Source organism: Lepidochelys kempii, chromosome 14, assembly GCF_965140285.1.
Source record: "Lepidochelys kempii isolate rLepKem1 chromosome 14, rLepKem1.hap1, whole genome shotgun sequence".
Lineage (NCBI taxonomy): Eukaryota > Metazoa > Chordata > Testudines > Cheloniidae > Lepidochelys > Lepidochelys kempii.
Genome location: NC_136393.1, coordinates 31,973,907 through 32,045,066, shown reverse-complemented (window position 1 = coordinate 32,045,066; position 71,160 = coordinate 31,973,907). Strand labels below are relative to the sequence as shown.

Below are 71,160 nucleotides of genomic sequence, written 5' to 3'. Positions count from 1 at the left end.
TCCTGCTCCCTGTCTCCTGACTGTCCCTTGGGACCCCATGCCCCTTCTCCAGCCCCCCCGGCCCCCGTACCCTGCTGCTCAGAGCAGTGTGTCTGGGGTGCGGAGCCAGACATAGTGCCGTGCTCCCCCACAGAGCGCGCAGCTCCCCCTCCGCCCCCAGAGTGCTGCATTGGGAGGGAAATCCCAGCCCTTTGGAGAGTTTTACCAATTCCTCCCTGAGGGCGATTTAAAACCCAAAAAGCCGGACATGTCCGGGAAACTCCGGACGCATGGTAACCCGACCACAGGGACTCCAGGATCTGCAGCTGCTACCACCTGTATGGTGAATCCTCCGACTCATCACCAACCAGCTCTTCCCCATTCTGCAACCTGGCCCCATGGTCTGACCGTGCAGGAGAACAGAAACCCTTTGGGACAGCAGGTGAGTCTCCTCAATGCCGCACTCTTCACATGGCTTCCCGCGGTCATCGTGAAACACGACTACCCTGCCCCCAGGAGTCTCTCAAGGAGCTGCCGGCACAGTCACTGGGCACCCACTTGTAATGCTCTCGGGCAGTGGCATTGCAGAGAGAGCTGAGCAGACCGTCCTTCTGTGACTTCCTGAATTGCTGCCAGGACGGATTCTCCTCTGCGCTAGGGAGAGTCCCCGAGGACAAGCAGCTGTGGTGGGGGAGGGGGCAAGACAAACACTCCCCCTGAGCCCTTGACGAGCAGGTAAGCAGGACTCTGGGAGCCAAGGCATCGGTGTGTCTTGCTGGGAGAGCAGAGCTGGAGAGCAGAAAAGGGCATTGGAGGAATTGTAGAAAAGTCAGTGTCATGGCCGGGTCATGGGCAGCCAGACCTAGTGGTCAGAGGCAGAGTCCACACTCACAAGACAGGAGTCGAGAGTCAGCTGGGTCAGGACACTGGAAGGGCAGAAGCAAAAGACTAAATTGTGTTCAGCACCTCAAGTCAGATGAGTCACCCCGAGTCAGGATGCCAGGAAATCAAGCCTGGGGGGTGGGAGCAGGAACAGCCAACACACGATCCAGAGCCGGGGAGGAGCTCAGCTGTTCAGACAGCTTCTTGTTCCTGCTGCTGGTTTAAGGAGGTCCTGGGGGCCAATTAGCTGCTCTGGGACTCTGCCAATAGGAGCCTCAAACTGGGTCTGGACTTCGTCAGTCCTAGGTAAGCAGTTTTTCGTAGGCTTCCAGGTGGCGTGCTGGAGGGTGGCTGCTCCCAGGAACCCTGCAGACCCGGGTTAATGACCCAGGGGTCAGGACAGTGAGTGATCTCTCCCCGCTCAAACCTCCTGCACAAAACAGTCTCCAGGGTCCCGGGCGCATCCTCTGAGAAGAAAGAAACACAGTCATGAGGACAAATAGGCTATGGAACAGGAGCCCCCTCTTTCTTGCAACAGCCCCAAGTGCCCAGAAGAGTGGACGGTTCTTACCTCCAGGAGATGCCTGGGATCTTCCATCTAAGTCTCAATGGGACCCCTGTTGGTTGGTCTGACAGGAGGAGATCATCTGTCCTCACTGCTCCCTGCACTGGGCTGGCTGCAGCAGACATCTGTGTAAGAGGCTGGGCCAGAGAGATGTTACAATCAGGGTCCAGGCAGCCCAGAAGGAGAACAGAGGGTCTGAAACCAGAAGACGAAGCAATCAAATCAGCGGATTCGACAGAGACGTTTTCTACCCTACAGGGACATCAAAGAAGATCTGTTAGGAAAGCTGAGATGTTAGTCTGGAAACTGCTTAGGCAAAGATTGTGACTTGTTAAGATTCAGTTTTAGTCACTACAAAGTGTGTTGTGTTTTGTTTCTCTCTTTGAAATGTGTCTCTTTCTCTTGCTCAGTATCACTTAAATCTCTTCTTTGTTACTATGCTTCCCAAACCACCTCAGTGTTGTGTGTTCGAGTGAAGTGTGATTCTCCAGCCTACCCAACAGGCTGAGCTGTGCCCTGTCTCTCTGAAGGTAGCGAATAATTTCTGAGCGGTGCTGGGCCCAAAGTCCAAGGGCAGTTCACCAGACATCTTGTGGGAAGCCCAGAGACCAAAGGAGCAGGAGAGATTCCGGCCCCACTGACCCATGGGAACTTCCCACAGAAGAGCCTACACAGGGCTCTAGACACGGCCACTTTGGGTGTGTACCAGAGTTCACTCACCGCTAGATGCTGGCCAGGCCTCGTGTCACCGCTTTCTCTCTGGGCGAGCAACCCCGCTCATACTCACTCTTGCAGTTTGTTGGCTGGGAACTCAGCCCTCCAACCAGGTGACTGTCCTTTACTCCACTCCTTCCTGGGTTGTGCTCCTTGCAAACAAAGTCCCAAAATGTCTTGAACAGAAACAAGGTCTTCCACCCTCATGGGGAGTTCTACCTCAGCCTGATTTCGGTTCAGGTTGCCCTTCTTGGGTTTCTCTGGTCTTCTATGTCCCCTTCCTTAGGGACAGTGAGAGAAGCCAGTCCTACCCTGGACTCCAGGGTTTGGCCCAAGGCCGTCTACTGAACAGCTCACTCTGCTTCTGGACTTTTGATGCTGTTTTCCCTTGTTTCCTCTCAGGTGGGGCTCACTTGATCATCAATTTGGCCTAGCCCCAGGATAGGCAGCCATTGGCCAGGCCAACCTGTTAGATACCTCCTCCTTCAAATCTGGTCCAGCCCGGCTGACAGGTTTGCTGAGGGGATGGGGAAACCCCATTGCTGATCAGAAGGAGGTCAGAGTCTGTTCTCTAGGAGCTGAAGGTCCGTTTGTCCTGCTGCGGGAAGGGGAGCTGGAGGGCAGAGATGTTAGGTGAAAGAGACTGCATGATGGAGTTGGAGACTGAGGGACGGGAGCCTCCTCCCAGAAACCCTGCCAGGAGAAGAGGTTTGAGGAGGAGTTCTCTGGGGAGCCTCTTGCTTGGAAAAAAACAAGGTTGGCACATTGATGGAGATCTCTCTGTCCCAGGGACGGGGGAAGCTCCCAGCCAGGCTATGCAGCAGGGATCCCATTTCTCCCCCAAGAAACCCAGATGCCCAAAGAAGTCAATGGCTCTTACCTCCAAGAGGGAGCGGGGTCTTCCTTCTCAGCCTCTTTGAGAACTATCACTGCTTGGCTTCCTTGGAAAAGGGACCTGTCCCCACTGCTCCTAAGGTGGTTCAGCTTCTGACTGCACCCATCTGGGAGGCTGTCGCACACCCCAGGGCCTAGAAGACACGGGGGGAGGAGGCTCCTCTTTATCTCAGACTCGGAGAGCCCAGAGAAGGGCTAAAGGAAGAATAAAGGGCAGGAGATGAAGCTAGTCCTGAGCCTCTGTCCCATCCTCACCTCTTCAAATGTGGAGCTTCCTGAGCTTCAGTTGGGCACGCAGTCTGTAGCCCTGACCCAAAGGTCCTTCTGCGCCATATGGGGCAGGAAGATCTCTGCCTGGGAGCACGGGGAATGGGATGGGGGTGAGATCAAGGAAAGAGGGGAGGGATATGGGTGTGAGGGAAAGAGCTCCTGCCCCAGATGAAGGAATTTGGGGGGCCAAGGGAAGGACACAGCTCCACAGAGAGGGGAGAGAGTTTCTGCGAATGCCAGGGCCTCCATTTCCGCTTCCACTAGCCTGGCATTTACAGTGAGACAGAGCAGTACCTGCAGCAGGGAGCGGGACTTGCTGAACAGGGAGGGGAACCTTGAAGAGCGTCAGATGAGCCACAGTCCTTGCAGCGCCTCGGGCATCTGGTGCAAGTGCCGGATGATGTGAAGCTGGCACATGACCTTGGCTGTGACATCCTCGTGCTGCAGGGGAACGAGAACATGTCAGAGACTGAGACACTCCCCAGAAATCAGGGAGGATGAAGAGCACCTGGAACCAGCACCATCATTTCCACCCAGCAGCTGCTCATGTCTGAGTGGTAGATTCACCCTCCTGACCCCCAGGATGGAGGCTTGCTGTCCTCTCTAGTGACCTCCAGTGCCAACCCCCCTCCTTGTCGGGTGAGCTCCTGCCACCTCCCCATCAGTGCCCGTGACAGCTGTTCCACCTCCAACCCACCTGGGGACACCGCTCAAGTTCGGAGAACCCTCTCTTCCACCCCTACCTCCATCCCCACCCAGGTAGGGCAGGGCGGGGGCTCTAGAAGGGTGGTGGGGGGCGGGAGGGATTCTGGCAGCAGTGAAGTGGGATGGGGAGAGCTTGAGACCTTTCCCCAACACACCCCAGTGACAAAAGCTGAAACCACAGGATGGCAGCCTTGTTGAATGGGGCAGGTCAGCAGCCCCTGCCAACTGAATCCTCCCAATCTCTCGAGAGCAGGTCCAGCCTTACCAGCAGCAAGACCAGCTTCCCACGCCCATGTGCCTCAGTCAGTCACCATCACCACTCAGTCCTTGGCCTCCCAGGCTGCCAGGGATGGGAGCAACTCTCGATGGTGGCTGGGGTGACATGGACACTAGACCATGGGGAAATGGGTGCAGCTCTGTGGGGCAGGAAAGGTTCCCAGAGGGCACTTAGGGGACTCTCCTGTCCTTCCCAGGAGTGATAGCAGAGCACCACATCCTAAGAACAGAAGTCCATGAAGTCCAGAAGTCCCCACTAGGCTCCTTGCTACCAGGCCAGCGCATGGCGAGAGGATGGGAAGGAGGCCCTGGGCCCCACGCCAAGCTTCTGAGTCGATTGCAGCTGCTTACCGTGTCCCCCATCAGTTGCTGGGCTTCCCCCAGGAGGGAGTAGACGAGCACCAGCCCAGCCTGGCTGACACGCAGCAGGGGGTCATAGATGGCCAGCAAAGCTGTCTGCACGAAGGATCTTCTCTGCCCGACGGAGAAGAATTTTCCAAAGACCTAAAACCAAGAGGACATGAGGCTCGAGCAGATTGCCCAGAGCCAGCCTCCATGTCCTGGAGGTACAATGGCGTCTCATTCCCCAAAGAGTGGGGAAGAGAGCTGCTGTGGCCAAGGCAGTTCATTCCCCAGGAGGCTTTCAGGGTCCCAGGGCTCAGGGAAGCCCCTTTATTAAAAGGTCGCAGATGCTGAGGGACCAAAGCCTCCAGTGGCTCTTTCAGGAAGGCAATTTATGGCAGGGGCCAGGATGGGCTGGAAATGGATCTCTAATGTGTGTGAGCAGGCCCAATCTGCTGTGCAGGGCACAGAGATGACAGAGGACCCTGTCTTGCTTCCAGCAGAGAGATCTCCTGCACCTCAGCGGCTAGAAGAGTGTGCGTGTGGAGGGGGTTGGAGCTGACAGACCAAGGGTCTCTTCCCCGAGCTAAGCAATTTCTCTAGTTGCTGGCTATGGCCTCTGCAACTCCTTGGTTTCTTCAAGGGGAATCCAACCTGCAGCCTGACAAGAACAAAGAGACTCATGGCCCAGTCCCAGTGTGGGACCTTTGGCACCAGCGTGTCCCACTGGTTGCTGGATGAGGAACTCTGAACTGGAAATAAGGAGCGGGCTCTTTTCCTGTCTCCAGGAGGCATCCACTGCAGGGAACCCAGCCAGCTACACTCCCTGAGCTGTGTCATGCCCTGGCACAGTGCCCTTACCTCCCCCACTCTGGCTGTATTCTTGTAGCCCAACAGCCTGCTGTCCTGGTGCCAGTCGTAGCACCAGAGATCTTCCGCCTCATGTATGGTCAGGCCTGGAAGAAAGAGAGAGAGAGAGACGTTTCTCCTCATTCTGGTTGCAGTTTCTGTGTCCTTCCAATCCCATTGGTGGCTGCACAGTGGAGTGGAGAAGAACAGAGGAAGAGAGAGACTTGTCCTCCAGCTGGGGTCAGTCTGAGAGAAATGGTCTGGGGTCCCATTTTCAACCTGTGGTCACTCTCAGTCCGCTATTGAGTTCCGTGTCCCAGCTGGGTTCCTTACCCCTCTGTTGGAGCAGCAGTTGGTAGAGCCGGTAAGTCCCCTCCCTGGCCTGCCGGCTGATGTCCTTGTCTGGATCGCTGACAAATAGAGCCAGCTGGGCCACATGGTGCCCCATCCGAGGGAACTCGGCTGAGATCTAATGGAAGGGAGAGCAGAGGGGACTCCATCAGCATTTTCCTCTCAGCTCCCTGTCCGCTCTGGGCCAGAGGGCTCCTTCCCCTTAGCCCCTCTGCAGGAGATGCCGGGGGAGAGGAGTTTGAGATCGAGCCTTCATTTGCTCTGCTGCCAAGGGAGCCCGGGATACCAAGCAGGGGCTGGAGCATGGTCCCCTTGAAGGCCCAGGGACAACACTGAACCAAGCCTAGCTCAATCCTAGCTCAATCCTGCTCTCACTCTGCCTCCCCATGAAGAACCCTCCGAAGCCACAGCCCCGGCAGCAGCAGCAGATCCTGCAGCCCGCTGGAGCCAGCCCACCTCCGCCGGGAGCCAGCAAGCTGGGCTCGGAGCTCACTTACGTCAAACTCAGGGAGGGTGACTGTGTATCTCAGCAGGGCTGTGCTGCTCCTGATAGCCCTGGCTCGCTCCTGGGACACCCTGGACACGACCCAGAGGTTGACATGCTGTGGGGAAAGGAGACAGGTCAGACTCAGTGGCCAGCTGCTCCTGCTTTACAAATGAGCCCCCCACGCCTCCAGCCCCAGGGGCCTGAGACATTCTGCGCAGGGGGGAATATCTGAGTCCTTGATGGCAGAGCTTTAGAAGGGGATTCTTTCCCCCAGGATGCAGCTTGTACCCTTCAGGTCACAACTTCTCCGCATCTCTCTAGATTGGGACAATGTTTGGGGTCGGGGCTGGTCCCATCCTCCCAGAATTCCTGATTCCTGAACAGTTCACCAGAAAGAAGACTGAACCCTCGGCCCTTCCCTGCTACGCAAATCCTTCGGGGGATGTAGGGAGTGACTGAGAGCACAATCCCCCCAGGAATTTCAGAGCAGATCAGGGGGAAGGGCTGATTCCCTGGGGCCCTCCTGTTTCTCTTGGAAGGAGCATGTGCCTCTTCTCTGAGAAGTAGCTCCCTAATCTCATGGGCTCTGTGTGTTGGAGGGGAGGGGGAAGGGTGGATTTTCCGACTCTCACTCCCCAAGACAGCCAGGAGCCCTGTGCTTAGTGCTCAGCAGAACCAGGCAGAGCTCTGGCTTGGATCCCAGCTCCTTACTCTGTTCCTCAAGAAGGAAGGACCTGACACTACATTGTACTGACCTCCCCAAGCAAGGACGGCCAAGTGGGGACCCAGCTAGGAGGACAGAGTAGAAAATGGATCTTCCAGTCTCTCCTTTCCAGTCCCCCAAAGAGTTACGGTGAAATGGGGCTCACCTCCAAGATGAAGTGGAGCCTGTCTGTGTCTGGGGACTCTGCCAGCAGGTTCCCCAGCATGGCATCCAGGACCTCTGGGATGACTTTCTGCAGAGTCTGCAAAGCATGGGTCAGACTTAGGGAACCTGGGCCTACACCTGCCACAGGATGGGAAGAGGGGTCTCTGGGAAGCACTGGGGAGACTCCCAAACACATCTCCCAGCCTCTCTTCTTCACATCCCACTGCAGGCAATTCGCAAGAATTGATGACCCCTGGACCTTTGATCCATGAGCTTTGCAGGTCTCTGCAGAGGGCCTTGTAGGCAGAAGAGTAGGAAACAGCCAAGTTACTGTGGATGGAAGCTGGGCTTCTGGGCAAAACACGGCTTATGAAAGAAAGAAAGAAAGAAAGAAAGAAAGAAAGAAAGAAAGAAAGAAAGAAAGAAAGAAAGAAAGAAAGAAAGAAAGAAAGAAAGAAAGAAAGAAAGCAATCCCCCAGGGAGGCGTAATCTCTTCCCTGCTGGAGGGAAGGATCCAAGCCTGCAGCTTGTTCCATCTCCACTACCCCACCCCTAAAGCTGGAGCTCCAGTGAATCAAGAGAGCAGGGACCAAGGACTACTCTGGAAGAGGAGGAGGATGGAGGAGGAGGAGGTACCTGGATGCCGGTGGTGTCCTTCTCCGTGCCCAGGGTGAAGACGGAGTGAAGGGCAGCTCGCAAGAGGTGGGTCTCTAGGGCTGGCTCCAGGGCAGGTTTCATGGTGCTGGCAAGAGAGAGGAGCTGCTATTAGACTGTGCAGTACGGGGGTGGGACTGTCGCCAACACAGACACCAAGCCACAGGGATAGAGGCACAGTCTGGCGAGAATGGAAACTGAGGCACTTCGCTAGGGAATGACAAGGCCAAGGCGTCCCAGACAGACAGTGGCAGGACAGGAATAGCTGCTGTTCCCTGGAGCCTGCTGCCCCTCCTGTATCTGATCCCCGGAGTGAGCCCCTCCCCAAGGCCCCTGTCATGTTATGGGAGTGAAAAGAAGAGCCCCGCCAGGAGAGAGTGACCCTCCCCACCCCACCATCTCTGCCAGAGGCGCCACTCTTGGGAGGTGACCTGGAAGGGACAGTGACGGTGACTCCCAGCCTTGGGCCTGAGCAGCACTGGGGTGAGGGGAGCCGGCGGGGTGGGGGGATGGGGCTGTCTCGGTACCAGAGGTTCCCCACTGCAGCCAGAGAGTGGGCGAGGACGGCGCTGGGTGATGAGTCATTGGGAAGCTCCTCGATGAGCTCCTGTGAGACGCAAAGGAGACAAAGAAGCGTGTGAGATTCAGGCCCGACTGACACCTCCCAATGACGAGATGACACAGCCAGTGCCCCACATGGCCAGCAGGATACCCCACCACCTCCCGCTCCTCCAATTCCTTCCTGCCCATCAAACTTCTCCTCCTTCCCAGATTCCTGCAAAGCTCACTCCCAATCCTCTTCTCTCCTCCTCCCTGTCAAAACTGCCCCCATTCAGCCCCATCCTGATGACCGAGCTGGGACCACGTGATTCCTTGGCCTCCACTCTCAGCTGTCCTCAAGCCCCACAATTCCCCGCCTGCCCACTACTGACCAATCTCACAATTTCTCCCTTCTCTTCTCCCAAGTCTTCAGCCCGAGGAATCCTTGTCCTCTGCTGCCCCCTCCAACACCACCCAGTCCCCACCCATGAGCCCGGCCATACCCCTGCCAAACCCATGTCTCTCTCCTCCCTCCAGCTGCCGTATGGCGTGTCTCACTCACCACGATCCTCTTCACCACAGCCGCCTTGCAGCAGCGCGGCTCCAGCGTGTCCTCCCCTCTCTCCCGTGCAGCCAGACATGCGGGGTAGATGGCCTGAAGGAACAGGAGCTGCTGCCCCTCATCCTGTACCCACCGGGAGTGGGGTATAGCAAGAGAGAACCTGTTAGCGAGGGACCTTCCTACCCCACCCAAACCAGCTCCAGGGCTCAGGCCTCAATGGGGGATTGTGGGGACCCGCCTATTGTCCAAATCCCCCACCACTCCTACACAAGCAGGATCAGGAAGTGGGACAGTGCCTGTGGGGGGAAACGACCTCGGCTGTTGTGGGACAAACACCCCCATCTTGGGGGTCCCACATCATGGGTGTAAAAGGGCCCCATTAGGGGTGGTGGATCATGAGGGACAAGACCCTCGGCAGGGGGTGGGGATGCTGGGAAGGGACAGGGCAATCTTGGTTCAAGCCCAGGTGGGGAACATTTGTACCTTATCTCTGCACTGGAGCTGCTCTCGGATGACCTTGAGAGCAGCTTCATCTTTGGCCATGTGCACCCCTTCCTCCTGCTCCGAATCCCGGGGGGTCCCTGCACCAGGGAGGGAAGGACAGGGGCGTGGTGGGCAGAGCAGGATCCAAGACCCCCCTTCCCACCTCAGGCACCCAGGGCAGATCGGGCCCCAAACCTCCCTCTCAGGGATGCCTTCAGCCCCCAACAGCTTCAGAAGCCCAGAGCAGAGCCCCCCTCCCCTGCCCAGGACTCCAGGGCAGGTGCCTGTTCCCCCAGCCCTGGAGCAGCAAGGACCAAAGTGGCAGCAGCTCTTCACGCCCCCACCCCCAGGTCCCCGTGCGGAAGGGGCAGCTGTGTGACGGCTGCTGCTGTCCGTGGGGTTCCCGTGGCTCAGGCCAGACACCTGGGATGGGAACCTCCCCCCCCACCCGTACCCCTTGGAGAGCGTCTGGGACAAGGGTTTTCACATCCCCATCCTCACCCCTCCCTCAGCCCAGCCTGGCTCCTCACCTGGAACAAAGCAGTGGCGCCCGTCGGCCTGGCTGCTGCCAGAGGCCCAGGTGCTGCCACTGTCCCATGCTGAGCTGCCGGTGCTGGGACAGGGACCTTCCCCATCCTGGCCGGCGGGGGCTGGAAGGGCCTCAGAGACCGGGCAGGGTGATGCCTCCTGATGGGAAGGAGGGCTGGGCTCCTGGGGCCGCTGCTGCCCACACAACAAGCCCCAGAGCCACCCTGCCCGGCGCCCCTCCTGGGCTGGGTCCTGTCTGCAAAACCGCAGCCTGGGCCAGCTCCATTGGGGCCTGGTCAGGGCCTCTCCCAGCTCGGCGCCTGCGCCGGGAGCTGGGTTCCTTTTCCAGAAGGCCGGGCACTTCCGCCGTCTGGCCTGGACAGGAGCTGCTTCCCCGCCAGCGGGGACGCAGGGCTTGCTCTGCCCCTTGGGAAGGTGGCAGCTGCTTCCCTCAGGCTCTGGGGCCACCTGCAGAGCCTTCCTCCGCAACATCCGCAGGAGCCTGGCCATCCTGGAACCGAGCGGGGAGCAGGGGTGAGTCTGGGCTCAAGGCAGCCTTTCACTCCTGGGCCTTTTCCGTCCCTCCTCCTCCCTCCTCCAACCACAGCAGCCCCTTCTGCCCCCACAGAAGTGCAGGGAGTGCCATCTACACACACGGGCAGGAGTTCATTGCATGATATTCTCCCAACGTTCCCCCTCGTAATTCCTGCTGCTGCAATAGCCAGGAAGTCTCATCCTTTTCCAGCAATGGGGTCAGTCCCAAAGACCATCGGTTCCTCTGGACAAGCAGTCCCCTCCTGTCGTCCCAGGCCACTCTCCCACCCAGGCTAGAGAAGGAACAGAAGCCAGGAGTCCGGACTTCTCCTGGGAAACCATTCCCCACGTCAAAGTCACAAAGAGCCTGGGCACAGGAAGACCAGGGCCCTCCTCGTTCCCCCTTGATTTCCAGACTCAGCAGCTCACAGGGTCTGGCTCAGCTCAGAGACTCTAAGCCTGGGGAACGGTGTCCCACAAGGGAAGGGCTGGGAGCCCCATTTCTGGAACCTTTCCAAACACACTGGAGACGGCTCTGGAGAAGCCCCTGCCTGGCCTAAGAATGAGGGGCTCTTGGGGGCTGTTTGCAAAGGAAATCCCCCTTTGGAGATAGTCTCTTCCCATTTCTGCCTCTGCCTAGACAGACAGGGGAAGCCTCTGGGGAACTCGAATGCCACTCACTTGCTCTCAGTGATGGGATGATGGATGGCGGATGTTCAGGGTCAGCAGACGTCCCACGCCCTCCTCCTCACTCTCCAAGCCCAAGGCAGGCTGGAGAGGGTGGTGACCTCAGGAGTTACCCTGCCCAGCCAGCAGGCAGGGTGATGACACTAGGGCGATGGACTGGCTGTGAAAACAAGAGTCTGTCTTATTGCCAAGGGACGGAGAAACTCAGCCAGCAGCAGGGGGGTGCAGAACACTGCCCTAGGGCAGAGGTGACAGCGCCTCCAGGATCCTGACATCCCAGCACTTTACACACCTTCCTGGAGCCTCCCAAACCCACTGAGCTGTAGCCATGGGACCCTAACTCAACTGATGGCAAACGGGCCTCAGCTAGGAGCACAGGCTCACACTGAGTGTCAGAGCCATGGATCGACCCCTTCACTAACCACTGCCGCACACTCCCTCCACAGCTGGCAATTGCAACCAGGCCCTAATGGCTGGTCCCCCTGCCTTTGAGAGGGAGGGTCATTCCTGCTTCCATTGCTGCCTCTTGATCTGTGGGACTTTGGGCAAGTTGCTCCCCCTCTCCATGGCTCTCTGGGACTCACATCCCTGAATGGGCTTTAAAAAAAACAATGGTTAAAGTTTGGCCCCAACTAGTTCTTGTTTCTCGAGACTAGCCATTTCAGCAAAGTTTAGAATTCTTGACATTCAACATCTGGAAACATCCCTTTCTCCTTCGCAGACGGCCTTAACATCCCTTATCTCACCCAGGCTCCCTGCTGCCTGGAGTTAGAGAATTGACCCTGTTCCCATTGGACCTACCCAAGGTGTCACACAGCAAAGCGTGACGGAGCCAGAAAGAGAAGACAACAATCCTGACTCCTGTTCTAACTAACAGACAACAACCCCCCCGCCCCCCTCCCCCGGAGGCAGGGATAAAGCCCAGGAAATAAGGTGTGAACATTTTCATGGAAACTGTTTTCTGTCTCAAAATCCATTCAGATGAATCCACTTTGTTTCTTGAAATCATAAGAAGTAGGATGAAAATTCTTTGCAAAAATATTTGTTTGCAAAACAAGAGCATCTCCTGTTTGTCACAGTGCATTCAACTGTCTCGTCGTACACAAAGGGGAGACACTATGATCTAGAAAAAAGAAAAAGGAGTACTTGTGGCACCTTAGAGACTAACGAATTTATTTGAGCATAAGCTTTCGTGAGCTCCAGCTCACTTCATCGGATGCATCTGTAGCTCACGACAGCTGTAGCTCACGAAAGCATGTGCTCAAATAAATTGGTTAGTCTCTAAGGTGCCACAAGTCCTCCTGTTCTTTTTTGCAAATACAGACTAACACGGCTGCTACTCTGAAACCAACTATGATCTAGAAAATCAGATGAGATGCTTCAGTCTGAGCCAAGTAGTTGCTGCTCTTCACAATTTCAAAAGAATAAAATACAAATAAAAGAGAATATTAGGTCATAATCTGATATGGCTCAGTGTGATCGGACACCTCCTAGTCTGTACTGCTCCAAGTGACACTCTTCAGTGGATCCCCAGCATCCACCCATGGCGAGGTAGGTGGGAGAGGATTGTTATTCGTACTTGACAGAAGGAGAAACGAAGGCTGAGAAAGGAGCAGGGACTTGTCTTAGCTGATGCAGCCAGTCCGTAGCAGAATTGCTCTCAAATGAGCTACAGACCAGCAATTGTTCATAGTAATTATGCAGCAAGTATTTGAGAAGAATTGGATTGTTCGAGAGGATATTGAACTGCTCCAAGACAATGAATGGAGAGCAGCATCCACATTGGTCAGACATATAACTGGTTGTGACTTATTTGCTTGATCATAAAAGAGAACAACAAAGACCAGAGTTTCCTCTCTGTCAATAGCTCCCTCCTCAGCCAATCAAGGTTGAGACTTTGAGGGGTGGGAGGCTAAGGGTTCTCATCAAATAGCCCAAAGAATGGCCCTGGTCACCACCGAGGCGATCATTCTCGGAGCCCTATTCCAGTCTCACCTCTCTGTGAGGGCCTCCCACAACCCCCCCGGCCCCCGCTCCACACACAGAGCTCCTGGTGGTGGGAGGAGAGCAGAAGAAAATGACATAGGAAGCAAGAAGAGAAAGGTAGGAGGGACAGAGGAAAAGGGAAAACAAAAAGGAGAAAAACCAGCGTCCCCAGTGATTCTAAGGGCCAAAGTCCTAGGTCGGAAATAAAATACTTCCCCCACAATCTAATGTTTTCCTTTCCTAAAAATCAGCCGGCACCTGATGGATCAGACTGAAGAGGTTCCAAACCTCTCCGAGGCTCTTACCTTCTATACAGGGATGTCTGTTTTCGATCAAAACCAGTACAAGAAAAGGAGAAAACTCCAAACAGGGTCCTCCTTGCTCTCACGAATGTGAAAGTGAAAGCTCTCTCAGTCCTCCAGGAGAGACCTCGAGAAGGAGACGTGCTGAAGCAAAGCCACAGGGATCTCCGAGCTTGCCCCTGTCCTGCACCCCTGTCCTGCCTGGCTGATGTCAAGATCTCTCTGTGAGATCATCACCTCCCCGCCACCTTTGTCCAATAGGCTGAGGTCCTGCCAAAGGCCCTTGTGATGTCACCGCCACACCCACCCCTCCCCTGCAGTGCTGATGTCCTGCCCCTGTCCAACCACATTGGATGTTTCAGCCGCTTCCCCTGGATCACCCCACTCAATGACTCTTCCTTGTGGGGATGACACCCACTACACAGTATAACACAGAGCTTCTTCCCCAGGCCGCAATTAGGTTTTCACAAGTTAGTTGACTTTATGGCCAGAAGCAACCGTTAGAGCATTTAATCTCATCCCCTGCGTATCCTAAGGCCTCCTGTATATCAGAAGAGCTGGGCTTTTCTTTTACTCAAATGTTTTCCAGAAAGGCATCTAGTCTTTATTCGAAGAGATCAAGAGATGGAGAATCCATCATTTCTCTTGGTAGTTTGTGCCAATGACGAATCACCCTCTTACAAATCCGGGTCTTATTGTCATTATACTTTTTCTGATTTCTGCTTCCATCCATGGGGTCTTGTCATGCCTTTCTCTGCTACATAAAAGAGCCCTTTTATACTCAACATTTTCTCTCCATGAAGTCAAGCAACTCACCTCTCATTTGTCTTTTGTGTATACTAAACAGATTGAGCTTTTTCAATGTCTCATTAGAAGGCATCATCCCCATCACTCAATTAGGAATCTTTTCTGTACCCTCGCCAATTGTTTTAACATAATATTCAAAATGTGGACACAAGAACTGGATTCAACATTCCAGCATCGGTCTCACCAATGCTCTTTCACTTCCCTTTCCATTCTCACTACTCTATCCAGTCAAGGATGGCTTTAACCTTTTTTAACACAGTTTCACATTGACAGACCGTGCTGAGCAGCTCGTCCTCTATGGCCCTGAAATCCTTTTCAGGGTCGCTGCTTTCCAGCGGATTGTCCCCCATTCTGTAGGGTGCCACCTGACTCCTTTGTTACTGAAGCTATGGGGTTGCATTTGGCTTTATTTAAACCTAATTATTTCGTAAGTATTTTAGAAGAACTAGCCCATTAGAGAGAGAATCGTGAATTACTCCAAGACAATGAATGGAGAAAAGCGGCAAGAGCAATCAAATACATGTTTGGTTATGGCCTATTTCCTTGGTCTTAAAAGAGAGTAAGGAGGACCTGAGTCTCCTCCCTCACAATAGCCCCAAGCTCCCCCAATCAGCATTGAGACTCTGAGAAGCAGAAAGCTGAGAGTCCTCACCAGATGTCCCGGGTCACCACCGGAGGGAGTCACTCTTAGAGCACCATTCCAGCCACACGTCTTTGGGAGCAACCCCCCATCCCCAACTCCACATGCACAGACAGGTCCTGGTGGTGAAAGGAAAGCAGGGGAAAAGGACAAAGATGCAAGAGAAGACGAGAAAGGAGGGAGAGACAGGAAAAGGGAAAACAAAAAGGAGAAACCCCAGTGTCCCCAGTAATTCTAAGGGACAAAGTCCTAGGTCTGAATTAAAATGCTGCCCCCACAATCTAGTGTTTTCCTTTCCTAAAAATCAGCTGGCACCTGATTGATCAGACTGGTCAGGTTCCAAACCTCTCCGAGGCTCTTACCTTCTATACAGGAACGTCTGTTTTTGAGCAAAACCACTACAAGAAAAGGAGAAAACTCCAAAGAGGGTCCTCCTTGCGCTCACAAATGTGAAAGTGAATGCTCTCTCAGTCCTCCAGGAGAGACCTCGAGAAGGAGACGTGCTGAAGCAAAGCCACAGGGATCTCCGAGCTTGCCCCTGTCCTGCACCCCTGTCCTGCCTGGCTGATGTCAAGATCTCTCTGTGAGATCATCGCCTCCCCGCCACCTTTGTCCAATAGGCTGAGATCCTGCCAAAGGCCCTTGTGATGTCACTGCCACACCCACCCCTCCCTTGCAGTGCTGATGTCCTGCCCCTGTCCAGCTACACTGGATGGTTGAGCTGCTTCCCCTGGATCACCCCTCTCAATGAGCGTTCATTGTGGGCTCAAGCCGAACACAGTAAAACATCAGAGGCTTCTCCCCATGCTATGCTCAGTTTTTCATAAATTAGCAGACTTTATGGACAGAAGAGACAATTAGAGCATGTCATCCGACCCCCTGCATATCACATGCTTTCTGGAGAGCATAGGAGCTAGTTTTTGACTACACACGTTCCAGAAAGGCATCTAGTCTTCATTAGAAGACATCAGGAGGTGGGGAATCCCCACCACTTCCCCTTCTGGTTTGTTCCTTTGGTGATTCATTCTCACGGTTGGATATGTGTGCCCTCTTTCTCATATGAATTGGTCTCTTTTGAGTTTCCAGCCACTGGGTCTTGTTATTCTTTTCTCTGCTAGATTAATGAGCCCTTTCATACCCGATATTTTCTCTCCATGAAGTCACTTCAACACTTCAATGACGTCACCTCCCGATCTTTTTTATCATCTAAACAGGCTGAGCTCTTTCAATCGCTTATTCGCAGGCATTTTTCTCCAGCCCTCAATATGTTTCATTGCTTTTTGCTGCCCCATCTCCAATATTTCCAAATCTTTTTTCAAAGGTGGATGCCAAAACTGCATGCAGAATTCCATGATCAGTCTTCCTCATGGTTTCAGAGTAACAGCCATTTTAGTCTGTATTCGCAAAAAGAAAAGGAGTACTTGTGGCACCTTAGAGACTAACCAATTTATTTGAGCATAAGCTTTCGTGAGCTACAGCTCACTTCATCGGATGCATACTGTGGAAAGTGTAGAAGATCTTTTTATGTACATACAAAGCATGAAAAAATACCTCCTCCCACCCCACTCTCCTGCTACTAATAGCTAATCTAAAGTGATCACTCTCCTTACAATGTGTATGATAATCAAGTTGGGCCATTTCCAGCACAAATCCAGGTTTTCTCACACACACCCCCACCGCACACACACAAACCCACTCTCCTGCTGGGAATAGCTTATCTAAAGTGACCACTCCCCTTACAATGTGTATGATAATCACGGTGGGCCATTTACAGCACAAATCCAAATTTTTTCATGCTTTGTGTGTATATAAAAAGATCTTCTACACTTTCCACAGTATGCATCCGATGAAGTGAGCTGTAGCTCACAAAAGCTTATGCTCAAATAAATTGGTTAGTCTCTAAGGTGCCACAAGTACTCCTTTTCTTCCTCATGGTGTGTCACCTCCCTATGCTCCTCACTGCTCTTTTCATACATCTAATGATGGCTTTAGCCCTGTTCACCACAGCATCACCCTGGGTGCTCATGTTGAATGGCTTGCCTAGCATGGCCCCGAAGTCCTCTTCACAGTCAGCGCTTTCCTGGATACACTTCCCCACTCTGTAGGTGTGGCCTGCATGCTTTGTCGCTAGCTATAGGACCCTTCCTTTGGTTCTTTTCCAACTTGTTTTCTTTGAATGGCTCCACTTTATCAAGGGATCCGATTGCTCTGTGTCACTGCCCTCTCCTCATCATTAATTACCACTCTGCTACTATTTTATCACTCACCAACGTTAGCAGCAGTGATATTTTATTTGGGTTGCAGTTCATTGATATTTATTTTCAAGAATTAGTCCTTGAGAACCTCTTCATACCCCTCGTGCCCATAACCTGCTCCACACAGCACAGTGAGAAAAGGCCACCCAGCCCAGCTGTGCCCTAGGGGCTAAGCACAGAACAAATGTAGGAGCTTGTGTCATCCATAGCTTCTGAACAACATGTGGGGGTCATCAGCTTACAAAGACACTCTAGACCAGTAGCATAGACAGGCCCCAAATGTATCTAAGTGTCCCGCCTTGAAAAACAGAAGACAAAAAAACATAACCTTGAGTAGCTTTATTTTATAGTCGTGGAAACTGAGGCACATAGAAGCAAAGAGATTCGCTCATGGTCAAAAAGTCAGGAATAGAAAATGGCCAATCTGCTGATAGTCAGTCCTGGGCCCTAGCCATGTTTGTCCTGGCCTCTCTGCTTCAGCTCCAGTAACAACCCGAGTGGAGGTTTTCTTCCTCTCCGTGTCCTTTAACTTCACGTCACTGGAGAAGAAAGATTGTTTCTGACCAGCTGGCTCTAATGCTTAAAAACCTTCATTTTTTTCTTTCGCTCGGAGGATAACGCTGGACGTTTTCTCTCATTCACTTTCCTTTGGAATAATTTCAATCCAGTCCAAAGGATTTCCTTTTCCAGTGTGTCTTCAGCACCTTTCCTAGCAAACAGTTCCTGTTCGAGCACAGGTTTCCAGTTTCAGGCTGTCCCAGGGGGAGATGGCCATGAAAGGGGTAGTAGCTCAACTGAACCTATCCCCAGGTGAAGGGAATAAGTGCAGGGGTCACATGGGAAGGAGCAGCATGTAACTAGGATCCAGGCCTGTTGGGCGATATAAGAACAGCCTGTGCTCAGCCAGGAGAGAGACCCGCAATGGGAGCAGGCCTGGGAGGGGCTTGGATAGTCCTTTCAAGTCAGTTTTGGTACACAGCAGGGGATGGAACAGCCAAGCTGCTAGGGTTGGGAGCTGGGCCTCCTGGCAGTGTCCAGGAATGAAAACACAGCACCTGCCAGGAAGGGAGTCCCCACAGAGGGACACCGTAATCTCCCAGGGAGGGAAAAGGCTCTCACTGCCATTTCTTAACCTCATGGGGTGTTCTCCTGCTCTGCCAACCCCATCCCTATTTCAGCATCTCCAGGTGCCTGAGGAAGCAGGCACCACAGGCCATCCTGCAGCTGGGACAGAGATGGAGGTTGATGACCTACCTGCCCGTGGTGACCATGGTGCAGGACAGCCCTCAGGACATGCGAATGCAGCTCCAGATCTGCAGAATGCACCTTCCCTTTGCTGGCACGAGACCTTGCAGGTTGCGGGAGGTGAGACAGGCACTAACTTTTGGTAACCCTCAGTGGGATCAGAGGGTAATGGTTTGTAGAAAGTGGTGTTGGAGAGCTTTACAAAAACTAGGCAAGCCATTTACAACACACACTTTGTTTCTCTACAAAAGAAAAAGGACACTAAACTATCTAAACTACTACATGCCACAAGGGGCCACAACAGTGGTTCCCTTAACCCACCCAGCAATATTGTTAATGTATCCAACTATACTCTTAGCCCAGCAGAAGAATCTGTCCTATCTCGGGGCCTCTCCTTCTGCCCCTCCACCCCCACGAATATGAGACCGTTCTGTGGTGACCTAGAATCCTATTTTCGACGTCTCCGACTCAAGGAATATTTCTCACACCTCTGAACAACATACTAACCCACAGAGAGCTTCCTACCAAGATGACAAAAAGAAGGATTCTGGGTGGACTCCTCCTGAAGGTCGAAACAACAGACTGGACTTCTACAGAGAGTGCTTCCGCCGACGTACACGGGCTGAAATTCTGAAAAGCAACATCACTTGCCCCATAACCTCAGCCGTACAGAACACAACGCCATCCACAGCCTCAGAAACAGCTCAGACATCATAATCAAAAAGGCTGACAAAGGAGGTGCTGTCGTCATCATGAATAGGTCAGAATATAAACAAGAGGCTGCTAGGCAGGTCTCCAACACCACTTTCTACAAGCCATTTCCCTCTGATCCCACTGCGGGTTACCAAAAGAAACTACACCATCTGCTCAAGAAACTCCCTGAAAAAGCACAAGGACAAATCCGCACAGACACACCCCTAGAACTCCAACCTGGGATATTCTATCTGCTACCCAAGATCCATAAACCTGGAAATCCTGGATGCCCCATCATCTCAGGCATTGGCACCCTGACAGCAGGATTGTCTGGCTATGTAGACTCTCTCCTCAGGCCTGATGCTACCAGCACTCCCAGCTATCTTCCAGACACCACTGACTTCCTGAGGAAACTACAATCCATCGGTGATCTTCCTGAAAACACCATCCTGGCCACTATGGATGTAGAAGTCCTCTACACCAACATTCCACACAAAGATGGACTTCAAGCCGTCAAGAACAGTATCCCCGATAATGTCACGGCAAACCTGGTGGCTGAACTTTGTGACTTTGTCCTCAACCACAACTATTTCACATTTGGGGACAATGTATACCTTCAAGTCAGCGGGATTGTATACCTTCAATGTATACCTTCAATGTATACCTTCAAGCCAGCCCACTGTGGAGATAGAGGTGGTTAGGGACTATTTAGAAAAGCTGGACGTGCACAAGTCCATGGGGCCGGACGAGTTGCATCCGAGAGTGCTGAAGGAATTGGCGGCTGTGATTGCAGAGCCATTGGCCATTATCTTTGAAAACTCGTGGCGAACCGGGGAAGTCCCGGATGACTGGAAAAAGGCTAATGTAGTGCCAATCTTTAAAAAAGGGAAGAAGGAGGATCCTGGGAACTACAGGCCAGTCAGCCTCACCTCAGTCCCTGGAAAAATCATGGAGCAGGTCCTCAAAGAATCAATCCTGAAGCACTTGCATGAGAGGAAAGTGATCAGGAACAGTCAGCATGGATTCACCAAGGGAAGGTCATGCCTGACTAATCTAATCGCCTTTTATGATGAGATTACTGGTTCTGTGGATGAAGGGAAAGCAGTGGATGTATTGTTTCTTGACTTTAGCAAAGCTTTTGACACGGTCTCCCACAGTATTCTTGTCAGCAAGTTAAGGAAGTATGGGCTGGATGAATGCACTATAAGGTGGATAGAAAGCTGGCTAGATTGTCGGGCTCAACGGGTAGTGATCAATGGCTCCATGTCTAGTTGGCAGCCGGTATTGAGTGGAGTGCCCCAAGGGTCGGTCCTGGGGCCGGTTTTGTTCAATATCTTCATAAATGATCTGGAGGATGGTGTGGATTGCACTCTCAGCAAATTTGCGGATGATACTAAACTGGGAGGAGTGGTAGATACGCTGGAGGGGAGGGATAGGATACAGAGGGACCTAGACAAATTGGAGGATTGGGCCAAAAGAAATCTGATGAGGTTCAATAAGGATAAGTGCAGGGTCCTGCACTTAGGACGGAAGAACCCAATGCACAGCTACAGACTAGGGACCGAATGGCTAGGCAGCAGTTCTGCGGAAAAGGACCTAGGGGTGACAGTGGATGAGAAGCTGGATATGAGTCAGCAGTGTGCCCTTGTTGCCAAGAAGGCCAATGGCATTTTGGGATGTATAAGTAGGGGCATAGCGAGCAGATCGAGGGACGTGATCGTTCCCCTCTATTCGACATTGGTGAGGCCTCATCTGGACTACTGTGTCCAGTTTTGGGCCCCACACTTCAAGAAGGATGTGGATAAATTGGAGAGAGTCCAGCGAAGGGCAACAAAAATGATTAGGGGACTGGAACACATGAGTTATGAGGAGAGGCTGAGGGAGCTGGGATTGTTTAGCCTGCAGAAGAGAAGAATGAGGGGGGATTTGATAGCTGCTTTGAACTACCTGAAAGGGGGTTCCAAAGAGGATGGCTCTAGACTGTTCTCAATGGTAGCAGATGACAGAACGAGGCGTAATGGTCTCAAGTTGCAGTGGGGGAGGTTTAGATTGGATATTAGGAAAAACTTTTTCACTAAGAGGGTGGTGAAACACTGGAATGCGTTACCTAGGGAGGTGGTAGAATCTCCTTCCTTAGAGGTTTTTAAGGTCAGGCTTGACAAAGCCCTGGCTGGGATGATTTAACTGGGAATTGGCCCTGCTTTGAGCAGGGGGTTGGACTAGATGACCTTCTGGGGTCCCTTCCAACCCTGATATTCTATGATTCTATGATTCTATGATTGCTATGGGTACCCGCATGGCCCCACAGTATGCCCGCATTTTTATGGCTGACTTAGAATAACGCTTCCTCAGCTCTCGTCCCCTAATGCCCCTACTCTACTTGGGCTACATTGATGACACCTTCATCATCTGGACCCATGGAAAAGAAGCCCTTGAGGAATTCCACCATGATTTCAACAATTTGCGTCCCACCATCATCCTCAGCCTGGACCAGTCCACACAAGAGATCCACTTCCTGGACACTACGGTGCTAATAAGCGATGGTCACATAAACACCACCCTATACTGGAAACCTATTGACCGCTATACTTACCTACATGCCTCCAGCTTCCAGCCAGGACACACCACACGACCCATTGTCTACAGCCAAACTCTACGATACAACCACATTTGCTCCAACCCCTCAGGCAGAGACAAATATCTACAAGATCTCTATCAAGCATTCTTACAACTACAATACACACTGTAGCTCATTAAAGCTTACGCTCAAATGTCTTTGTTAGTCTCTAAGGTGCCACAAGTCCTCCTTTTCTTTTTGCGGATACAGACTAACATGGCTGCTACTCTGAAACAGTGTTAGTCTTGCAGATGCAGACTAACACGGCTGCTACTCTGCCATGCCTCCACCCACTTTAACCCAAAACAAACTCAGGTTTTGGGTCAAAGGGGGTAGAGGCATGAAAGAGAGTATATAGTGAACAAAAGATTGATTTTAAAAGCGTCAGAACAATATTGTGAAAACAGGAAATTCCTAGTCTTGACAATCTTTCACGAAAAACCCTTGCATTCCAAAAATAGTCACTTTTCTACAGACAATCCTTCCTTTGGAAAAGATTTTCAACCGTGTCTAGAAATTGCTCCCAGGTCAGTGTCTCTCTGAGCGTGGGCTGCACTCATTTGCCCTCCCCTTCCCCTGGGGATGTGTATGAAGCACTAGTTAGAGGGGTACAGAGGAGGTATAAATAAAGATGATTAGGTCTTGACGAATACACATGTGGAGGGTGTGGGGGGAGAGAGACATGACTGATTGTATTGTCCTGAAGCAGTGCACAGCTTCCAAAGATTTGGTGAATGCTTCTCTGGGGGTCTGATTCTGCAAACCAACTTCCAGGAGCATCAGATGTGCATCTGACAAGGCCCTGCTCCCTCCTCATGTCCAGGCCACTTGGCCAGTGGCTTGGCATGAGTAACTCAAATGCTGGACTGCCATTTTCCTACCCCTGCCTCTATGTGCATTGTGAGCAGCTGCACTGCTGCACATCCAAGTGGCTAAAGAACCATCAACAGGCTTCACTCTTCTTCACTCTCTGGTCACGCAATTACAGACATGAAAGTTGCGATATTACAACAGAAAAACTTCAGAAACAGACTCCAACCAGAGACTACTGAATTGCAATTCATTTGCAAACTGGATACAATTAACTTAGGCTTGAATAGAGACTGGGAGTGGTTGAGTCATTATGCAAGGTAACCTATTTCCCCTTGTTTATTCCTTCCCCCTCCCCCACGCTGTTCCTCAGACATTCTTGTTAAACCCTGGATTTGTGCTGGAAATGGCCCACCTTGATTATCATACACATTGTAAGGAGAGTGATCACTTTAGGTAAGCTATTACCAGCAGGAGAGTGGGGTGGGGGGAGAGAAAATCTTTTGAAGTGATAAACACCCATTTTTTCATGGTCTGTGTGTATAAAAACATCCTCACTGTATTTTTCACTTTATGCATCTGATGAAGTGAGCTGTAGCTCACGAAAGCTTATGCTCAAATAAATTGGTTAGTCTCTAAGGTGCCACAAGTCCTCCTTTTCTTTTTGCGAATACAGACGAACACGGCTGCTACTCTGAAACCTGACTACACAGAGTGCTGTCAGTTGCACAAAGATAAAATGGAAAAATGTTGTGTGTGTTTAACCTCTTTCAATCAGTGGGCTCTTAAATGTTGCAAATAATTTCTAGCTCAACCAGAAGTTCGGGGCTTGAGGTAGGAGTCTCCCAGGCATTGTCTTCACTGCAAAAGTGTATTTACACGGAGATAGCTAACTTGATGTAAAATCCGAGTGGAGACAAGGCAGAGGTGGCTTTAACCTCTGTGTCACTTGCCCAGGTAAATACCAGGCTGACCGTATAGCATTTCTGGACTAGCTACATCAAGGTAAAAGACACCTCTCCCTCACCTCTACTAGTACTTTACATTGAGTTCGCCAGCTGAGTGTAAACACATACTTTTTGAGCTGGGAGGTTGATTTTTTTTTGTTTTGTTTTGCTGCTTTTTGGTGGGGGCGGGGAGGAGGAGGGCACTGAAGCCACAATAGTGACATTCTCTAGCCTGTGTTATTTGTATTACTGTAGTACATAGGAGCCCCAGTCATGGATCAGGACCCGATTGTGCTAGGTGCTGTACAAAATAGTACAAAAGACAGTCCCTGCCCCAAAGATTTGACAATCTAAGTATAAGACAAGAGACAGATGGAGACAGACAGACAGGGGAGTGCAAGGAAATAATGAGAGTGTATCGGTCAGAATGATAGCCAGTGGTGTGAGCGCACCAGGAGACAGGCAGTTGAATTTTTGATAGACACCAGGGCAAAGAAGAGCTTTGATTTGGGAATTGGAGATGGATAATGAGGTAGGTTTGCAAATGTTTAAGGGGCTCTCCTTCCGAGCATGAAGGGCATGTGGCAGAAAGCATGAAGGTGGTTGTCTGAAAATTTAACAAGTGGGTGTTGCTGGCAGCATGGACCGATTGGAGGTGGGAGTCAACACCTTGGTACGGTGAATGAGAGATGTCCGGTTGGGAGAGGACAGTATGTGAAGGGCCTTGAAAGAGAAGACAAGCAGCTTCTGTTTGATGCAATAGAGAAGGGGGAGCCAGTGGAGGGATGCAAAGAGGGGTGACATGGTGAAAGCAGTGGGCTAGGAGAATGATCTTTGCAGCTTGCAGCAATATTCTGAATGGATATGAGCTGGGGAAGAGGGAAAAGAGAAGCATGTGGCGGTAACTGAGATGTGATGTGATCAAAGCCTGGATGGGAATTTTAGCTGTGTGGATGGAGAGGAAAGGCTGTATCTTAGAGATGTTATGAAGGAAAACACCACAAGACTTAAGCACAACCCTGGATGTGAGGACCTAGAGCAGAGGTGGGCAAAGTACGGCCCGCGGGCCACATCCAGCCTGCGGGACTGTCCTGCCCGGCCCCTGAGCTCCCAGCAGGGGAGGCTAGCCCCAGGTCCCTCCCCTCTGTCCCCTCGCCCCTGCGGCCTCACCTCACTGTGCCGCTGGTGCTCTGGCCTGCTGCTCCTACCGGGCAGCGTGGCTGCGAGCTCCTGCTGCTCTGAGCAGCGTGGTAAGCGGGTGGCGGGGGGGTTGGATAAGGGGCAGTCAGGGGACAGGGGGCAGTTGGAGGGGTGGAGGTTCTGGGGGGGGCGGTCAGGGGATGGGGAACGGGGGGGTTGGATGGGTGTGGGAATCCCGGGGGGGGGCTGTCAGGGAGCAGGGGTGTGGACAGGGGTTGGGGCACTCAGGGACAGGGGTTGGTTAGGGGATGGGGTCCCAGAGGGGGCAGTTAGGGATGGGGGTCAGTCAGGGGGCGGGAAGTGGGAGGAGGTGGATGGGGGTGGGGGCCAGGCTACTTGGGGCCTTCCCTACCCGGCCCTCCATGCCGTTTTGCAACCCCGATGTGGCCCTTGGGCCAAAAAGTTTGCCCACCCCTGACCTAGAGAGAGGTGTGAGTGGAAGATGACAGGTTATGGGCCTGAGTGACAGGCAGGATGCTGGCGTTGTCCACAGCGGTGGAGAAAGGAGGTAATAGAGAGGGCTTGGACAGGAGGGGAGAGACAGAGAGCTCTGCTTTAGCCATGTTGGGCTTGAGCTGACAGCTTGGTAGGCACAAGGAGATGTCCCAGAGACAGGCTGAGGTGTGCATTTGGCCAGCAGGAGATGTGGCTGGTGCAGAGAGGCAAATGGGTGAGTTGTCAGCATGGAGAGGAGTGTTGAATTTGTGTTTACAGAGGAGACAACCCAGAGACAAGGGGCAGAGGGAGAAGAGAACAGAAGAGGGAGGCTGGCCATAAACCATGTCACATTTACTGGTTTGTTTGTTTTTTTTTCTCAAGACCTCCCCCATCCTTGTCACACACTGTTACACCGAAACAAACCAGTAAGGACCCTCCCCGCCCCATGTGTTTATATACTATTTGGTCAGCCCCAGGGGACCAAGGACAGAGCCTATGGAAGGGTCCCGGGGAGCTGGCAGGAGGGGGAAGCAGCGATCAGAGGGGTCGGGGGTGGGGGGAGCAGGGGAGGGCAGAGGGAGGACAAGGTTTCAGGAGGAGGGCGGGCAGGGCGGGCAGGCCAGGGAGGGCGAGGACTGAGCCCCGATCGGAGCTTTGCCCGGGGCCGGGCGGGACGCCGCTCGGGCACCCGGCCAGCCCGGGAGAGAGGGGGAAGGTTTGTGGGGAGCAGAGCGGCCGGGAGTCCAGGGTTAAATGGAGGCGGGGCTGAGGGCGGGGATCGGCCGCTGTTGCTGTGACCCCCGGGCATGGACGTTTCCGCTGTTCAGACCCACGTGGGAACGAAGCTGGCGCGGGGGTCACAGGGAAGCCTGTCGCTCTTCGGTCGCTCTGCGGCTGCGAACTCACCGGGCGGGATCCGCTGCGAGCCCGCCTGGCTGCTGGGATCTCAGCTCCTCCCTGGGCTGCGGCGCCGGGCGCTCTTCCCGCGGGTGAGACTCCGGGTCCCAGGGGTCCCTGCCCGGGCCGCGGGTGGGTGGGTGGGTGCTGCTGGCTGCTCGGCGGCGGCTCGCTAGCTGCGCGGCGGGGATTGCGGGCCGGTTCCAGCCACCACCGGACTGGGGCGAGGGGGGACCGTGGGCCCGAATGGGGAGGGGGAGGGGCCAGGGCTCTGGCCCGAATGGGGGGCGGGGCTTGGGCCCGAATGGGGGGCGGGGCTCGGGCTTAGGGACCGAATGGGGAGGGGGAGGGACCGGAGCCCGAATGGGTGGCAGGGCTCGGGCTCGGGGCTGGGGACCGCATGGGGGGCAGGGCTCCGAGGGGGGGGGGGGGGCTTGGGCGGTGCCTGGGGACCGCATGGGGAGGGCAGCGCAGTGGCAGGGGCCGGTCCTTGGCCGAAGGGCTGGGACTCTGGGCCAAAGGGGGGTGATTCGGGGGGCAGGCCCCAGGCCGAAGAGCGGGGGCGGTTCGGGAGAGCCCGCCCTGGAAGGGAAAGGAGGGGCTGGGCAGAGGAGCGCTGGACACTGGTTCAAGTCCCGCCCTTCAAGGAGGGGGCTGGGCCAGGGACAAGGCTGTTTCGAGCCCCAGCCCCTCCCCTTCTGATATCTGACCCACACTTACTTCCAGGAGGATTGTGTGTGTGAGGAGGGTCTTCTCCCCCACCCCCCAGCTGGGTGCCTGTCACGGGTGGGAGGGGTCTCTGAGGCCCTGGGGGCGGAGGGGCCGATAGGAGTTAAGGGGTTTTAATCATCATGGCACCGCCTCTGGCAGGGGGTTGGGCTGCTGGGCAGGGAACAAGAAACCACAAATGGCCTCCCCCACCCCTGACCTGTCCTGCTTGGTCCGTCTCGGTTTCAGATCGGCTGGAGAGTCTGGAGCAGGGACGGGGAGCCAGGGCCAGGACCTCTCCCTCGGCTTTGCTGCTGCCAAATCGGACCCACTCAGACCGAGAGGAGCTGACCCCAGCCCAGCACCTGCAGCAGCGTCTGTGTCCTGAGTGTCGCTGAGAGGGACAATGGGGCCAGCAGCTGGGTTGCTGAGAGTGAAGAGCCGCTGTAGGAGTTGTGTGTTAATGGCAATGGACACCTGGAGACTTGAGGGAATCCAGGTAATGGGGCATCTCTGCCTGGGGGCAGGCTGGAGAGAGACACTGAGACTGCCTGGAGTGCTGGAAGGGGGCGTGGCCCTCCCACTTTTTGTCACTGGCCCCGCCCCTCCCCCTCCTCTTCCCCCTGAGGTCCCCACACCCCACCTCTGGCTGGCAGCTGCAGTGCAGACAGTTGCAGGGAGCTGTGGATGACCCTCCACTTGCCTGGGGTGGGGGGCCGAGAGCAGCCCCAGGTCCGTATCCCTCCCCCCAGGCTCCCTGCCCAGAGCAGGGGGAGGGTCTGTAGTTCCCCACAGCTGCGTCTTACCATGGCCCGGCTGCTGCTCTGAGGCCCTGCTACCCAGCCAGAGCCGGATCTTGGTAACAGCCCCAGGGTAGCTCTAGGGAGCCATGGACCCTCCATCTGCCCTTGGTGGGGGGGTCTGCCTCACCCTCTGGGCTCCCCTCCCAGAGTGTCTGACGGAAGGAGCAATCGACAGAACGGTGCATGTTCCAGGGCAGCTCCAGCCCCGGTGCTGTCAGTGAGACGTGTCCTCCCAGCCCTGCCTGACGGGTCTTTCTGTTTTAGACCCTCCTTGTAACTGCAAGAAAAGTCCAACCTGTAGAGTTGTGGTTGCACTGATAGTTGTATCGTCTCCTTTGATCGCTGCCATCATTGCTCTGGCAGGTGAGTGCCCAGCTTCCGCCCCGCTCCCTTCCCCTCCATCTACGATCTCCGTGCATCCCATTCCCCCGTGACCTACCACGCTCTCTCTCTCCTCCCGGCCTGTCTGGCTTCTGCCCCTGGGACAGAGGATTCCTGGGGGATCTTTCTCCCCGACCCTCCTCCTGCTCCCTCCCAGACCCCTGCACCTGGGCACTCTCTGTGTTGGGACGATCTGACTGACATTAGCCCCCCCAGCCCATCTCTGAGCACTTTGGACCCAAGTCGCCTTTGCCATGTGCCATGAAGCAGTCCCTGTCCAGGGTGTCCAATGGGACATGGTGCAGCGCATCCCTGAGCCCTTTGCCTTCCCTGTGTTGCTCTGAGGTTACCAGCCTGGCCTTCCTGGATCTTCAGATCACGATTGTGGCCGGGCGGCAGGTGCTGCAGTGTCATTGAAATGAGCCGTAGACGTCAGTTGAGACCCCTCCACCAGCGCAGTGTGGAAACCCCCCAATCGCTGAGCTTGGCCATGAAGGGTCCCTTAGCACCATTCACACCCCCGGGCTGCCCAGACAGCATGTGCTCGTGCAGAGGGCGTCTGTTTGCGCTGAACATGAACCCTGCTGTATCCCCCCGTCGTCTGGGGCAGGGCGTGCTGGAGGCTGTCAGGGATGGGATTTCTCTACTGCCCTGGGATCCGATCACTGGGCCCCAGGAGGGTTTCTGCAGAGGGGATTGAATCCAGGTCTGTCTGCATTAGGAATCCTCTGTGCCAATGTCATGACATCCGTGCAGTTGAATTGGTGCAAACCGCTAAAGCAGATGCACTGCACTGGTGCACAAAGGAGCTTGCCTTGGTGCAGTTCGCTGCAGGAAGTTACCAGAGCGAGCCGCACTGCTCCAGCGCATCTCCAGGAGGTGTTTTGTTATAGATGTAAGCAGTGTCAGGATGAGCTCCACCCTGACATCTGGTGGTGAGGTGTGGCAAGTTGTGGAAAAGAACTTCAGGGGCCGATCTCATTTGCATAGGCACACCCACCCCGCCTAGAATGAGGCCATAGCTGCCCAAATGGTCACTTTGGCTGCTGTGGGATCCCCAGTGTCTCTGTTATTGGGGCAGGAAGAATAAATTGTTATTACCCTGATTATGGGAACTGTGCTTGGAACTGTACGTGGCCTTTTGTTACGATGGAGGGATTCACCATCATCTAAGTAGCACTCGCTAGGCAAGGGTCATGGGTTCCAAAACTGTGTGAATGGAGAGGCTGGGGACAAGTATTAATACTTGGTGGCATGGGCCCCTTGGTGAGGGCCTTACATGCTGATTGCACTTCCTCCTCTCTCCACTGTGGAATATCAGAGCTAATTTTGATTTCATTAGAAGTCTAGTTATAGGCTGCTGAGCTCACTTTGGGCTGACAGTGCCCCAGCACTGGGGCTCCCCTACTATAAGCTGAATTCACCTAAGAGCTGAAATCACTGAGTGTTGTGTTAAGTAGTGGGGGAGCCTGAAGATATATTGTGGAGCAGATTGCGGGAGGGCTGGTGAAGCAGTTCGACACGGAGCAGTGTGTGGATGGCAGGAGCTGCTTGTGGGCCGTGGAGCTGAGTGAAGGAGTTCGTGGGGCGGCTGGCGGAGCGGAGCGCAGCCGAGCGAAGGAGTTCGTGGGGCGGCTGGCGGAGCGGAGCGGAGCGCAGCTGAACGAAGGAGTTCGTGGGGCGGCTGGTGGAGTGGAGTGCAGCTGCGCGAAGGAGTTTTGTGGGGTGGCTGGCGGAGCGGAGCGGAGCGCCGCTATGGAGCTATGGGGCGGTCAGCTTCAGATCACGTAAGGTGCCTCTTACCCCCGTCCCATTTCCACCCAGGTTGGGAGGTAAAGCTCCGCCGATAAACTTTCGAACTCTGGGGCTGCCCTGACCAGGGACAGAGACTTTTGGGGCATTGGACTTTTGGGGTTGCTGGACTCAAGAACCAAAGGGAAAAGGGCATGCCCCAATTTGCCTGGGGTGGGGTTGTTTTTGCTCATGGGTTGTGTTATGAATCCTGTTGGTGGTGTTTCCCCAACATAATGCCACCTTGTTTCTCTCTGTTATTAAAAGACTTTTGCTACACTCAGACTATGTGCTTGCGAGAGGGGAAGTATTGCCTCTTGGAGGCGCCCAGCGGGGGTGGTATATATTTGTCCCAGGTCACTGGGTGGGGGCTCGAGCCGGTTTGCATTGTGTTATTGGAATGGAACCCCTAGATATTGAACCCGGCCCTTGTTGCTGCCAACTCTGACGGGCAGAAGGGTTACATACCAATAAAATAAAAACCAGCAGGATCTTATTAAAGGGAAAAAGGCAAAATACCACATTTATTGTGAATACAGAAAGAATCATAGTTAGCAGTTAGTTATAGCTATAACATTCCATTCAATCTCATATTTATTCTCACATTCATTCATACAAACACACACACACACACAGGTTCTGCAAGGTTGTTATCATAGTTACCAGCCTTAGAGTTGCTCATGCCAAGCCACTGGCCAGGTGGCCTGGACATGAGGAGGGAGCAGGGCCTTGTCAGATGCTCATCTGATGCTCCTGGAAGTTGGTTTGCAGAATCAGACCCCAAAGTTCTCACTTTTTAGAGTCTATTTTTATAGGAATTTCTTCCTATGCCAGTCTATGGGAATTGCTTCATCATGCTGTTGCTGAATCAATCAGCAGATAGCACATTCCTGACGGCTCCAAGATGTTATCTTGTTCTTTGGTTCTCCCATTCTTGAGGCTGTTGGGTGGATTCCAGTCTGCCCTCCGGGGAGGGGGGGTCCTCTGGTTATTTCCACTTGACGCCTTCTTCAGCCGATGGACACTGGATTCTTAGGCTGGCACCTCCCTGATCATTCAGTTATTATCCACACCAAGCATCCATCCACATACATCCTCTATCTCTATTTTAATCACAATTGTTAATACAACAAAAGGGCGGGGAGTCTCTGGGTGCTGTTTCTGTTGTTAGAGTATTGTTTTGAGTCTCTCTCTCTGTGAATTGCTTAGAGAACAGACTCTGTCTTCGAATGTACTAACACAGTTAGCAGCTTGCAAGTTTCATACATAGAGGGAGAGAAACAGTACCAAAAACCAAGAGACCTCTTAATTAGTAATACCCTGGAATTTAAACTCTGGGGAATCAAACTCATTTGTGATTTTAATACAGAACTTCTTTAATATGATCCAACATAATCCCCCTTTTGACACTAAGATTTATAATCGTCAGTGTCACTTTCTATGTAACCTATTCAAGAGAAAGTACTGTGAGTTTGTGATTCCAATTCATGCCACATACATGATCCTAGTGATGTATCTTTACTATAAGGTTCTGGGGCAACAGGCAAGGTGAGGCACACCCACTTTTGAGGAGTCCATTCGGTACAACCTCTAGTGTCCAATAGCTTCCCTCCCTCCCCAGCCCACTGGCTCAAGGTCCAGGGTAGCCAAAAGGATCCCATGTGTAATATGGGGAGTGGGTTAACCTTCAATACCTTTGCCTCCAGGGACTGTTGGTGTGCAATTTTGACAACAATTTCTCCCATTAATAAGTCTGCTTTACAATAGTGGAAACATATTGCATCCATTCATATTGATAAGTGTCAACAATGATCTCTTTCTTTTTTAACAAATGCATCAAACCCTTAATATTTCCCAATATGACCCAGAACATTTTGTGTTCCAAAGTAGCTAGTGCAAGTATCTGCATTTCAGTGCATCCCATAGCTATGGCTGTGTAGTTTCCTATTTCTAATATTTTTTTTTCTTATGGATAAGCCATGTGGTAGTATTAAGCCATTACTAAAGATTCCATTGGCCTTTTAGGTTACCCAGACCAATTTGGACCAAGTCTACATTGGCATGTACTTGTTTTTGTATCAGGCTGTCCTGTAGCTGGGACAGAAAGCTTAATTTATTTTTAAGTTCCTGCAGGTCTTCAGTATTTTTTTTTTAAACACACAACAGTGCTAGCAACAAGACAAAACACAAGACAAAACATAGAACACAGAACACAATTTCTATTGTGACAGTAGATTCATGGTATTGGGTTGCTTTTCAGCTGGCATCAGCTTTTCCTGATTTTCTGAAAGACAAAAAGAACATGTTTCTACCCCTTTTGGGGTGGCAGATTATTGCTTAAAATATTTCTTTTACAAATACCCATATTTCTTTTACAAATACCCTTGCTGATTGCAGGCAAAACAGAGAAATTGCCCCCATATTTTCCTGTTTTTGTTCTATAGGCAGGCCAGGTTTCAATGGCTTTTATCTTTTAAGGGTTATGGGGAAATTATCCCACTGTTTAGTCATTAAATCCCTGAGTTTTCCTTCTTATACAGCAGACCAAGTTTATAATGTTTTTCCTGCTGTGTTAAGCTTTAAGTTTTATTTACAGGTAATAACTGAGAAGCATCATTACCATACGACCTTAAAGGATTTTTCCAAAAATCATACACACTATACGTTGTTACAGGGATACTTATTATCATTAAATTTATTAAAATTATCTTGTTATCCCATGCCTTTTATTTAGACAATTTGTTTGCTGACCAGGTATGTCCTTTATCTGCAGCTCCTTTGTGCTGCTAGTTCTTTCCTTCCTTTATCATTTAGGTAATTTGCATTTTCACAGAAACTTCCTGCTTTTGGATTTAAAGCCATCAGCAGCTCAGAGACTCTATCTTAAAAGGGACACAATCAACTTTCACCAGAGTTTTGATTACTTTTAACTTCTGCTTCCAAAACACACAGCAATCTGAAAAAGAAAACCCAACCTATTGTGGCTCCCTTTGGAGCCCTAATAGCATTTTAATTAAGTAGCATGGTATGTTTGCATTTCTTTTGCCCCTTCTACAATATACCCTGCACATGTTCTGGGGCAAATGCACATTTCTTCCATAGTTTAACTTCTATAACGTTATCCAGATCCATTTTTACATAAGGTGTCACTATTTCTTTTTTTGCTTACAGAGTTTTCATGTACCTTTATCAAAGTGACAGTCTGATTACTCAGAGCCATTTTAAGACTCAGTGTTTCTAACATTGCTTCTTTTTGTTTTGTGCACCTCACCCCTGCTGTTGCTTCAGAGAGGCACTGTCTTTTTTTAATTTTTTTTTCTACAACTCTCATCTGCTATTTTGTTACAAAAACAAACAAACAAAAAACAAACAAAAAGAATCCAAAAAAATTTTTTTTTATATTCTCCTGATTTTGACTGCCCTGCTGCAGCCACAACTTAAAAACATTTTAAATTTTGTAAAGCATTGAGTTACCTTTTAAGGGTTAAATGCCAAATCCCAAAGCCAAACAACACTAATTACCTGTGTCTAGCAAAAAGGTCTGTCAGTTTTGCAACTTTGAATTAAAGAGTCAAATGGATTTTTAGTGGCATTATTTGAAACAAAAACAAAACTAACTGGTCCTTAGAACTTTACATATTTACACACACACAGACAGATACATACACGTTTTCTTTTCCTTAACATCCCTTCCACACTGCTCTGTTTTTTACATCTTACATTCCCTTTATACATTTGAGGCAGTTAAGTTCCAATAGAATCCTCTTATGTTCTTTTAGCAAATTTGACTAAATTGTCCAGTCAAATGATTTTAATCAGATAGTTTATTTTTGCCTGGCTAATTTACAGACATTCCTTTGGAAAAGGGCCCATTTTTCTTTCAGAATGGCTGCAAAGAAACCAAGAATGCTCTTTCTCTAACATTTTTCCTTTTTAACATTTTCGGTTAAAAGTTGTTTGGGTGAAATACAAAGTTTAACTGCTTAATTCCCTCCAGCCTCTGCAGAGTTAACTTTTTTTTTTTTACTCTCTTTTCTCTTTGTAATTATGCCTGGGGGTGCCGTACATAGGGCCTTCTCCCCCTTTACCTGCGTCCCTCCAGCCTCTGCAGAGTTAACTTTTTCACTCTTTTTGTATTCCTGGAGTGCCTCTTTCACTATTTTCAGCTGGCTTTGGATATTTGTAGCCAGCACCTTCCAATTGTCTGCTCCCTTTTCCATTTGTGCCTTTTCCTCTTTACATGAAGACAAGCGGAGGGAAGAATCCTTACATGCCTCCCACAACAACCAAATTGCTGCTGCATCTCTTTTGGCAGCACTAGAAGGTTTGTATATGAGGATATACTGAGCCAATCTATCCTCTAGGTCCGAAATAGTGCAGACATCAGCTAGGGTTTGTTTAGTCCAAGGACTGTGCCCAAATTTTTGAAGGATTTGTTTAAAAGGTGTAATTTCTTTAACAAAAGGTGAGGTTGGAGTTCCTTCTGACTCCATTCCTCCCTCTAGTACTGGCTTACCCTGTTTTCTTTTAAACATCTTAACATGGATATTTCAATCTCTTTGTCACTGCTGGTATTACTTAGCAAGTGACACAGCCTAGATTCTGAAATCATAGCTTAATCTATGCGTTTTTCCCCTGATACCTTCCCGGAGGCCAGCAGGTCCCCTGCTACCTTCCCAGAGGCCAGCAGGTCCAGTTAACCTATTTCTCCCTGCTACCTTCTCGGAGGCCAGCAGGTCTGGTTAACCTATTTCTCCCTGCTACCTTCTCGGAGGCCAGCAGGTCCGGTTAACCTGTTCTTCCCTGCTACCTTCTCGGAGGCCAGCAGGTCCGGTTGACCTGTTCTTCCCTGCTACCTTCTCGGAGGCCAGCAGGTCTAGTTTAATCTGTTTTCCCTGCTACCTTCCCGGAGGCCAGCAGGTCTGGTTTAATCTGTTTTCCCTACTACCTTCTCGGAGGCCAGCAGGTCCCCTGCTACCTTCTCAGAGGCCAGCAGGTCTGGTTTAATCTGTTTTTCCTGCTACCTTCTCGGAGGCCAGCAGGTCCCCTGCTACCTTCTCGGAGGCCAGCAGGTCTGGTTTAATCTGTTTTTCCTGCTACCTTCTCGGAGGCCAGCAGGTCCCCTGCTACCTTCTCGGAGGCCAGCAGGTCTGGTTAACCTAATAGAAATGCCTAGCTCACTAGAGCTGGTGGTGTGCACACCAATATTTACAATAACTGAGGTTTTTTACCAATATTCCCCCTTTTGCAATTCTCCACCAAAATGTTGTACCAATAAAAAAATAACCAGCAGGATCTTATTAAAGGGAAAAAGGCAAAATACCACATTTATTGTGAATACAGAAAGAATCATAGTAAGCAGTTAGTTATAGCTATAACATTCCATTCAATCTCATATTTATTCTCACATTCATTCATACAAACACACACACACACACAGGTTCTGCAAGGTTGTTATCATAGTTACCAGCCTTAGAGTTGCTCATGCCAAGCCACTGGTCAGGTGGCCTGGACATGAGGAGGGAGCAGGGCCTTGTCAGATGCTCATCTGATGCTCCTGGAAGTTGGTTTGCAGAATCAGACCCCAAAGTTCTCACTTTTTAGAGTCTATTTTTATAGGAATTTCTTCCTATGCCAGTCTATGGGAATTGCTTCATCATGCTGTTGCTGAATCAATCAGCAGATAGCACATTCCTGACGGCTCCAAGATGTTATCTTGTTCTTTGGTTCTCCCATTCTTGAGGCTGTTGGGTGGATTCCAGTCTGCCCTCCGGGGGCGGGGGGGGGTCCTCTGGTTATTTCCACTTGACGCCTTCTTCAGCCGATGGACACTGGATTCTTAGGCTGGCACCTCCCTGATCATTCAGTTATTATCCACACCAAGCATCCATCCACATACATCCTCTATCTCTATTTTAATCACAATGGTTAATACAACAAAAGGGCGGGGAGTCTCTGGGTGCTGTTTCTGTTGTTAGAGTATTGCTTTGAGTCTCTCTCTCTGTGAATTGCTTTGAGAACAGACTCTGTCTTCGAATGTACTAACACAATTAGCAGCTTGCAAGTTTCACACATAGAGGGAGAGAAACAGTACCAAAAACCAAGAGACCTCTTAATTAGTAATACCCTGGAATTTGAACTATGGGGAATCAAACTCATTTGTGATTTTAATACAGAACTTCTTTAATATGATCCAACAGTTTGCCCTGATGTCACTGCGTCACTGTGATTATACTGGTGCAGCTTGCTCTGATACAGATGGGCCCTGAATCCCAGCTCCCTGCTGTAATGGCAGGCTGTTGCAATGGGCAGCATTGGCTCTCACTGTGTAAGGTGGGAATCTGTGAGCTTAGGGTTGGTTACACACCTGCAGGTGCAGGGAGCTCTGCAGAACATGTGGCATCTGACCTGGAGATGGATGGTGGAGACAGCCTGTGCCATCAACTGTTAGTCACTGACTTCTCTGCTCAGTTCAGTAGGGCAGGGGTGTGGGCTACCGTGCACTGGACAGTGAAATCTACAGGGTCAGACATGCCTTGTGCGTGAGGTGAACACATGCTCGTTTTCTGATCACCGCTGCCACGTTTCCTAACTCTTCCAGACTTAGAGTGTCTGTTCCTCGCTGAGCGCCAGCCACATGAAAAGGCTTGAAAACCAGTTACCGGGTTACTGTGGTGTAAACAAAAGTGACGTGCTCGAAAACATCTGGAGAGGTTTGAGTCCGACTCCTCTCAACGAGACAGGTCTTTCAAATCCTCTTTGGTGTCACTTATGGGTGACCCCACTGTTGCTCTTTCATGGCTCTGAAAGGGTTACACTGCCGTGAGGGCTTCCAGAAAGTGCTTTTCTTGCTGCTGTGTTTGGGGAGAGAAAAGTCTGCAGGTAGGAGGTGAATTAAGTTCCATCATTCCTGGCCCACAGTGCAACAGGTCACTTCCGGTTGCTGTGGTTTTTGGCGCCCCCTTGTGGCTTTCATGCCCCTGTGTGAAAGTTCCCAAGTTCTTCTCAGTTGTTCACCTGCTGTTTGTTGCGAGGTTGAACGTCCAGCTGTTGATCTTGTGCCTGGGGTGAAATGCGCTGAGCTGTGTCAGTCCCTCGCAGGCTGGGAGTGTCCCTGGAATCCTTCTTGCCAGGCAAATTTACAGTGACAAACGTCTCCGTCCCCCTGCGTCTGATTGCCATGGTCCAGCCCCAGCTGGGGGTCCCAATGGGCTTGGCAAGCCGGTCAACTGACTGCCTGTTTGGCCACAGTCAAATACTCCAGCGAGAGCCCTGGGGGTAGGAGGCAGCCTGCCTTTCAGATTGCGTCTTGGAGCCTCACTTGTGTTTTCCGGAACCTGGTTTCATTGTTTTGCCTTTTTTTTCTGAGCTAAAATAACTCAGTGAAGTACATTTTTTTAAAAAAATTAGGTAGATCCGTATCTATCGAAAGCTAAACCTACTGGAGAGAATGACATCTTGCTCTTTTTTGTTCCTGGTGGGAGGTAACCAATTCTGATAAATTGGTATTTTAAAATATCTGACCACTCTTTGACAGATTTGACTGGTCAGTTGACCAATTTTTGTACCAGTCAAATGCCCAATTCTAGATGCAACTCTTACCCTCCATGTGACTGTCTCATTCTCAGTGCTGACATCTCAGCTTTCATCAGCTGATCTGTGCCCCCCTGCTGGCCCCTCGTGCCCAGACGGCTGGATGGGATACCGAGGGAAATGCTACTATTTCTCAGAGACGGAAGGGAGCTAGACCGACAGCCGGAGCCGCTGCTGTGCACCGGGTGCCTTCCTGGCTGGAATCGACAGTGAGCAGGAAATGGTGAGAGACTCTTGAATTGCCATACACTGATCTTGGCACAGTGGTGGCTGCTGCAGTAGGACCTGGGCTCTGCCCCTGGGGTGAGGAGCAGCTCTGAGCCCTCCCGTGCTGGGAGGCCAGAGTGAATGAACTTCCAGCTGCTGAACGCCAGCCCTGGCTGGGCCCAGGGCCCTACTGTCTGTGTGATCACAGGGATTGCCCATTCTCAGCTGCCCCCCTCCCCAAATAGGGAGACAGCTTCTGTCTAGGGCAGGGCTGGCTCAGGCATGTCCTGGCCTGCTGGCTGCTGGAGTGGGACTGAGAACCCAGCCAGTGCTTCTGTTGTGGGGATGGGAAATGAGCAGCCAGCCGAGGAGGCGGGGGAGGAGGGGATCCTCTCAGATTGACTTCAGCTTGACTCGCTCCCACTTCACCTTGACTCGCTCCCTCCTCCTGCCTTGCTGTGGTGAGCGGGGGCTGATCTGTGAGAAGAGAGGTCTCTGCAGAGAGCTCAGACCCAGCAGCTGCCCCCAGCCCAGGGGGACTTGGGGTGTGGGTGACTGGGAGCACAGGGGTGGGGCTGCTCTGTGCAGGGGGAGGGTTAATACTGCCTGGGTGATCTTATACTTTGCAAAAGGCAGGGGAACACCCCCCCCCCAAAAAAAAAAATAAACTGAGCACTCTTCAATATGGGGGGAGGGATAGCTCAGTGGTTTGAGCATTGGCCTGCTAAACCCAGGATTGTGAGTTCAATTCTTGAGGGGGCCATTTAGGGGTATGGGGCAAAAATCTGTTGGATGATTTAATTGGGGATGGGGGTGGGACTAGAAGATCTCCTGAGGTCCCTTCCAACCCTGATACTCTATGAATATATAGCTGGGATTCTCTGCAGCACAGAGCCCTGGAGGGGGGTGGGGGGTGGGGAAGCACCGGAGCTGGGGCTGATACCTGCTGTCCCTCGGCTTTCTTGAAGGCGTTCCTGCTGCGCCATAAGGGTGTCCAGGACCACTGGATCGGCCTCCGGAGGGAACAGGGTCAGCCCTGGACATGGGCCAACGGCACCAAATTCAACCACCTGTGAGTCTCTCTCACCCCTCTGGACTAATTCCCTGGGCTTGGGGATTCTGGTGTCTGAGCGGTTTGAGCTCAGGTAGATCCACCATTCAGTGCTAGTGAAACCACCAGACACGACCCTGGTCCGTTCGCATCCTGCGTGTATCGGAGACCGATGGGAGCCAGCGTGTCCCTGAACTCTCGGCTCCTCCCCGCAGCACGGTGCTGGGCCGGAGACAGAGCCCGCCATAGCCAGAGGTGCCCTCGCTGCGCGCTGGATTTCAGCTGGGACACTCGCTGTTCTCCCCCAGCCCTCTTCAGCAAGGTCCCTGGGGTGTCTGACCCCCCCTGGGGAAAGGAGGCAGCAGGGAGCTCAGGTTAACAGTGGCCGCTAGAGAGGGCAGCATGCCGAGCACTGCATGGCAGGTGCAGGTCCCGCTGGGGATTGCAGCTGGCAGGTTTGAGTGACATGGCTGGTGAGGCCTCTGAATCCGCAGCAAGGCACCGATGTTAAAGGAGCCTGCGGTTCACAGGTGCTGGATGCCTGGGGCTCCCACGGGAACGGGGTACAGTAGTGATGGCTGCCCAGCCACCACCCCGCGATGGGTTTCAGTGGGCTCCAAGTGTGATCACAAAACCAGCGCTGCTTGAACCCTGGGACTTCAGCAGTAGAAGCATGAGCCTCTGCCATAGGAGCGAAAGAATCCACTTCTTTAACTGAAACCCCCCGCCATTGATAAAGCTCTTTTGCAGGCCAGCCATTAGAGGGGGATGGAGACCCCCCCACTTCTCTGGTCTGGGTTACTTCAGTACTTTGAAAAATCAGGCTCTTTTGGCGCTGGGTCAGGGCTCCCCAATGGACAGTCCCCATTCTGCTGTATTGGACCCAACCTTTGGATCCCACCTGCTTCCAGCCTCACTGGGTCTGAAGAGCTACCAGACACTGTCCTGAGTTCGGGCCTCTGTGGCACTCTCCTGGGGTACAGACTCCCTGTCTGGTATGCTTCTTAGGATGTGGGACCCTGCAGATCAGCTGCTGTAGGATCCAAAACCAGTGCTGAACCCTCCCAAATCTCCCGAGAGGCATGTTGTCCCTAGAGCTCCACCCTCCACACCAGATGAACTCTGGGAGAGTCACGTGAGGGTTACAAACAAGGAACACATGCTTTCACAAAGGAACTTCTTCAACACTCTCTTTTTCCCCCATCCCCAATGGAAAGCTCAAGAGTTATAGATCAACGGAAAAGGAAACCCCTGAATGCAATTTCTTCTTTCAGTGTCATCTTGGTTCTGCTCCATGTTTTTCAAGGAGGCGAGATCCCTCCTGTCCCCCGCTTTTCCTGCTCAGTCGTCTGGTTCTGGTGATGGTCTGCCCCTCTTGTTAGAGGGCCGGTCCCTTTTGACAATCAGTCTAACAAATTCTCTCTGTCCTGCTGGGGACTGTCCATTCTCCAGCACCCCTGTGGGCTGCTCAGCATAGAGGGTCAGGAACAGTCAGCGGTTCTGCAAAGCCCCCGCTGTCCTGAGCTCTGCTCCTGAGGGGCTGGGAGAGTAGCTGCTCCGCACTCAGGCCTGCACTGTGGAGAACGGCTCCCCTGGCTGGGACTGGTGTGAAATGCCCGGCCTCTGCCTGACTGCAGCTCCCTGGCTTCTGTGTTGCAGGTTTCACTTAAGAGGAGGAGGTGACTGCGCGTATCTGAACAACGAGAAAGGGGTCAGCCGCTCACGGTGCTACATGGGAAGACAGTGGATCTGTAGCAAACCTGAGGTGTATGTGATGGTGTCATAAATATAAAGGGAAGGGTACACACCTTTAAAATCCCTCCTGGCCAGAGGAAAAATCCTTTCACCTGTAAAGGGTTAAGAAGCTAGGATAACCTCGCTGGCACCTGACCAAAATGACCAATGAGGAGACAAGATACTTTCAAAAGCTGGAAAGAGGGAGAACATCAAAGGGGTCTGTGTCTGTGTCTGTCTGGGTGAGGCTTTTGCCAGGGTCAGAACAGGAATGGAGTCTTAGAACTTAGTAAGTAATCTAGCTAGATATGCGTTAGATTATAATTTCTGTAAATGGCTGATAAAATCAGTTGTGCTGAATAGAATGAATATTCCTGTCCGTGTGTCTTTTTGTAACCTAAGGTTTTGCCTAGAGGGATTCTCTATGTTTTGAATCTAATTACCCTGTAAGGTATTTACCATCCTGATCTTACAGAGGTGATCCTTTTCTTTTTACTGTTTCTTCTATTAAAATGTTTCTTTTCAAGAACTGAATCCTTTTGTCATTGTTCTAAGATCCAAGGGCTTGGGTCTGTGGTCACCTATGCAAATTGGTGAGGATTTTTACCAAACCTTCCCCAGGAAGTGGGGTGCAAGGTTTTGGGGAGGATTTTGGGGGGAAAGACGTTTCCAAACAACACTTTCCCAGAAACCCGGTTAAACGTTTGGTGGTGGCAGTGGAAGTCCAAGGGTCAAATAGTTTGTACCTTGGGGAAGTTTTAACCTAAGCTGGTAAAGTAAGCTTAGGAGGTTTTCATGCAGGTCCCCACATTTGTACCCTAGAGTTCAAAGTGGGGAAGGAATCTTGACAGATGGGAAAAGAGACTGCACTCGAAAGGGGCTCAAAATGAGACTCCTAGATGTGACACTTACACAACTCACACCTACTTGAACGAGCCAAGATCTCAAAATCAGGCAGTGGGGCCCTCAAGCAATAAGTGTGTCTCGTTGAAACTCATTTAAACTTCGTATGTGCCTTCTGCTTTTGAACCTTTTAAACTCAGGGTCACGTTGTCAAGCTTTTCTCTGCAGCTGAGAGGGAGTGATCTCATGAGAAGGAGTCTTACCTCATTTCCCCAGCATGTGGCTAAGGGAAGGCCTTGTTCGTTTAGACTCCAGAACAGCATTTCTCAAATGCAGCCAGCAGCCGATTGTTTTGCAGCCACAAGAGCCTCCAAAGTGCCCCAACAATCGCTCAGATGTTAAGTATTAAAGGTGTCTTCTAAATGCCATAAATCCTCATGCGCGCTCCCTTTTAAATAGTACCATGCCGGCAGAGCTGAGCTACATAGGTGTGGTTTTCTTTCAAGTCACAAAGTGTATTCTTTGGCTAAGAACATAAGAACGGCCATACTGGGTCAGAGCAAAGGTCCATCCAGCCCAGTATCCTGTCTGCCGACAGCGGCCAACGCCAGGTGCCCCAGAGGGAGTGAACCTAACAGGCAATGATCAAGTGATCTGTCTCCCGCCATCCATCTCCACCCTCTGACAAACAGAGGCTAGGGACACCATTCCTTACCCATCCTAGCTAATAGCCATTCATGGACTTAACTTCCATGAATTTATCCAGTTCTCTTTTAAACCCTGTTATAGTCCTAGCCTTCACAACCTCCTCAGGCAAGGAGTTCCACAGGTTGACTGTGCGCTGTGTGAAGAAGAACTTCCTTTTATTTGTTTTAAACCTGGTGCCCATTAATTTCATTTGGTGGCCCCTAATTCTTGTGTTATGGGAACAAGTAAATAGCTTTTCCTTAGTCACTTTCTCTGCACCACTCATGATTTTATAGACCTCTAACCACTGTGTTTACATCTCATGTTATTGTAGCTCTGTAAGTGGCTATGGGCCATCTCACTGCGTGGTGTTTGGGTAGGTTGCGATTGTTCATGGGGGTGGGGAGGGAGGTGAAAAAGTTAAAATGTTCTACAGCCGTCCACCTTTGACCAAAAAAGCAAAAGAACATCAAAAAAGACAAGACTGTGCAAAGCACTGGTTTGTTCTGTGTTTACGTCCAGTAAAGATAAGACATAACTGTACCTTATATTTATTATTGAGTCTGCAAAAAATCCCTATGTAAATATGCACATGTAATTTATTTATTTGTTTTTCCTACAGTTAGTTAAGTATTGTCAGAGCCTCATTCTGAGGCTGCCAAAAATTTGTGAGAACCCCAGCTCTAGAAAGTGTTAGGATTTTGTTTTCTATGTAACCATTACTTTCCAGTATTTGCAAAAAGAAAAGGAGGACTTGTGGCACCTTAGAGACTAACCAATTTATTTGAGCATAAGCTTTCGTGAGCTACAGCTCACTTCATCAGATGCATTCAGTGGAAAATACAATGGGGAGATTTATATACACACAGAACATGAAACAATGGGTGTTACCAGTATTTATTCACTCTCGCTTGCATCTCTGTTCTTTGATAATAAACTCATTCCTGTTTTCTGTATATCTAATTGCTGTGTTCTCAATAGAGTGGTTGGCTTGAATTGAATTTTACAAGCTGCTGTGGACCGCGCCTGTGGGATTAGAGTCACAGTTCTGCATGTGCTCCGGGGAACGGGCTGAGCACTCCCGAGGGACGCTCAGAGGCTTTGGGAGTGTCTATCGCTAACCGGTACACAGAGAGCGAGGCCTGCAGGGGACTGGAAGGTCAGGCTTGCGCTGCCAGGGGTGGTGGTTTGAGAGAGCTGACCCATGGCAGGCCTGGACAAGGCTCCCCCAAAAGTGCCTCGTATGCCTGCTATGAATCACTCAAACGGGCAGACGTCCCCGGCTCATTCCACCCCTGCACCCCCCAGGTACAACCCGCACAAGGCATTCGACCAGGGTGAGGAGAACACCTGCAATGCCCTGTCACCTGATGTGCTGAATTTGCCTCTGAGCCCATTTTCCCTTCCAGCTTGGGACTCCAGAACCCTGCCTTGTTGAGCCAGACATGCTTGCCAGCTGCAAACACAGACCCAGGTCTGGGCCACACCCCCAACGCTGCAGACTTGAACCCAAAACTGCTCAGCAGGTCACCTGTCTCCAGCACCCAGCTCCCAATGGGATCCAAACCCCAAACCCCAGCTCCCTGCTAGCCCAGTTTTGTCAATACTCCTCAGTCCCACCCCAGAGCCCCCTGCGGTTCTGGCCTTAGGTCACCCCAGACAGCTCTCTTGATTCTCTTCACTCCTTCTGTGGCAGATACAGGATACACAGCAGGGCGGTGTGCGGGTTTCCTTGGCACTCACTTCGAGTGAGCTCCATAACTCAAGGCTTCACCGTTCATTAGTAACACGCCAATTGCAACCCCACACCAGCCAAACCCATTCGCAGCTCCAGCAGGGCTTCCTTTCTGTTCCTTACCCGCCTTACAATTCTTGTACTGATCCCCGTCTTCTCTAATTTAGCTAAGAATTTCCCACGTGATACCGTATCAAATGCTTTGCTGAAGTCCAAGTATATTAGATCTGCTGCATTTCCCTTCTCTAAACAACCAGTTCTCAGCTCAAAGAAAGAGCTCAGGTTAGTCTGGCCCCATCTACCTTTGGTTACATCCCCTTTTCCATTTACCTCTGTTGGAGACCCCACGGCATGGCCACTAGTTAAGTTGAGGAGATGGAAGGCCATAAGGGTCGAGGAGGTCTCCCTGCTAAAGGCCTAAGGGCTTCTTCTCAACCCCCCTTTATAGAATTCAGGCCTGGCTGGTTTGAGTAAGCTCTTTTGCTCTTAAAACAATGTTGCAGCCGCAGACAATGCCCCATAGTGTAAGGTTTGCTGACGCCAAGTTAAAAATAATAGGAAAGAGAGCTACAAGGCCAGACAGGATGTGCTGGTTCTTTAAGTTGCTAGGAATGCTTGTTAGAGGTTGCAGGAAATAAATATTGTTCTAACCCATATAAGAAAGGCAGAGTATTTGTGCAAAGTTTTGATTGGCTGATGTGTAGTGCAGTAGCGTTAAGGAATATAAAAGTGTGTGTAATGACCTGCTCTGATGTGCAGGATTTGAGATTCTCCCTGTACCTTGTTTGCAGCTTCAAATAAACTTTTCTGCTTCCCCACCCCGTTGTGATTATTGAGTGACATACACCGGGTAACGAACCCCCCCTGCTGTTGTTCGCCTCTGGCACTGGGTGCCGGCAACAGCTTTTGGAGTCCCAATGTGGGCTGACGAGGATGCAATTTAGCCTTGCCCAGATCCCTTCTGGAGGTCGAGGATTGCAGCGACAACCGACGCCCAGCACACACCGGTGAGTTCATTGGGGGCCTCAGAGGAGACGCAGTTTGATCGACCCCGGAGGGCATGACGGTGCAACGCACTCACATGGTGGAGAAGCAGCTGTGGGAGATGGTGAGGAACCAGTTCCTTGGATATAGGGGAGGAGCAGCTGCGGGCGACGTTGGGGAACCGGTCCCTTGGATAAGGTAGGAACCTTTTGAAATCCGGATTATATGCTCTGTTGGAACCTGGGGACGCCCACAGTTACCCTGTAGGTATGGGACAGGAACAGAGCACCGGAGGTACGGTACGATGCACGCCCCTAGAGTGTATTTTAGTAAATTGGAAGATATTTGGATCAGATCCAATGGCTAAGGGTAAATTGAAGCGATTTTGTACGGTTGACTGGCCTCAGTACCAATTAGAGGACCAAGAACAGTGGCCTCCCGGAGGATCACTAAATCATAATACAATCCTCCAGTTACTCCTGTTCTGTCAGCGAACGGCAAAGTAGAATAAGCATTCGTATGCTTACTTGTTTATAACCTTATAGTCTCGTACTGATATTTTACAATGCTGTAATTTAACCCTGATTGGCCCTGTAGCAATTAATGTCAGTCCCCGGATCTCCACCCCAAATGTAATGGCAGATCCGGTGTCTCCTTCGGCCCCTACACCCACATTGAGTGAGGCTTCTGCGGCCCCTACACCCACACAGAGCAAGGCTCAAAGTAAGATTCCTAGTGAAGCTCATAGTGAGGTTCAGGCTCCATCTGCTGGATTATACCCCTTACTTACCAAGACTAAAATCGCCCCTAATGCAATAGAAAGGACAAGCTCTTACCATGCAGGTCTATACTCATGCACCTTTTAATCCTATGGACCTGGCTGCTTTCAAAGCACAGGCTGGAGAATTTTCTATCAACCCAAGCAAGTTGGTATCGGTTTTTGAGGGATGTCTTAGCAGCTACAAGCCAGGCTGGGATGATTGTAATGTCCTTCTGCAAACATTATTGACTGAGGTTAAACAAGAACAGGTCATAGCTAAAGCAAGGAAAAAAGCGAAAAGGCGATATGACCAAGACCGTAACAACGTCCCGATCCCAGATAATCAAGTTCCTATAAAAAATCCTAGGTGGGACCCAAATGACAATCAGGCTATGACCCACCTCACCTCCTATAAGGAGCTGCTACTGTATAGACTCCGTCACGCAGCTGTCAGACAGAATAATTAAACTAAACCATAGAAGGTAGTGCAGGATCCAAAGGAAAGCCCTGCAGCTTTTTTGCAGCGCATTCGAAACACGATCCAACAATATACCAATGCAGATCCTAATAATCCACAAACTGAGGCAATTATTAAAGGAGTATTTACAAGCAGGGCAGCCCCGACATTAAGAGAAAGCTACAGAAAAAGGAGGATTTGATAAGTATGACCATGGCACAGATTTTGGAAGCAGCAAATCAAGTGCATAGTTTAAAAAAAGTAAAAAAAAAAAAAGCAAGTAAAATTAATGGTAGCGGCAATGCAGGCAGGCACGAAGGAAAGTAAACAAAAAAAAGGGGGCCGTGGACACGGACGTCCCGGCCCGCGAAAAAGACGACTGGGGCGCAATCAGTGTGCCCTGTGTCGGCAAGAGGGACACTAAAAAAATAAGTGCCCAAACAAAAAGAAAAGGGGAAGTACCTCTATGATGGCAATAAAAAAACAAAAATAAGGGTGTCAGGGAAAACAGATCATCCAACCCCCAGAACCCCGAGTAAAAATGCGGGTGGGAAATGAAGAAATAGATTTTTTATTGGACTCTGGAGCGGCGCGAACTGCTGTAAATCAACCGCTTCAGTTGCCAGTAGAAAACTCCCTCACTGTCACAGGAGCCACAGGCAAAGATACCAAGTGCCTAGTGTATGCCCCAGCAGAACGTGCTTTGGGAAACAAAACCATATCCCATAAGCTGGTATAGCTCCCTGAATGCCCAACACCGTTGCTGGGATGGGACCTGCTGTGTCGCCCAGGTGCCACCCTGCATTTTACTCCAGATGAAATAACCCTTACCTTACCCCCTGAAAATGCATAGATTATGACCCTTGCAGTTGAACCCTCGGCTATGCAAGCCCCAAAATGGGACAAGCGGGAAGTCCAAGTGTATCCCCTTGTGTGGGCATCAGGGATCCCAGGAAAAGCTACTCACCAAACCCCCATTCATGTCCAGCTCATACCCAGGAAAGGCCCGGTGCGGGTAAAGCAATAGCCAATCAAGAAGGAAGCCAAAAAGGGGTTACAGGAAACCATAGATCGATTTCTAACGTACCGTATTCTCCGGGAATGTCAGTCAGCCTGGAACACTCCCATTTTACCCATACAGAAACCTGATGGCATGTACCGGCTGCTACAAGACCTAAGGGCAGTTAATGAACGGGTTAAGACTCTGCACCCTCTTGTCCCTAACCCCTATACCCTATTGGCTTCTATAGGGGAACAGTATACCCATTTTCCAGTTCTTAATTTAAAAGATGCTTTTTTTGCCATCCCAGTTGACACCTCAGCACAGGAGATTTTCTCCTTCGAATGGGAGGACCGGAACAGAGTTAAAAAGCAACTTTGCTGGACAGTGTTAGCCCAGGGGTTTAAAAATGCCCCCACCCTCTTTGGCCAGGCTCTGGCCAGGGACCTAGAGGAGTGGGATAATAAAGAAGCCCTCCTTTTGCAATACATAGATGATCTGTTAATTGCCACTGTAGGCTTAACTCCCTGCCTTAAAGCCACCGTGAGTCTCCTGAATTTTGTGGGACTCCAAGGATATCGGGTAGCACGAAGTAAGGCTCAGATTGCTCTCCCGCAGGTACAGTACCTCGGGTTCTACATACAGCAGGGGGAACGCCAGCTTTCAAATAAAAAAATAAAAGCCATATGCCAAGTTCCTATCCCGAGTAATCGCAAGCGGCTCAGAGCATTTCTGGGGATGGCAGGCTTCTGTAGAATATAAATCCCAGAGTTTGAACTATAGGCTAGACCCCTGTATGACTGTGTAAAAGGAGCAGACCAGGACCCCTTTCATTGGACCCCAGAGGCTGACAGGACATTTAAAATCCTAAAAAACAAGCTAATGGAAGCCCCGGCTCTAGGTCTGCCAGATCTCTCCAAGCCATTTCAGTTGTATGTACATAAACGAAAGGAGGTGGCCCTGGAAGTACTCACACAGCTCCTAGGAGCATGAAAACGTCCGGTGGCATATTTTCCGAAATAACTGGACCAAGAAGCCAAGGGCTGGCCAGCGTGCCTGCGGGCAGTGGCAGCCACCGCCCTGACCCTGGCAGAAGCAGAGAAACTGACACTAGGGGGAACAAGACAGGTTTTTACACCACACATGGTACGCGCTTTACTGGATGTTAAGGGCGGCCTCTGGCTCACACAAGCGCGTATGGCAAGATACCAAGCAAAGCTCTTAGAGAACCCTGAGGTCACGCTGCAGCCTTGTCCATCCCTTAACCCTGCCACCCTCTTACCAAAAACTGAGAAACAGAAACATGACTGTTTAAAAATCATAGATGCCCAATATTCTAGCCGCCCGGACTTGAAGGATGTGCCCCTCCCAAATGCAGATTATGAGTGGTACACTGATAGTAGCAGCGTGGTAATAAATGAGCAAAAACCGGCGGGTTATGCTATTGTAACCCTCAGTGACACCGTGGAAGCTGAAAGTTTGCCCGCTGGGACCTCTGCCCACTTGGCTGAGCTAGTGGCCCTGACCCGTGCACTCGAACTGTCCAAAAAAAAACCAGGTCAATATTTTCACTGATTCCAAATATGCTTTTGGGGTGCTGCATGCTCCTGCTGGCCTGTGGAAGCAGAGGGGAATGCTGACAGCCCAAGGCTCCCCAGTCAAGTACGGGCCCCAAATCCTCCGGCTTCTAGAGGCAGTGCAACTCCCTTTGGAAGTGGCAGTGGGACACTATAAGGCCCATCAGAGGGAGGATCAAGATGTGACCAGGGGTAATGCCAGGGCAGATAAAGAGGCAAAGCATGCTGCCACCCTCATGTTCCCTCAGACTAAAAACACCTATATGCATGCCCTTATCCCATCAGTGGGGAAGCTCCCGACCCCTCAGTATTCTGGGGAGGAGAAACAGCTAGCTGACAAACTTGGTCTCCAGGAAAAGGAGGGATGGCTTCATTCCCCGGAAGGGAAAGTCCTCTTACCAAAGGGCCTAATTCTGCCAGTATTACAAAAATTACATCAAACCACTCATGCTGGCAGGGAGGCACTTATCCAACTAATAAAAAAGTACTTCATAACCTCCAGACTCAGAGCCCTAGCTGCCCAAGTACAAACAAAATGCCTAGTCTGTCAAAAGAATAACCCCCAATCAGGACACCCAGTACCACCAGCGGCCCTGGAATCCACTCCAGGCCCCGGAAGGGTGTGGCAAATAGACTTTGCTAAGTTTCCCCGGACCCAAAAGTTCAAGTATCTCCTTGTCATAGTAAATGGATTCAGCAGATGGTCAGAAGCCTTTCCATGTCGCAATTGCACTGCCAGGACAGTGGCTCTCAGGTTTGTTAAAAAGGTTATTCCTCCCTTTGGACTTCCCCAGTGAATAAAATCTGACAATAAAACACACTTCACGTCAAAAATCGTCCAAAGCATCTCAGACACCGTACAGATTCCCTGAAAACTCCATACACCCTGGAGACCGCAAGCCAGTGGGGTAGTAAAGTGGATCAATCAGACCCTTAAGCAACATCTCTTGAAAGTATGCCAGGAGGCCTCCCTACGGTGGCCTGATGCCCTGCCCCTAGTTCTGCTCCGCAGCCGTGCTCTCCCAAAGGGTAAATTAAAGCTCAGTTCCTTTAAAATTATGTTTAAAAAAACACGGCCTATAAATAGTACACCGCTTATGTAAAAAAAAAAAGTAAAAATTAAAAAACAAGTTTCTCTCTCAGTATATGTGTTCCCTGTCTGCTGTTCTTTTGTCTCTTCACAGGTATACTAAGGATTCCCAGCCTCTACCCTTGGACTCACCCATCCACTCCCTGCAGCCTGGTGATTCAGTGCTCGTACGTACCTGGAAAGACGAGCCCCTCCAGAAAAAGTGGAAGGGACCCTATACCGTCCTGCTGGTCTCCCACACGGCAGCAAAGGCCGAGGGACACAAAAATTAGATTCATTATACCCAGCTGAAAGACGTGTCAAACTCCGCCCCCCGGCTAAAAGGCAGACCGTGCATTCAGCCCCCCCCAGTGAAGATCTTAGACTAAAATTACTATTTAAACAGCAGCCCACCAAAAAAGCAAAAAAATAAATAAAAAAGTATATTTTATTCCCCCTCTTAGCCATGTGCCTAACCGGTACTGCTGTTTCAAGCATTGTACCCGTAGATACCTGGCTGGCACTGGCCCAGAGTGCAGTGAACGCAACGTCGTTCTCAGAGAACCTTATTCTCAGAGACTAAGGCAGCAGCTCTGGCCTTTTCTTTCGTTAGTATCCCTGGGCTTGTGGTGCATAATTACCACGCAGTAGAGCACCTTGCCTGCACAGTGGCAAAGGCCATTAATTTAACCTCAGCCGTCCTGGCCCAACTCTCACATGAGTTAGGGGAAGTACGTCAGGGCATGCTACAGAACAGGCTGGCTGTAGACTATTTACTTCTACGCCATGGTCACCTATGCCAGGAGTTTGCAAGCATGTGTTGCTTTAATATAACAGATGCAGAGCCGTCCGTAAAAGCTGATTTCCAACGCCTAAAGCAGCTAGCAAAGAGCATTCATCAGCAAACCAGAGAAAATTAGCTAAGCTAATTTTCTAGTTGAAGCCTTTCCCCGTAGCTAAATAAGTTATTTAGCCTATTATTTAAGTTTTTTTTCCTGTATGAATCATGTTATATTTACTATGTTATATATAGTCCTGGTAAAAATGCTTATTTTGCATAGTTTTAAAAATCTTAATTTTATGCATAGCCCGCTAGTAAGTAAATAAAAATAAAAAAACTCAAGCAATAAAAATAAATATTCTCAAAAAAAAAATTGTTAAAAACCCTAGGGCATGGCCACTAGTTAAATTAAAAAAATAAAAGGCCATAAAGGTCAAAAAAGTCTCCCTGCTAAAGCCCTAAGAGCTTCTTCTCAATCCCCCTTAATAAAATTCAGGCCTGGCTGGTTTGAGTAAGCTCTTTTGCTCTTAAAACAATGTTGCAGCCGCATATAATGCCTCATAGTGTAAAGTTTGCTAACGCCAAGTTAAAAATAATAAAAAAAACAGCTACAAGGCCAAACAAGATGTGCTGGTTGGTTAAGTTGCTAAAAATGCTTGTTAAAAGTTGCAAAAAATAAACATTGTTGTAACCCATATAAAAAAAGCAAAATATTTGTGCAAAGTTTTAATTACCTAATGTGTAGTGCAGTCGCATTAAGGAATATAAAAGTGTGTGTAATGACCTACTCTAATGTGCAAAATTTAAAATTCTATTCCCCCTGTACCTTGTTTGCAGCTGCAAATAAACTTTTCTGCTTCTCCACCCCGTTGTGATTATTAAGTGATGCATACCGGGTAACAAACCCCCCCTGCTGTTGTTCGCCTCTGGCACTGGGTGCCGGCAACACCTCCATGAATTTAATTCTCCTCCCCTCACAGTGTCTTCTACAGCGCCTTGCCTACTGCTGAGCTCACTGACAGAAAAGCAAGAGGGAGCGAAATGTGGCCACTAGATGGGGACAAAGAGCTGCATCCGCTGGCCAAGAGCTGCTGGGGGAAGCCTGGGAGCAACAGGTATCAGAATAAACAAGTCAATCTCAGACCGTGGCCTAGTTTCCAGACATCTCTGGGCCGATTCTTGGAGGACGCAGCTCCTGGCAAAGCCACCCCCCAGAGTCAGGCCCTCAATGGTTCTCCCAGCGCAGTGGGCCCTGGGTGCAGCAATGGTGCAGAGATCGGTGTGAAATAGGAACCCCTGCGAGATGCTGGCTCTCCCTGCGGTCCCTGACCCCTCCAGGGGCTCCAGTGCAGCTCCCCCATACGCAGGCAGAGCTCAGAGCAGAGTCCGCAGCAGCCCCACCCCAGCGAGAGCTCCCAGTGAAGGCAGAGGCCTGGCAGAGAGAGGAGAGGGGCACAGGCAGGTCAGCGGAGAGCTGGAAGGTGGCTTCCACCCCAGGAGGATTAACAGAGAAAGAAGAGCGGAGCTGGGAGAGCGCAAAACAGAGACACCCCCCAGCAAATCCCCCCCGCCCCCAGACACTGAGATCCCGGCTTGGGAGAGCCCTAGCAGAGGGGTTCACTCCCTGATACTTACTCATGACCGTTGCAGCAAGGGGTCGTTGTGGGGTGGGAGGAGGTGCCACCCCGCTCTGGCTGGCTGGCTTTGGAGAGATACAAGGGTGAAGAGCGCGGTGAGGAGTTGGTGCCCTGGGAAAGAGGTGGAACAAGAGTTGGGGCTAAGGGCCGAACAGGGGTGGAGCATCTACGGGGAAAAATAAGTCAGTGCCCGTGGAGGGGAAGGCCGGGGGCTCTGTTCCACGAGGGCTGAGCATGTCAGAGCAAAACTCCTGAGCAGCGTCATTGTGGCCTCCCCCTGAGTGTCCCTGATTCCCCAGGGTATACTGCATTTCCCCGGCTCCTTCCCTTGATAGGAGTAATTTCAGAAAATCACTCTCTTGTCCCTAACTCCCACAGCCGCTGTGTATGAGCCACTGCCAGGCCTCTCTAGATGGGCTAACATCTGGATCCTGCCCAAGCTGGTTCTATCCCACGTGGCCAATTGCAAGTGACCAAAAAAAAAAATCACAAGTCAGAGCCCACCTGAAAAATGATTATTTTTAAAGTCTCGTTGGTTTTAAGCCAACAAGTTTGGGTTCTGTTCTCCAGCTCCTGGTGTTGGAGCCTTTTGGGGGGGGGGTCACCTTTTCAAGCTTTTCTCCCCATCCAGGAGAGCAAGATCATGAAAAACTTCTGCCAAGAATGGCCAACCCCGCCAAAACCTTCTACCAGCACCAGAAAACAGTTAGTCCCAAATTGGGGAAGAAACAAAACAAAAACCCCCACATCATCCAAACCATTTTTGGTTTTTGAATTTTCCAACAAAAAATTGATTTTTTCCTGTTAAAATGACACTTTCCACAAAAAATTGTCTTTAATCGAACACCCAATTTTCTCTAGCACAAAATGTTGATGGAAACATTTCAGTGTATTAGTTAAAATTGCTGTGAAATCCCCACCTCCCCATACCTCCCTACCAGCACCAGCCCCAGCACCTATGGGGCGTGCAGCTGTGCAGCCTGCCTGGCTGTAGGGCCCCTTCCCTGCCTCCCAAACAGGAGCTGGAGCCAGGGAGCCATCGGGGATCCCCACAGGGACTGGCTGCACCTGCTGCTGCTCAGCTCAGCCCCACAGGGTCAGCATCAGCCTCTCCCCATCCCTTTCCTGGGCAGAGAAGCGGCAGTACCTGGAGCTCCGCTGCCCTGAAGATGCCCCACGGGCTGCGGTGCCTTGGCGCAGGGAGAAGCTGCTGGATGCGGCTGGGCTGGGGGTGAGCGCTGGGCTCGGGAACCTCTGGGACAGCCGGGCGGTCGGTTTGCGGGGCTGGTCCTGCTCCTGTGAACACAGCGCGCTTCTCTCCAAGGGGAGCTTGAACAGGGCCTCCAGCCCCAGCAGGAGCAAGCGTCTGCAACAGCCCCGGGGACCCAGCACAGAGACTCCCCCGACCCCAGTGAGCTCCCCTGGGGCAGCAGCAGCCTGGCCTGAGGGGAGAGAGGGAGAGAGACACAGCAGGGGAGAGTAATGGGATAGTTCTGGTTTTGCACCGTGCAGCGATGGAGAGCTCAGCTGAGCACCCAGGGCAGGCAGGGTGTTAGGGCAAGGGGCTGACAAAGGAGGAACTAGAGAATGCCTGAATCCTGTACAATCCTCTAGTAAAGCTCAAATCTTGACTGCCTCAGGAAGCAAAGCATGGCTCGGAAAACTCTCCTCCCATTGCAAAGCCATTCCGGAGTTGTTAAATGAATCTCTAACCGGCTCTGTTGATCGTCTGGTGGAACTGCCCATGCCCCGTTTACACCACCAGCTTACTGCGCTTTCGTAGAGTCAGGTGACGGGGGGCTGGCCTTAGCTTTTGGTGAAGTTGCCGCCGATCTCGCCCGTTCCTTTTGCGCCTCTGCCATGCCGTGGGTCGGGGTGTTTCTGGGGCTCTTCCTTCCAGCCCGCCCCTCTGGGTTTTTGGATGGCACTTCAGGGAAGAGATTCCATCTCCCGTCTGGCCCGTTCAGTGGGGCTGGAGTCCTAAGCAGAAAAGGGGAGGGGGAGGTGTGTTGTCTGGGGGTTAGAGAAGGTAGAGCTGGGGTGGGGGGGGCATGGCGGGGGGGCAGCTGCAGGGCCCATGTGTTCCCAACACCTCCGCATGCCCCTTTCTTCAGGCCCTGTCCCGCCCAGGGGCGCTGGAACCATTTGTACAGTGAGGGGGCAGAGAGCCACTGAGCCAAACTGTAAACCCTGGATAAGATGGAAACCGCTTCAAGCCGGCGGGGGGGGGCGGCCCCGCTAGGTCCAGCACTGGTGGTCCTGCCCATGTCGATTTTACAGAAAATATTTGGGGGTTTTTTTGTCCGGTTTTTTTATTTTTATTTATTTATTTGCAAATCCCCAGCTGCTGGCTGAGCAGGCGAGACTGAGAGGCGCAGAGAATAGGGACGGAGGGAAGAGCGCGTGGAAAGAACACACAGAGGAGGGGGGAGGGATTATTTTGTAAACTTTCTTTGAATGCAGTTTAGCAGCTGGAGACAGAGAGGATTGGCCAGCGCCTTGCATCCAGCCAGCCCCACTTGATCACAAGCAGAGAATCCCCTGGCAAGCCCCAGGTTAGGGAACTGGGGGTGCGGGGTGGGGCAGGGTTGAAGCGTGTGTCTTCTCGAGCAGGGGGAGTCGACCTTGGGTTTTAAGGTCTTGGGGCTGGGGGGAGCATGTCCTCACTGCAGAGTTAACTGGAGTTATGGACACTGGGGGTTATAATCTGCTTGCAGAGATGTGCTGTGTAAATGCATGAGATGAAATCAGATCTGGTGCCGGCGTGAGAGGTGTGCATGGCGTGATGGGGGGTGTGTGTGAGTATGAGAAGCAGCCCTTGTTAATTGCACGCTGCCCACTCATGGCAGGGAAACCCCAGCACTCACCTCTAGATCTTTCTGTGATCTACCTACAGGAAGGAGCAGGTGGATGTGACACCCCTTCATTCCCTGTCTCAGGATCTTCCCAGGCCTTCCTCACCTCTGACTCCGCTCTCCCGGTTGGTTGTTAGGGCTGAGCTCTGGCTCTTTGTCCGGCCAAGCCCCAGCAGAAAATGCACAAGCCCCATGCCTGTAGAACGAATTGTAAGAAGCTTGGGGTCACATTCTTTTAGATCAAAACCCCCTTTGTTCTGCCACAGCAAATATCTCAAACTTTTTGGTAGCAAGTTGTTCGTTTAAAATCATTTTGTTTAAGAAGAGTCCTACCTCTCTTCGAGCCAGCATTGTTGATGTTCCTGGAGATGTTTTGCTCAGTCATGGAATGTCGGGGGTTTAAAAAACGCCATGGTTTGCTTCGAAAAAGCTCTAAAAGTCTTGAGCAGGTTTTGCAAAATAATGCCCAGAGTTCGGCTCCTAAATCCAGGTATAAATGGGCAGCGCCCTGCAAATCTGCAGAGATCCGCTTCGTAGCCGTGGATCGTGTGCAGAAACAAATGTTGTACTCGCACAGGGCTCTATAAACGTGGCCTGATGCATAAGAGCGTGAGACCCTCTCGCTCTAACTGCAGTTGCTGAAGGCCTAGCACTTCAGTGTCCTTACAGGACCAAGAATGGACGGAAAGACATGAGAATGATTGCATTGCACGCTTCCCGTTGTGCTGCCCTGCAGCAGAATTGCATGAAGTGCAATGGGTGGGGAGTGGAGGGTTGTCAAGGGGAGAGGTACCTTCAGGCACGAGACCACTGATGTTCCCGGGGTACCCATGGCCTCTACCTCCACAGGGGGAAGAGCTAAAGAGCCTAACGATGCATTAATTAGAGGCTTCCCGACAATTAGTTCCCTGTGACTTAGGCAAATATTCCTCATTCCCACTGTTGGCAACTCCCCTGATCTTTGTCATGCATCTCACGGTTATTTGGTTTTTGATTTTGTAAAAGCCCCAGAGACTGGAGTCCTGTGATAAGCACATCCATTTGTTTAAACCAAAATATGGGGTTTATGTAGGACGACTTGAAAAAAGTGACTTCCCCTGCTCCCTTCTCTTCCCCGACCCCCACCCCTCCCCGGCTCAAAACTCAAAAGATGAAAAAGCAGACCCCACCACAAATTTATTATTTTTAAATATTTCATGATTTTTAAGGCAACCTGCTGAGATTTGAAGGCTGTGGGTTGGCAAAACTCTGCAAGATACAATAAAGTGGCATTCCAAGAGGACAGAGTTAAGGTTATATGGGGGAACCGGCACCTATAACTGAGCTCCTCCTGGTTAGCAGAGCTCTGTGGTTCGTTTTCCGCTGTAGTGCTAAGATTTTTCCTAGTGTTACATGGGGAAGATCTCAGCTGAGCATTTCCTGGTTTTCTAACAGCTGAGTTTGGGGCAGTGACACCCCGGAAGGGCCTGGGGAGCAGAACTGCCTGTTGGTCAGCAAAAACAGGGTGGATTTGATTTTAAATCAAATTGATTTAAATCACTAGTCAGGACGACTCGATTTAATCATGGATTTCTACATAAAAGTGTATTCTTGTTGGTTGTTATAACCTTAATACATGTTCTTCACAACTCAGAGATAGATGTAGGTTTCATTTTTAGAAGGTACACACTATACATTTTTAAAGGGTGATTTATTCTGAAAACTTTTCAGATGAGTTTTACAGCTATCTCAGAAAATGAATGATTTGGTTATTTCATTTACCCAAGGTTATTGAAGCAGATAGTTCCCCTCCCAATGACTTCATAAATATCTCCAATTCAACAGGTTAATCGTTAATATTTGGAGGATTTTCTTGCCAGGCTTTATATCACCTCTCTATATTTATTTATTTATTTGAAAACATTTTTGCTGTTAACAAGCATGTTACCTCTGGAGACACAAATCCACAGTTTGAGAACTGCAAAACCAAGCATCTCTGATGGTATCTTCTAGACTGAGCACTGAATCCCATTGGGTAGATAGAAAGATTAACCTACACAATCTATACAGAAGCCTGTGGAACCCCATAAGATTGGGTCCTTCATCCATGAAGTATTGGAACTCATTTACAAAACTTTTCTTAAACATTACATGAATATATTGTCTCATACTATAGAATTAGAATTTATCATCCCTATTCCATGATGAGAGATCTTTGAGCTAGAATGTATCTTAATTAAAACTATCTTTAGATAGCTTTTTGAGGGGCAAAAACCATTTTATCAAAAAAATCCAATTTTTTTGATTTTTTTTTTAAATCATTGATTTTTATCCACCCTGTTTGCAAGTGAATAACAAAGGTGGTCCCAGCAGGGAGCCAGAGTGTCCAAATTCTTAGCTGGTGGGAGAGCCTGTCTGTGAGCATCTGTAAAGCATCTCACTTCAACAGTGACTGGTTGAACGATTTATTGTAAGGGACGCCCTTTCTCAGACCCTTTCCCTTTATTTTCTCCCAACCCCTCACGTCAGTCCCTGACCCAGGATTGCCAAGCCAAACTCAAATACTACTTGTTTGAAATCTCACAGCTCGCCAAGATTACCTAATTGTCCAGGTGGCTGAGCCCGTTTTCCACAGGGTCAGTCTGAGTTCAAGTCAATGCCACAGGGCATTTCAGGCTGCTGTCCTGTCTGGTCCAGCCCAGGGGACAATATCTGATGCTTCCAGGAAAAGCAAGAACCCGCTGTAACATACATGGCTAGTTTTACCATGCTGTAAATGCAGGTGGGGAATTAATTACTGACCTCGGTGGCGTTCAGACTATGTCCTGAAGCATGGGATTGGGCCAGAGGGACAGCTAGCGCTGGAAACAGTGTGTAGGGTCTCGGAGTGGGAAGTTCCTTGGAGAATTCCACTGGGTGGGAGACTCAGCTGTGAAGGGAGGGGGCGGGCAGGAGCATCTCATAAACCCAAGATTGGAATAACTGAAGTATAGTTCCTTTTACATAGAGCCTCAGCTCTCTGGAACCTCTGCAAACACTTTAACCACATGTTCAACTCCATCTGTAGGAGTAGCCTTGGATCGCAGTGGGAGGGCTCAGGTGCGTAAGTGTTTGCAGGGTGGGCGCTCAGGGCAGTCCCTGACACGAGGGCAAAGCGGATGTGACGTGCCACTGTCTGGATTTGGGAGCCTGCCTGCACACCAAATTCACTCGGTGCTGGGTGCATGACTGCAAGGCGCTGGGCTGGGGAAAATCAGCCCCGGGTGGTTATTTTGAGTAGAAAACCAGAGCCACTTCTGGGGTCTTTCAGCTTCTAATGCCCTTTCTCTTCTGCAGCTGGATGTAAGCCTATGATAAAATCCTTCTCAATGCCAAGTCAGTGCCATAAATAACTGGGCTGGGTGCAGGAATCAGTAGGCGACGTTCTCTGGCCTGGGTTATGCCAGGGCTCAGACTAAATTATTCTTCCCAAAACTTTTAAAAGCAGAGCCCCCTGCTCAAGGCAAAGAAACCAATCGTGCCCCTCACCCATCAGCAATGTGTTAGTGACCCCAGCCCCCATTTTCCTCTATACATCTTCAAACCCCACCCTTCCCACCATGGCTAGCCCTTCCCCACGCTTCAGGAGACGCTGGAGAAGATGATCCTAACCGTCCCCTCTAACCTTAAGAACCTGAGGGACCCCATCTTGGAGCATCTTAAAAATCCCAGTTCCCAGACTCTGGAACAGGGGCTGCTTTGCCGGGCTCACCTTTCTCCCTCCGTCAGGTTGGCCGATGGGGATAATGAGCCTGGAGATCTCATTCCCGCTGCTCTGAGTGCTGCCCATGTGCACTCGACCCAACTCAGCTCTTACTGTACCCCAGGAACGTCTTCATCTTCTGGGATCCTCATGGCAGCAGTGGGATGATTTACTGGAGTCCCTTAGTCATGGGGCCTTTCTCTCTCTTTTGTTTCAGAGCCAGCGTCCTGGAATCGTCTCATGGTGCGTGGAGTGGTGGGGGTGGTGGGGGTGCTGGTCTCACTATACCTATGTGGGTTTTGGAAAGGTAGAGGGAAAGTGTTTGCCTACTCGCAACTCGTCCTCAGGAAGCTGCTGACTCATCCCTCCCAGTAGCCTGGAAGTCCGCAGGATTCCCAGGAATCTGAGCTCCCCGCAGTGTGTGACAGGGACGGGGACCAGGCCCAGGGAACCAGAAACAGGAATCGAGACCCAGCCCTGGAGAATGGGGAAGGAGACCTGTTTGCGAATTCGTATCCAGTCTGCTGAATTGTTCACGTCCAGACCCCCGCCCCCCCGCCCCAGTTCTTAAAAAGTCGAAGCATTTCATTTAGACACTTTCCAAACAAACCATTTTGATTTTTCAGTTTGAAACTACTTTTTATTTAAAAATGTCCTTCACTTTTATTTTAAAAATTCAAAAAGTTATAACCCTTGAAATGTTCCTGGGTCTTTTTTTTTTTTTTTTTTTTTAAAGCTTTTTGGTTCATCAAAAATTTGGAAAAATGTTAGTTTTGTTCAACCTGAAACTGGTTTTTTTCCATCTCTTTTTTGGAATTGCCAGTGACCAAAAAATTCTGTTTGCCCAGCTCGAGGGGCGGGTGAGGATTTTGGCGGTTATATTGTGGGTCTCTAAGTCCCCTTGTTGCTCAAAGTTTTCTTACTGCAACAAATTAATTTGGGATGAGGGCAGGATGGGCAAAAGCTTCCTAAAAGTGTGTGTGGGGGGGCCTGCTGGCACAAAAACTGTGGCCCACCCCCTCTGCCACCCCTTCTCCTCGAGGTCCTGCCCCCTCAAACTGCCCTTTTCCCTGAGGCCCCCCCTCACACCGCCTTTCTCCCTGAGCTCCCACTTCATGCCGACCAAAACACTGCCCTCCCCACTCCCTTCTCTCCCCCATCATCCAGTCGCTCACACTTATGGCTAGTAAAAAGTGGTGGGCCCTGGTCTCCCCTGTTCCGGCACCCCTGGATGAGAGTGGGAGAGGATGAAGAACTCCTTTCAAATATAACTCCCCCCCACCCTCAGAAAAGCACAATTTGCCAGCAACAGCAAAACATGCACCTAACCAACCCGGGCCAGTCACGCTGTGTTGTGTGTGACATTCCCGTCCTGGGGCGGTTTATGTCTTGGAGAATGTGAACCCTGCAGGCCTGGATGTTTCTCTGCGTAATGTGACCTCAGTGTTCCTGATGAGAGCCATTGTTTGTAAATGTTTCAGAAGCAGACATATTTATCATTCATGTACAGACAGACATTTATTCACAATTAGAACTGGTCAAAAATAGGGAGGGTGGAGAGGGTCATGAAAATTGAAGAAGAAACCACTCCCCCCCCATATTCTTCCAACTTATTTGGAAATGTTTTTAATGATCAAATTTTTGTTTCGCTTTGGTGGGAAAAACTCCATGTTCTCTCTCAAGTGGGCAGAGAAATCCCAAATGTTTTTTTTTAAAGAGGTAACTTTTTTCAAATGATCAATGTAATCCAAAGTGGCATTTTTAGTTCAAAGGTTGCATTGTCAGTGTAAAACCCTTTTGAACCAGCTCTGTTACTGTATAACAAGATGAGTTTATTTTTCATGATGCATTGTTTGGGCCAGGTTCCAAGTGGCATTTCAGTTTTTGCACAGCTCTTCTCTTCTTGCATCTGCACCTCTCATAAGCTGTGGCCTTAATCTTGGGCCTGGAAACACTTACGTGCATGTTTAACTTTAATTACTGCTGTGAATAATTCCATTTCAATGGGACAACTCTGAGATCGGCTTTACACTACGGCCCTATATCGGTGTACCTATGTCATTTATTTAATTTTCTTTCTTTTATATGTGAAAGTTCTTGAGAGGTTAAAGCAGGTAAAATACATGAACAGGTTCGGACAGTCCGAGTTTGTCCGTGCAAAGTGACAGCAGAGATGTGGGATCTGCTAGTTTTCCATAAGTCTCTCAGGGTTACCCAGGATAACTTTGGGGATCTCTGTCTTGCATCGGGAATGTTCCCTGAAAGTGTCCAAACAGCTCAGAGCTACAGAACCATTCCCTGGATCCATTCTTCTAGCTGTCTTCCCCAGAAAGCAGTCTGGCAAGTGTTCCTGTCAGCTCATTGCTAAGTTATCTGTCAAAACACTAGAGTTTTCAGGTGCCTAAGTAGCCCCTGGAATCATGGTGAAATTATCCTCCCCGCCACCACCAAAATTGGAACTGGTGCCCCGGAGTGCACGGTACCCTACCGTGCTTCCCCCATAGGAACTGCATGAACAGGCAACTCTGCAAGTTCTCTGCATGCCTCTGCAAGTGACCCCCATGCCTCTCCATTTCCTTGGCCACATGTATCCTGTCCCCATGCCGGCAGCGAATCCAGAAAATGAGGGAAAAGCTCACCACTGCGACCACCTGAGGGCGGTGTTGGGTTGAGATCAGCTGGTCAAAGCAGGCAACAGGGACAGAATCTGAGACTTGAAGCTCCTCGAGCGACCTCTGACCTTTCTAGACCTGCCCTTCAATCAGACACAGTGATTGTAAAGTTGAATGTGATAGTAACTAGACCCATTTTAAACCCTTCACCACACAAGACAAAGCCCGTAGGATTCATCATGAACTATTTATTTCTCCTCCCCTGGCTCCATGGAGCCACCAGCCACCTTGAAGCTTTCTCTCGTCTCTCCCAGGCTGTGCTCACTTGATTGCAGGAGCTCAGTGGAGGGTCCAGCTTTGCTCTTTCGCTTCCATTCTTTACCTCTTTGGGTGGCTGCATTTGCAAGTGAACAGCCTGATGGAAGCACTGAGTCCTCTGTCTCGGTAGGCAGGCCCAGCCGCGAAAGCCAAAGACTCCCTGAGAACAGGGGGAGGTTCGCCTGAACTCTCAGGAGAGGAGGCTTGGCCCATAGGTTAGGGTTACCATATTTGAACTTTCAAAAAAGAGGACACTCCGAGGGTGGTGGGGGGGAGCCCTGCCACCTATCTACTCCCTCCCACTTCCTGTTCCCTGACTGCCCCCCACAGAACCGCCATCCCATCCAACCCCCCCTGCTCCTTGTACCCTGATCACCCCCTCCCAGGACCCTGCCCTCTATTTAAGTCTTCCTTCTCCCTGTCTCCAACTGCCCCATCCAACCACTCCCTGTCCCCTGACTGCCCCCGCAGAATCCCCAACCCATCTAATCCCCCCTGCTCCCTGCCCTTGACTCCCCCCCGAACCTCCGCCCCATCTAACCCCTCCCGCTCCCTGTCCCTTGACTCCCCCGACCCCTCTTCATATGCCCACCCCCTGACAGACTCCCCCCAGAACCCCTCATCCATCCAACCCCTCCTGCTCCCTGTCTCCTGACTGTCCCTTGGGACCCCATGCCCCTTCTCCAGCCCCTCCGGCCCCCGTACCCTGCTGCTCAGAGCAGTGTGTCTGGGGTGCGGAGCCAGACAGAGTGCCGTGCTCCCCCACAGAGCGCGCAGCTCCCCCTCCGCCCCCAGAGTGCTGCATTGGGAGGGAAATCCCGGCCCTTTGGAGAGTTTTACAAATTCCTCCCTGAGGGCAATTTAAAACCCAAAAAGCCGGACATGTCCGGGAAACTCCGGTCGCATGGTAACCCGACCACAGGGACTCCAGGATCTGCAGCTGCTACCACCTGTATGGTGAATCCTCCGACTCATCACCAACCAGCTCTTCCCCATTCTGCAGCCTGGCCCCATGGTCTGACTGTGCAGGAGAACAGAAACCCTTTGGGACAGCAGGAGAGTCTTCTCAATGCCGCACTCTTCGCATGGCTTCCCGCGGTCACCGTGAAACACAACTACCCTGCCCCCAGGAGTGTCTCAAGGAGCTGCCGGCGCAGTCACTGGACACCCACTCGTAATGCTTCGGGCAGTGGCATTGCAGAGGGAGCTGAGCAGACCATCCCTCTGTGACTTCCTAAATTGCTGCCAGGACGGATTCTCCTCTGCGCTAGGGAGAGTCCCCGAGGACAAGCAGCTGTGGTGGGGGAGGGGGCAAGACAAACACTCCCCATGAGACCTTGACTAGCAGGCAAGCAGGACTCTGGGAGCCATGGCATCGGTGTGTCTTGCTGGGAGAACAGAGCTGGAGAGCAGAAAAGGGCATTGGAGGAATTGTAGAAAAGTCAGTGTCATGGCTGGGTCATGGGCAGCCAGACCTAGTTGTCAGAGGCAGAGTCCACACTCACAAGACAGGAGTCGAGAGTCAGCTGCGTCAGGACACTGGAAGGGCAGAAGCAAAAGACCAAATTGTGTTCAGCACCTCAAGTCAGATGAGTCACCCCGAGTCAGGATGCCAGGAAATCAAGCCTGGGGAGTGGGAGCAGGAACAGCCAACACACAGTCCAGAGCCGGGGAGGAGCTCGGCTGTTCAGACAGCTTCTTGTTCCTGCTGCTGGTTTAAGGAGGTCCTGGGGGCCAATTAGCTGCTCTGGGACTCTGCCAATAGGAGCCTCAAACTGGGTCTGGACTTCGTCAGTCCTAGCAAAGCAGTTTTTCGTAGGCTTCCAGGTGGCGTACTGGAGGGTGGCTGCTCCCAGGAACCCTGCAGACCCGGGTTAATGACCCAGGGGTCAGGACAGTGAGTGATGTCTCCCCGCTCAAACCTCCTGCACAAAACAGTCTCCAGGGTCCCGGGCGTATCCTCTGAGAAGAAAGAAACACAGTCCTGAGGACAAATAGGCTATGGAACAGGAGCCCCCTCTTTGTTGCAACAGCCCCAAGTGCCCAGAAGAGTGGATGGTTCTTACCTCCAGGAGATGCCTGGGATCTTCCATCTAAGCCTCAATGGGACCCCTATTGCTTGATCTGACAGGAGGAGATCATCTCTCCCCACTGCTCCCTGCACTGGGCTGGCTGCAGCACACATCTGTGTAAGAGGCTGGGCCAGAGAGATGTTACAATCAGGGTCCAGGCAGCCCAGAAGGAGAACAGAGGGTCTGAAACCAGAAGACGAAGCAATCAAATCAGCAGATTCGACAGAGAAGTTTTCTACCCTACAGGGACATCAAAGAAGGTCTGTTAGGAAAGCTGAGATGTTAGTCTGGAAACTGCTTAGGCAAAGATTGTGACTTGTTAAGATTCAGTTTTAGTCACTACGAAGTGTGTTGTGTTTTGTTTCTCTCTTTGAAATGTGTCTCTTTCTCTTGCTTAGTATCACTTAAATCTCTTCTTTGTTACTATGCTTCCCAAACCACCTCAGTGTTGTGTGTTCGAGTGAAGTGTGATTCTCCAGCCTACCCAACAGGCTGAGCTGTGCCCTGTCTCTCTGAAGGTAGCGAATAATTTCTGAGCGGTGCTGGGCCCAGAGTCCAAGGGCAGTTCACCAGACATCTCGTGGGAAGCCCAGAGACCAAAGGAGCAGGAGAGATTCCGGCCCCACTGACCCATGGGAACTTCCCACAGAAGAGCCTACACAGGGCTCTAGACACGGCCACTTTGGGTGTGTACCAGAGTTCACTCACCGCTAGATGCTGGCCAGGCCTCGTGTCACCGCTTTCTCTCTGGGCGAGCAACCCCGCTGATACTCACTCTTGCAGTTTCTTGGCTGGGAACTCAGCCCTCCAACCAGGTGACTGTCCTTTACTCCACTCCTTCCTGGGTTGTGCTCCTTGCAAACAAAGTCCCAAAATGTCTTGAACAGAAACAAGGCCTTCCACCCTCATGGGGAGTTCTGCCTCAGCCTGATTTCGGTTCGGGTTGCCCTTCTTGGGTTTCTCTGGTCTTCTATGTCCCCTTTCTTAGGGACGGTGAGAGAAGCCAGTCCTACCCTGGACTCCAGGGTTTGGCCCAAGGCCGTCTACTGAACAGCTCACTCTGCTTCTGGACTTTTGATGCTGTTTTCCCTTGTTTCCTCTCAGGTGGGGCTCACTTGATCATCAATTTGGCCTAGCCCCAGGCTAGGCAGCCATAGGCCAGGCCACCCTGTTAGATACCTCCTCCTTCAAATCCGGTCCAGCCCGGCTGACAGGTTTGCTGAGGGGAGGGGGAAACCCCATTGCTGATCAGAAGGAGGTCAGAGTCTGTTCTCTAGGAGCTGAAGGTCCGTTTGTCCTGCTGCGGGAAGTGGAGCTGGAGGACGGAGATGTTAGGTGAAAGAGACTGCATGATGGAGTTGGAGACTGAGGGACGGGAGCCTCCTCCCAGAAACCCTGCCAGGAGAAGAGGTTTGAGGAGGAGTTCTCTGGGGAGCCTCTTGCTTGGAAAAAAACAAGGGTGGCACATTGATGGAGATGTCTCTGTCCCAGGGATGGGGGAAGCTCCCAGCCAGGCTATGCAGCAGGGATCCCATTTCTCCCCCAAGAAACCCAGATGCCCAAAGAAGTCAATGGCTCTTACCTCCAAGAGGGAGCGGGGTTTTCCTTCTCAGCCTCTTTGAGAACTACCACTGCTTGGCTTCCTAGGACAAGGGACCTGTCCCCACTGCTCCCTAAGGTGGTTTAGCTCCTGACTGCACCCATCTGTGAGGCTGTCCCACACCCCAGGGCCTAGAAGACACGGGGGGAGGAGGCTCCTCTTTATCTCAGACTCAGAGAGCTCAGAGAAGGGCCAAAGGAAGAATAAAGGGCAGGAGATGAAGCTAGCCCTGAGCCTCTGTCCCATCCTCACCTCTTCAAATGTGGAGCTTCCTGAGCTTCAGTTGGGCATGCAGTCTGTAGCCCTGACCCAAAGGTCCTTCTGCGCCATATGGGGCAGGAAGATCTCTGCCTGGGAGCACGGGGAATGGGATGGGGGTGAGATCAAGGAAAGAGGGGAGGGATATGGGTGTGAGGGAAAGAGCTCCTGCCCCAGATGAAGGAATTTGGGGGGCCAAGGGAAGGACACAGCTCCACAGAGAGGGGAGAGAGTTTCTGTGAATGCCAGGGCCTCCATTTCCGCTTCCACTAGCCTGGCATTTACAGTGAGACAGAGCAGTACCTGCAGCAGGGAGTGGGACTTGCTGAACAGGGAGGGGAACCTTGAAGAGCGTCAGATGAGCCACAGCCCTTGCAGCGCCTCGGGCATCTGGTGCAAGTGCCGGATGATGTGAAGCTGGCACATGACCTTGGCTGTGACATCCTCGTGCTGCAGGGGAACGAGAACATGTCAGAGACTGAGACATTCCCCAGGAATCAGGGAGGATGAAGGGCACCTGGAACCAGCACCATCATTTCCACCCAGCAGCTGCTCATGTCTGAGTGGTAGATTCACCCTCCTGACCCCCAGGATGGCGGCTTGCTGTACTCTCTAGTGACCTCCAGTACCAACCCCCCTCCTTGTCGGGTGAGCTCCTGCCACCTCCCCATCAGTGCCCGTGACAGCTGTTCCACCTCCAACCCACCTGGGGACACCGCTCAAGTTCGGAGAACCCTCTCTTCCACCCCTACCTCCATCCCCACCCAGGTAGGGCAGGGAGGGGGCTCTAGAAGGGTGGCGGGGGGCGGGAGGGATTCTGGCAGCAGTGAAGTGGGATGGGGAGAGCTTGAGACCTTTCCCCAACACACCCCAGTGACAAATGCTGAAACCACAGGATGGCAGCCCTGTTGAACAGGGCAAGTTAGCAACCCCTGCCAACTGAATCCTCCCAATCTCTCAAGAGCGGGTCCAGCCTTACCACAGCAAGACCAGCTTCCCACGCCCATGTGCCTCAGTCAGTCACCATCACCACTCAGTCCTTGGCCTCCCAGGCTGCCAGGGATGGGAGCAACTCTCGATGGTGGCTGGGGTGACATGGACACTAGGCCATGGGGAAATGGGTGCAGCTCTGTGGGGCAGGAAAGGTTCCCAGAGGGCACTTAGGGGACTCTCCTGTCCTTCCCAGGAGTGATAGCAGAGCACCACATCCTAAGAACAGAACTCCATGAAGTCCAGAAGTCCCCACTAGGCTCCTTGCTACCAGGCCAGCGCATGGCGAGAGGATGGGAAGGAGGCCCTGAGCCCCACCCCAAGCTTCTGAGTCGATTGCAGCTGCTTACCGTGTCCCCCATCAGTTGCTGGGCTTCCCCCAGGAGGGAGTAGACGAGCACCAGCCCAGCCTGGCTGACACACAGCAGGGGGTCATAGATGGCCAGCAAAGCTGTCTGCACAAAGGATCTTCTCTGCCCGATGGAGAACAATTTTCCAAAGACCTAAAACCAAGAGGACATGAGGCTCGAGCAGATTGCCCAGAGCCAGCCTCCAAGTCCTGGCGGTACAATGGCGTCTCATGCCCCAAAGAGTGGGGAAGAGAGCTGCTGTGGCCAAGGCAGTTCATTCCCCAGGAGGCTTTCAGGGTCCCAGGGCTCAGGGAAGCCCCTTTATTAAAAGGTCGCAGATGCTGAGGGACCAAAGCCTCCAGTGGCTCTTTCGGGAAGGCAATTTATGGCAGGGGCCAGGATGGGCTGGAAATGGATCTCTAATGTGTGTGAGCAGGCCCAATCTGCTGACACAGAGATGACAGGGGACCCTATCTTGCTTCCAGCAGAGAGATCTCCTGCACCTCAGCGGCTAGAGGAGTGTGCGTGTGGAGGGGGTTGGAGCTGACAGATCAAAGGTCTCTACCACGAGCTAAGTGATTTTTCTAGTTGCTGGCTATGGCCTCTGCAACTCCTTGGTTTCTTCAAGGGGAATCCAACCTGCAGCCTGACAAGAACAAGGAGACTCATGGCCCAGTCCCAGTGTGGGACCTTTAGCACCAGCGTGTCCCACTGGTTGCTGGATGAGGAACTCTGAACTGGAAATAAGGAGCGGGCTCTTTTCCTGTCTCCAGGAGGCATCCACTGCAGGGAACCCAGCCAGCTACACTCCCTGAGCTGTGTCATGCCCTGGCACAGTGCCCTTACCTCCCCCACTCTGGCTGTATTCTTGTAGCCCAACAGCCTGCTGTCCTGGTGCCAGTCGTAGCACCAGAGATCTTCCGCCTCATGTATGGTCAGGCCTGGAAGAAAGAGAGAGAGAGAGACTTTTCTCCTCATTCTGGTTGCAGTTTCTGTGTCCTTCCAATCCCATTTGTGGCTGCACAGTGGAGTGGAGAAGAACAGAGGCAGAGAGAGACTTGTCCTCCAGCTGGGGTCAGTCTGAGAGAAATGGTCTGGGGTCCCATTATCAACCTGTGGTCACTCTCAGTCCGCTATTGAGTTCCGTGTCGCAGCTGGGTTCCTTACCCCTCTGTTGGAGCAGCAGTTGGTAGAGCCGGTAAGTCCCCTCCCTGGCCTGCCGGCTGATGTCCTTGTCTGGATTGCTGACAAATAGAGCCAGCTGGGCCACATGGTGCCCCATCCGAGGGAACTCGGCTGAGATCTAATGGAAGGGAGAGCAGAGGGGACTCCATCAGCATTTTCCTCTCAGCTCCCTGTCCGCCCTGGGCCAGAGGGCTCCTTCCCCTTAGCCCCTCTGCAGGAGATGCCGGGGGAGAGGAGCTTGAGATCGAGCCTTCATTTGCTCTGCTGCCAAGGGAGCCCGGGATGCCAAGCAGGGGCTGGAGCATGGTCCCCTTAAAGGCCCAGGGGCAACACTGAACCAGGACAAGAAGAACTTGACTCAAGCCTAGCTCAATCCTGCTCTGACTCTGCCTCCCCATGAAGAACCCTCCTAAGCCACAGCCCCGGCAGCAGCAGCAGATCCTGCAGCCCGCTGGAGCCAGCCCACCTCCGCCTGGAGCCAGCAAGCTGGGCTCGGAGCTCACTTACGTCAAACTCAGGGAGGGTGACTGTGTATCTCAGCAGGGCTGTGCTGCTCCTGATAGCCCTGGCTCGCTCCTGGGACGCCCTGGACACGACCCAGAGGTTGACATGCTGTGGGGAAAGGAGGCAGGTCAGACTCAGTGACCAGCTGCTCCTGCTTTGCAAATGAGCCCCCCACGCCCCCAGCCCCAGGGGCCTGAGACATTCTGCGCAGGGGGGAATAGCTGAGTCCTTGATGGCAGAGCTTTAGAAGGGGATTCTTTCCCCCAGGACGCAGCTTGTACCCTTCAGTTCACAACTTCTCCGCGTCTCTCTAGATTGGGACAATGTTCGGGGTCGGGGCTGGTCCCATCCTCCCAGAATTCCTGATTCCTGAACAGTTCACCAGAAAGAAGACTGAACCCTCGGCCCTTCCCTGCTACGCAAATCCTTGGGGGGATGTAGGGAGTGACTGAGAGCACAATCCCCCCAGGAATGTCAGAGCAGATCAGAGGGAAGGGCTGATTCCCTGGGGCCCTCCTGTTTCTCTAGGAAGGAGCATGTGCCTCTTCTCTGAGAAGTAGCTCCCTAATCTCATGGGCTCTGTGTGTTGGAGGGGAGGGGGAAGGGTGGATTTTCAGACTCTCTCTCCCCAAGACAGCCAGGAGCCCTGTGCTTAGTGCTCAGCAGAGCTCTGGCTTGGAGTCCCAGCTCCTTCCTCTGTTCCTCAAGAAGGAAGGACATGACACTACATTGCACTGACCTCCCCAACCAAGGACGGCCCACTGGGAACCCAGCTAGGAGGACAGAGTAGAAAATGCATCTTCCAGTCTCTCCTTACCAGTCCCCCAAAGAGTTACGGTGAAATGGGGCTCACCTCCAAGATGAAGTGGAGCCTGTCTGTGTCTGGGGACTCTGCCAGCAGGTTCCCCAGCATGGCATCCAGGACCTCTGGGATGACTTTGTGCAGAGTCTGCAAAGCATGGGTCAGACTTAGGGAACCTGGGCCTACACCTGCCACAGGATGGGAAGAGGGGTCTCTGGGAAGCACTGGGGAGACTCCCAAACACATCTCCTGGCCTCTCTCCTTCACATCCCACTGCAGGCAATTCGCAAGAATTGATGACCCCTGGACCTTTAATCCATGAGCTTAGCAGGACTCTGCAGAGGGCCATGTAGGCAGAAGAGTAGGAAATAGCCAAGTTGCTATGGATGGAAGCTGGGCTTCTGGGGAAAACACGGCTTATGAAAGAAAGAAAGAAAGAAAGAAAGAAAGAAAGAAAGAAAGAAAGAAAGAAAGAAAGCAATCCCCCAGGGAGGCGTAATCTCTTCCCTGCTGGAGGGAAGGACCCAAGCCTGCAGCTTGTTCCATCTCCACTACCCCACCCCTAAAGATGGAGCTCCAGTGAATCAAGAGAACAGGGACCAAGGACCACTCTGGAAGAGGAGGAAGATAGAGGAGGAGGTACCTGGATGCCGGTGGTGTCCTTCTCCGTGCCCAGGGTGAAGACGGAGTGAAGGGCAGCTCGCAAGAGGTGGGTCTCTAGGGCTGGCTCCAGGGCAGGTTTCATGGTGCTGGCAAGAGAGAGGAGCTGCTATTAGACTGTGCAGTACGGGGGTGGGACTGTTGCCAACACAGACACCAAGCCACAGGGATAGAGGCACAGGCTGGCGAGAATGGAAACTGAGGCACTTAGCTCGGGAATGACAAGGCCAAGGCGTCCCAGACAGATAGTGGCAGGACAGGAATAGCTGCTGTTCCCTGGAGCCTGCTGCCCCTCCTGTATCTGATCCCCGGAATGAGCCCCTCTCCAAGGCCCCTGTCATGTTATGGGAGTGAAAAGAAGAGCCCCGCCAGGAGAGAGTGACCCTTCCCACCCCACCATCTCTGCCAGAGGCACCACTCTTGGGAGGTGACCTGGGAGGGACAGTGATGGTGACTCCCAGCCTTGGGCCTGAGCAGCACTGGGGTGAGGGGAGCTGGCGGGGTGGGGGGATGGGGCTGTCTCGGTACCAGAGGTTCCCCACTGCAGCCAGAGAGTGGGCGAGGATGGCGCTGGGTGACGAGTCATTGGGAAGCTCCTCGATGAGCTCCTGTGAGACGCAAAGGAGACAAAGGAGCGTGTGAGATTCAGGCCCGACTGACACCTCCCAATGACGAGATGACACAGCCAGTGCCCCACATGGCCAGCAGGATCCCCCACCACCTCCCGCTCCTCCAATTCCTTCCTGCCCATCAAACTTCTCCTCCTTCCCGATTCCTGCAAAGCTCACTCCCAATCCTCTTCTCTCCTCCTCCCTGTCAAAACTGCCCCCATTCAGCCCCATCCTGATGACCGAGCTGGGACCACGTGATTCCTTGGCCTCCACTCTCAGCTGTCCTCCAGCCCCACAATTCCCCCCCTGCCCACTACTGACCAATCTCACAATTTCTCCCTTCTCTTCTCCCAAGTCTTCAGCCTGAGGAATCCTTGTCCTCTGCTGCCCCCTCCAACACCACCCAGTCCCCACCCATGAGCCCGGCCATACCCCTGCCAAACCCATGTCTCTCTCCTCCCTCCAGCTGCCGTATGGCGTGTCTCACTCACCACGATCCTCTTCACCACAGCCGCCTTGCAGCAGCGCGGCTCCAGCGTGTCCTCCCCTCTCTCCCGTGCAGCCAGACATGCGGGGTAGATGGCCTGAAGGAACAGGAGCTGCTGCCCCTCATCCTGTACCGACCGGGAGTGGGGTATAGCAAGAGAGAACCTGTTAGCTAGGGACCTTCCTACCCCACCCAAACCAGCTCCAGGGCTCAGGCCTCAATGGGGGATTGTGGGGACCCGCCTATTGTCCAAATCCCCCACCACTCCTACACAAGCAGGATCAGGAAGTGGGACAGTGCCTGTGGGGGGAAACGACCTCGGCTGTTGTG

At 51.6% G+C, this 71,160-nt stretch overlaps 1 pseudogene; it reads left to right on the top strand.

Annotated features, from left to right (window-relative positions):
• The first annotated feature begins 25,916 nt into the window (after nucleotides 1-25,916).
• LOC140898118 (early activation antigen CD69-like) lies at nucleotides 25,917-41,165 on the top strand (annotated as a pseudogene).
• Nucleotides 41,166-71,160: the final 29,995 nt, after the last annotated feature.